The 72,089-nt window shown below is 41.0% G+C and overlaps 1 protein-coding gene across 1 annotated transcript; it reads right to left on the bottom strand.

The window, feature by feature from the left end:
• Positions 1 to 35,356: 35,356 nt before the first annotated feature.
• Positions 35,357 to 58,787, bottom strand: OLFM4 (olfactomedin 4). Its single transcript, XM_013948331.2, has 6 exons — positions 58,704 to 58,787; positions 56,629 to 56,706; positions 52,666 to 52,818; positions 46,220 to 46,432; positions 45,166 to 45,319; positions 35,357 to 36,379 (listed from the first exon to the last, which is right to left on the bottom strand). Exons 1-6 carry the CDS (start codon positions 58,785 to 58,787, stop codon positions 35,586 to 35,588), a joined length of 1,476 nt encoding a protein of 491 aa, XP_013803785.1. The 3' UTR covers positions 35,357 to 35,585.
• Positions 58,788 to 72,089: the final 13,302 nt, after the last annotated feature.

The raw sequence follows: 72,089 nt of genomic DNA, 5'->3' as shown, positions 1-72,089 counted from the left end.
GACAAAGTTCTCCCTAAATTTTACCAGGTGAACACCACTTCCTACCAAGTAATCCATCACTTGGTTACCTCTCCTTGAAGCACAAACTTGAAAAATTGCTCTCTCTGGAGCAGTAGCTATTTTTATTTTTTTCTTTCTTGTCCAGAGATGTTCTGCTTTTACTGGCAGTCATCCAAGTTTGATATAGCTCCATTGCTATTCCAACACTAGGTGCAAGAATTTTTCCTATTACCATCTGCGGATTTAAGTCTAATAATGGGAGTAAAGGACAGCAGAGAAGTGAACAAAACCATACCATCAAAATGTATTTTGTAGTTCAATACTAATATGCATAGCAAATTCCCAATATCAAGCTGGCCCTGCATTTGCATGTAGGCAGGATGACCTCATTGTCACAAACACTACGAACATTTCTGTGGAAAAATATCCATTTCTCAACACACACATACACAGAGGATGGGGTTTTCATCAGGAAAATAAACCTGAAAACTTTTCCTCCCCACAAATAGATCTGTTCTCATTTGCAATTTTTATTTTCATCAGGATGGTATGGTTTTCACAAGAAAAAGACTTCTTTCCCAAGTTGCTGCATACTTGGGGCTTGCAGGGTCATAACTAACTCTCTGAGTTACACCTGGCAGCAAACTGGAAGGCAAGAGTGAAACACATAGTGAGCAATGTTGGTACATTATTTAGTGACCACCCCAAAAAGCGGGCGACCTGCCAACTTTCTTTTCTAGCAGACATTTATAAATTCCTTTAAAGCAGAACATGTTGCAGAAATCTTTCTTGGAAGCAGCAAAGACACGAGTAAGTGTGACAAGCCCCCTGTCAAAGGAAAAATGCTTCAGTCCTCTGTCCAAATAGATTTCAAAAGACATGATGAACTACCAATTTTGTCTGGAAACGGACACAGAGTGACAGATCAAGTATGGCTTTTAACTGATGACCATATAGTAAATAGGAAGAAAATGCCTCCAACAGATGATCTAGGCACTGTCCTTATCTAGCTCTCCTGACACTTCTGTAACCATTTCTGTCTTACCTGGTTTGGGCTCAACTCAGTCAGCCAGGCTCAGGAAAATTGAAATTTTGTCAAAGAAATAAAAACCAAAGCAGCACACGCCTTAGCAATGCTGGCATCCATAATGTTTCACTGCCTAGCCTAGTGACCCCACTTAGTCTCTGAAGGAATGAAACACATTCAGTCTCCCAATTTAAGCAGCAGAATACCCTCTGCAAAATGAACCAGGTGATCCAGGTAAAACACCTCTACACACACGTGCACACACACATCCCTACCTACATAGTCATCAGTGAAGGCCTGGCAGATTTTCTTCACACTCTGACCACCCTGGCTGTGCCTGGGACAAGGGCAGTAGGTGCATCTAAACTGACATGCTTGGAAGCAATCCCAACGACATCGCAGCAGTGTGGTGCGAACCTAATTCTCCTCCTGGAGAGTGAAGTCTCTTCCTTTTTCCAGCACCTGATGAAGTAAGGACGGGAAGAGAACAAGCTTACTGAAGCATGGGGGAAGACGGAATAAATGTAGATGGAACAGTGAGTAATAGCTGGTGATGATGAAGATGCTATTACCTTCTGCTTTTGGAGGCCCTGTTTCTGGTTAGTAAAGGTTCAGTTCAGTCACATAAACATAGGTTTGCAGTGTCATTTGAGACACTGAGGGTATCGCTCCAGCTGCTACTTGAGAAGCAGTTAGGTCACCTACAAATCCTGTATCATATCCATTATCCCTATGCAGATGCGGGGTACCCTAGGGTATCTAACATGGAAGGAAACCTGTGTTTAGGCACCTGTATCACTCCCTTGAGATAAAATTCAGTTTGAGACTAAGACACCTAAATCTATGGATTCAGCTCACTGAACAAAAACACACAGTGCGATTTAAGGCAGCCTACAGTATCCAGGACAGTCAGTTTTCCTATGGCATCTCAAATGGCACTAGACCCTCATTTTTAGGTAACTGAGTCCTACCTCAGGTGTTTGCCATGACATCTAAGCCTAAGCTTTCATTATAGTCAGTGGAGGTCTCTGCTCAATTCAGTTACACACATATATACACGGAGTTATATTTAAGATGCCCTGCAGTATCCAAGAGACCCACACAGCTATGACAGATATGACAGAGGACCTACAATAGACCAATATCTTTCCATTCTGGCAAGTGGAAGTCAGGGAGGATATTTAAGGGAATCTAAAACATAACTGAGCAAATGTGTGGGTGTCTGAATTGAGTTCCCAGCCAGTACATTCAGTGATGCCTAGAAAGTGACTCAGATAATGCTGAGATAGACATCTACAATATGACTATAATAAGATTAGAGCAGATAACTTCGTTTAGATGCCTAAATTTAGGTGTCTTTATTTGGAGCTGAAACCAATCTTACTGATCACATAGATACAGTCCAAACACACTCAAGAGAAAATCCATTTACCATCCAGGAGCAAGTCTGCATGCCTTAGTTCAGAAGGGCTTGGGAAATTCTGGGTTACTACACTGCTAGACACACTTGGACAGCTAGGCTAGAAGGTATCCTCATAATGGGAAAGAAATGGGAAAAAGAGGATGATATGCTATGACCAGTCCAGCATCATCTCTTTCAGAGTGGTATGGACACAGTCGTTGAAATCCCGGTTGCTTAAATAGCTCTGTACAGAACTACTAATGAAGATCCTTCTAGTGATTGCACACTGCAGCTGACCACCTAACCAAGAGTAACTAATAAGGCAAGTCATCCTAATGTTCAGTAAGAATCACTGGTTCACTATGATTTTTCATCCTGAATTGGTTACAAATTTTTCAGTTTGTGACCCAAGTATTAGATCGACACCCTTTCCCTTCTTACCCTTACTTTACTACTGAGCTGTGTAAATTGGAAGTCACTACATGGGTGATAAGTCAACTCTGTAACAATTCCCACTGTGACATGTAGGTATTCAAGCTTTGGGAGTTGGAACAGCCTAATCAGGCAGGGTGTTAGATCTTCTTGGTTTCCATAGACTTCATGGAGATTCAGGTCAAAGAAAAATACGTCAGGTATTTAGTCTGACTTCTTGCACAGCAAAAGCCAGAGAATTCCATCTAATAGCTTTTGTACAGAAATGATTGCTTCTTACAGTATAAGAGTGAATATAATCAGTATCTTTGACAGGACAGCACTATAGCTTGACTAGAGTTCTTACATTATTAATATAAGTGCCCATGGTCAGGTAGACACAGGGTACATACATATCACCATTCATAATGTCAAATCAGCAATAGTGTTCTGGTTATTTAAAAGTTTCACATTATTCTTGTTTGTGACCTAAATTTACAAGTCGTCTGTGGTTACTTTTTGTTCTGCTGGAGAAAAGTTCACACCTCATAAGAAAGTTAAATGTTTTGCTGCTACGTGGAATTTTGGCTTCTGCAAACCCTACAGCCATTCTCTCATTGCTGCCCCTTTCAGTGATGTGCAGATCTATAATCTATTACATTCTGCAAATATACTGTCAGCATGCTGTCACTTCCTAGTCTACTTTAGAAAACTTTTTCAACAGTTGCTGACAAGGACTGGGCAACTAGTCAAACCCCTTCCACTTTGAGGACCAGAGAGGCTATGCCTAGGAGATGTGGAAGGAAATGACAAATTCTTTTGTCCTCTCCACTTCCACTGGCATTAAGAGAGATAAGATAGCAAAGGTAGAGTTGGAGTTAATGCAATAAACTGTTGCTGTTGTTATTATTAATCACCAATGTATACCTCCAAAATCATAGATGTAACAAAAATAACTATACATATATCCAGATAAGACCAATTTTCTTTAAAACGTAGCTACTCTGTGTCTTACTACAAATGAACCAAAAAAATCAATTAAATTGCATTGAATTTTCTGAAAAACCTGAAACACAGGCAGTGTCATGGCAGTAGCCCTTGTTACTCTGTTACATCTGCCAAGGCATTTTAGGACCTTCACAGCTAACTCAGTGGCTTTGAAATCTAACCTGGGTAAAAAGTAATTTTTTTGCCCAATAAAGACCTATGGGTTTGCCTGCACTGAGAAAGGCCATTACAAATATGCAGATATCACAGGTTAATTGCTAGGATATTAAATGTTAATATTTATGGCAGACAAGGTCAGTGTTTAGCTGGCACACTCCTAAACACAGCAGTCATTGTCTAGAGTAAATATCCAGCATCACATTAGATAGCAGGAGAAAAACACTTAAATTATGTAGAAGCCAAAGACCTGCCAAAACAACGTGAAAACCATACCCCTCTTGTCAGCCACCTTTGGTGAGATTGCCAACAAGACAAAAAACATCTTTCTGCAATGTGGTCCGACACTAGGAGAAAAGGAATCAAAATGCCCAGTTGTTTCACACAGGATTACAAACAGCCAGTAGATGGTAGCAACTGTCGGTCACTACTAACCTGAGCTGTATTCCTGCTGATAGTCTAGCTGTAAAAAACTCTGTGTTTCATTACCAACTGCCTGAGCTACTCAGCCTCCCATGAGAAAAATATATTAGCCTTTGCGATAGCTAATTTTAATTGATTGATGAAAATGTTGTCAGAAATAACATTGACCTATATATGCATTTTTTGAGCTACACTGTCCATTTAAGTCAATATTGAGCGGAAAAGTAACACAACACTGAGGCAGAATTGCATCTGTGGGGTGTGTGAAAATGGTCTGAAAAGATGGAGAGAGACAGAGAAAGACTATCTTGTCTGTCCTTAACAATCCAGTTTTGGAAATAGGAAAGCTCATATAGCAGAATAAGAAAGAACAAAAGAGTTGTTACATGTGTGCAAAACTTTCAAAACCAGAATCTATAACACCTTATTTTCAAAAATCTGACAAGTGTCTTAAATGCTAAATATCTTAATGTGGAGGAAATCAAAAATGCAATCATCACACTACGAGAAATACATGAAAGAAGCAAATGCCTCACAGTTGAAAGAAATAATGTAAAGATTTCTTATTAGAGGAATACTTTCTGGCCCATGATAACCATTACTGGCAGAAAATTATTAGCATGAAACTACAGGATATGTCTTAAAAAAGAATTTGTAAATTTAATAACATAATTTCTGCATAAATTAAAATATTTTAATAGAATGTACTTGCTAAATAGTTGGAAAAAAATGCTAATTGAGGGAAACATCTGCTCTGAACAAGAGCATTTACCACAGGCAAAGCGCTTGTCTGCAGTGGCAGTTTGCATGAGGAAAAACAGGATGTGAAGCCTCAAACTATTTCTACTCTGACAGGGAATTTAAGGATATGCCATGTTGAATTTGACGTTTGTTGTGTCCCTGATTTCCATACTATATTTGCTTAGTTTTCACGGGAAAAATGGAAGGAGGTGGGAGGAGGTGGGAAGGAGATATTGCAAATGATGACACTGAAAGCTTAAACTAGGATATTTAAGTCAAGTTGTACACTTTGGGGGCTCTGTTTTCCTTTTTATCAGCACTAATAAAGGATTTCAGGCACATCTGTGCATCTCAGTTTCCCTCAGAAACACCTGTGTCGTGCTTACCTGCAGACTGTGAAAGAGACACAATCCCTTTAGCGCTCCTGCAAACAGATTTCCATCAAAAAACTGGCACTTGATGCAAATGCAATATAAAGAGCCCCCATCAGCCTTCCCAGGCTGGACTGGTCCTATGGAACTGCCAAGTGATTTTAGTTTGGTATTTTTTCTTTTCCTTTTTTTTTTTTCCTTTTAGAAAAGCAACATCTCTGTCCCTGAATAGACCTGGCGAGCAGAGCTGCTGAGTAAGAGGTCTGAGAGCTCGTGGAGATAATAGCAAAGCTCTGCCTGCCATTTTCACATCCCTGCTAAGCTGTCTTTAATAAGCATCACAATTAGCTTCTGATAGCTGCTCAGAGGTCTACATGAAATAAGACGGTTGTCTGAGTATGGGCCTTATTAGCAAGTTGTCTCATCACAAAACTCCCTTCACAAGTGACACCCTTCTCAGCGGCCTCTGCGGAAGCGAAGGGTTGAACCCATTCAGGGACTGAACAGCTCAAAACGCCAGTTCCCTAAAGGACACAATAACAAGAAAATAATATAAAGGAGACTGAAAGAGCAAGGACAGGACAGTACAGGAGAACCTACACTGATGCTAAAAGGAACATATTTGTTATAGAGTGTTTTTCAACCTCTGAGCTGTCAACCTGATCATTTTCTCCAGAACTAAATATACTTAGAACTAGTGTTGGCAACAAGCAATTCTTGTGCCAACATCTGCAGCTTTTAGATACAAAAAAATAGCCTCCCTTTAAAATTTTGATTTATTCTCCACAATAAAATAAAATTATGGTGTTGCTGAAAATAACAGCAGCCTACAGTTTTCAAATACCCAATAGAAACAATCTGGCTGGCTGACCCCTCGCCTGCGTTTCATGATTATAGTGTCACCAAAATCTAGTTATAATGATATTTCCTTTATTAAATTACATGTTCCTGGCAGGTACGCTGTCTTTCGTAAAGGACAAAGTATAATGCATGATCTGGATGCAGTTAAACATCTAAGTTGTCTTTAAAATATACTTTGTGTAAAACAGAAACACTACTAAAATGAAAAACGTACATGCATTGAATCAACTAAGTTTAAAGCAGGGGTTGTTTTTTTTCACTTCTTTTTTTCATTATTATGTTATGCTGTATGTTATGTTATTGCAGACATTATCAAGGACTTCTCAAAAAATTCTGCATTTATGGTATCATTTTTTATACCCTCCAGCTGATAAAATGTCTTTTAGTTTATTTTAAATCTGATCATTATTTTCCTTCCCATTCTGCAGATTTACTCCCTGACACAAAGTCTCTCAACAGAGAAGTGAATGGATAGGCAATTGCAGAGTTTTGTTTGAAAACTTGTGGTACATAATTCAAGGTTTAATTCTATTAAAAGGCATAACTGACCATTTTCTGTTCTTTATCTAAAAAATCAGACTTGTTCTCAGTATATAATCTCTATCATAAAAGCATCAAACTGAATGTGAGGCAGGATTTTTCCTAGGAACGTCATGTATTCCATAAAATTTTATGTATGAATCTAGATATATAGATATATCCATGTATCCGAATCTTTATCTACTACAGATGCTTACAGCACCATTGTTTTCAACAAAGTTATGAAGGTTGCATCATCTAAGATCCTGACCTGTAGTTTTGTGTAATGCAAATTCAATACTCTGAAATTGCAATGATACAGGCACTTCTAATAGGAAATATTATGTTGGCAAGCCCTCTCTGAATGGTAATGTAATAATAGTCTCATTGTGAGCTCTGGTATAAAGTAAGAACAATCCTCAGGGGAAGATCAAGGATTCACAGTAGCATAGACAAAATCAAATTTTACTGTCCCAAGAATGAGGGCAAATTCTTTCACTGGCACTGCTGGATAAGGACAGGCAGTTTTGCAGTAGCTCTCTGACACTCCAACCCTGTCATCCGGTTGCTGAGGGTGCCCAGACTGCGCAAAACTGCAGTAACAGGCAGTGCCTGCACGCGCAGCCCCTCTGCAGCTGCCTCTGCCCGGGGACAGGCTCCAGGTCATGCCATCAGCAGGAGAGCAGAGGCAAGAGGAGGGGAGCTGCCCTCCAACTCCCTTCCTCAGGAGCCTCCCTGACGTTTCTGCCTCTGGCTACTAGCAGCACAGTGCTTGCCTGGCCTCTCCTCCCAGCAGCAAAGGGAGCCGGCGCAGGGCTGGGCTTAAAGCAGGGCTAGCCGGAAGGCAGTGGGACCATGGCTACCCACCAGTGGGGACATGGAAGTCAGCCAGTCATGGCATCCTCAGCTGCTCAAGAAAGAGTACACCTACAGGAGCAATTTTCCTGCTTTAGGTGAGCTAGGATGAGCCAAGTTCAGAAGTGTGGTGGCAACTGTGGCTCCAGGAACATCCCTCTCACTCACTTTCCCTTGCTTTCCTGGAGTGATTTTGCTACTGCCATCCCTTTCCTGGCCATGGCTGACTATGCTGAAAAGTGCCCCAGAGCAGATCTGTGGACCAGCTCTCTAGCAAACTGAAGTACCAAGACTGAAATGAGTGTGTTCCATTTCAAATGAGAGCAAAATGTATAAGTATGAAGCTTTACCACCCAAATAAGACAAAAGCATCTGACAGAAGTGGCCAAAACCAAAGTACACACCAGCCCTGGAGGTATTTATTTCTGCACTGAATCATCTCACTTTCTTATCTCCAACAATGACATAAACCAAAGCTGTGAAAGCAAACTTTCTCAGGCCTTCTGAAATGTTTGAATTTGAGGATTTCAGTTCAGACCGACCTTCAGTGAAATCTTGACATCTGCAAATACAGGCTTTTCACTTGCAAACAGAGGAGCATACAGGGGAGCACAAGTGTTTTGAAAATGCTTTGACATGCTAGGCCCTTAGACCGATGTTTTCTTTGGTGATCTTTTTTCTTTGTAGTAAGGAAACATTAAGACATATGCCATGCAATGTTGTCAGGACTTCTTCCCCTTGCTACCTGTGACACTAAAGATTTAGATGAAAACATATTGAAAAGGTTCATTTACCAATCTCACTATAGGCTTAAATATTTTGAACTCAGTGTCAGAGCATGCTGTAATGGAAGTGGTACTCTGCCCAGTTCTTTTTGCAGCACAAATCATCTAAACAGCAAATGTGTGAAAAAACGACGACCAGTGAAATGTGGACATCCCTGATGTCATCATAAGGCATCAGCACTTTCATCCTGTGCTGGGAAAGGGACTCTAAGCTTTCCTGTGTGGATAAAGAGATTTTCTGTGCATGCAGCACATTCCCAGACCCTGTGTCTCTGTAATGAAGACTTCCCTTCTTCCCCAGTCAACACAGGTTTCCCCTGCCAAAAATCCTCCACCAGAGTGAAAGCTGGGCTGATCACACCCCACTCCCTCTCCAGGTGTGATAGCCTGAGTGCTAGCACAACACCAGGGTCTGTGTATGCCACCCTTATCTTTGCCATTGTAAAACCGAAATTCCCAAGGAACAGGTTCCTGACACTTTGCGAGCCTTTCTAAAATCTTTGTAGCAATTATGATTAGTCCAAATCACCTAGGTCGAATTTAAGTGGCTTTTCTTTGGGGCACTGGCTTTAGTTCATCTCACCTTCATTTGGCTTCCTTGGTGAACATACAGATCCTGTTCTTCAGTAACACTTACCATCCAATTAACTGAACAGTATTGAAATGCCTTTTTTAGCACAGAAAAAAAAACATGGAATCTGATTTTAACTAGATTCTAACTTCCTCTTTTATGGAACTCATAGTAAGTACTATTTCAACAGCTGAAGATCCTTGAGCAGGTCGGTTTATTTTTGTGCTTTTGGTATTATCAGATTTATAGTCAGGTCACTAAGGACTTAAATGACTACAAGGTCTTCTCTGGGGAAAATTTATCAGTAAGAAAGATATTCTTGGAAGATTTTTAACCTTTCCTAACCACAAAAGCATTGTAACATTCCATCTTAAGGCAATATGGGACTGACAATTTTTCCATTTTACTGCAATAATCTTGCAGTCCTGCTTTACTATACATCTTAATCTTCCACTTTCTTTTGTACTATTGGATTGAGATCACCAGCATCAATAAAGAAGCTGCAACAGCATCTACTTACATTTATCAGGAGGAAAGAATTTCAGTTGACAGTGATGAAGAAAGATTAAGTTCTTGTTCACTCTCAACCTAGTTCCTAGGGATTTTCTGATATATTTTAATCCTATGGATTTTTAAGGACCTATGAACAAACTAAACTAAAAAAACAAAACCAAAAAAAACAGTTTAGCAAAGTTTTTCCTTCAATTCACTGTATAAATCTTCCTCACATGCTTTTCCTCAGTTTATCTCATTTCTAGCTTGAAAAAAACAGTGCCTACACTTTAGAAACAACTGTGTTTAAACAGCACTGTTAAATATGGAGGTGGCCTAGTCACTTATTACATATAGATGGTAATAAGTGACCTAATCTTTTATTACTGCTTAGGTTGGCAGAGAAAGCTATAACATATCTATGGTTTTGATTTAGCAAGGGAAGGAGGGAAATTTGCAGACATGCCTGTGTGTCTCAAAATGGTTAAAATCTAGTTTATTCTCACCAAGCAAATAGGTCATAAGTCTGAAGAAGTACTAGGCAATGTCAGTCACAGTTCTTTATGAACAAATAATATATTGGTTTCAGCAAATATAAGTAACATTTTGGCATGTCCTGGCCCTCTCCTCCTCCTGCCAGCTCTACTGTGACTTTGTAGAGCTGGTCAAAACATGGGCAGCTTTTGATAACACCCAAGTTCCAAAGATTTCATGAATAATTCTGGCAAACATTTTGATTGCTTGTTTTCCTTTCCTTCTCCATTTGTCCACCTTTCTGTTTTCTGTGAAAAGTTTATTTTGTTTCCTTTCAAGTTTTTTTTCCTCTTGATATACTAAGGTAGGCGAGCATCCTGTCAAACTCTGGATATATTCTCAGAGGGACACTAGTTCCCTGGTCCATATGGTTGGTCCCAAAAGGATGGACTAGCATGATAATTTTATGTTCTTATGTTACAGAGTCCATACCATTAAGGAGAGTGGGCAGGCAAAGTATGGGAGAAGTGAAATTTTACTGTTCCAATTTTACAAAAGGGAATTTAGGCCAGTATTAAAGGCTATCTTAGAACACTGTACTCTCAAATAGCCTGGAGATACATGTAATACCTGGCTTCACAGTCAAGCCCTAACAGACAACAGTAGTTTTGTTGCTTTCACTGGTGCAGTGAGAAATAACCTGACTGAATTCAGTGGACAGAGACAGGGAAAGCTCAGTCTGTAGACTCATTGAAAAACAGGAGCTTGGCTTATCATCACTTTCTACACCATTTTCATTTCCCAAAGATGTTGTTTAAATATGAACATATTAGAGTGGAATATTCTAATATGGAAACATTCTGCACTCACATTATATAAGTGCCAAACAGAGAACATAGTTCCCTCATAGTCCAAGTTTGTATTTGGGGGCTGAGGAACTCTCTAAGGCTGTATCTACTTTAGCAAGCAGTGTGGACCCCAAAAGGGGATCTACGGTCCTCAAAAGTTAGTGCAGAGGAGCTGGCATCCACACTGAACACATTTCCCGGTATTTCACTTTGTACTATTTCTATTCTGGTCTTATTGACTGAACACCCATTTGCACTTGAGTGCAGCAGGTGAGCGCCCAGATCACAGCTTCCAGTTTAGTTTCACCCCAAGACTTCAGTTCATGAATGCTGAGACCACTCCATGATACAAATCAAAGCACAGCAAGCGGGGAGGAGTATACTAGTGTAGACAGACCTCAAGTGACTTCAGGAAGTGCTGTATCAGAGCCTTCAACTACATGCCTCCAGCTAGGCTTAGGTTCTCACAAGATTAAATAAGTATTTTGAGGTTCATATGCAGAAGAAAGGCATCCAGCATACTAATGCCAATAATGCATGTTAGTAGATAATGTCTATCAAACCAATGGCTCCTTGAGTGGTATTAATTGCAACTTATTATACACGCATTCATTAGGCCCGTTCCTCTAGATCTGTCTGTGCTCCGCTTGACTCAGAACCCAAGGACGGCTCAATTATCTCCACTTCCTGGTTCATTTAGTTATTGTTTCAGCATAATTAGATTCCCAGTTGGGAATTACTGTTTTGGTCAGAGATCGCCCAAAGCAGCAATGATCCAGCAATGCCCTTTTCTTCAGGAAAAATTATTTTGGGGTAAGCTTGGTTCTGCGCTAACCAGGGATTTTTTCCAGTTTGGGTAACCTCATAGCAGTATGAGAAGACCAGCATCTGTTCCACAGTATATTTCCAGGTTATCATACTAATATGTCATTTGTTGTTTTTCTAACTTATTAACCAACATACATCCACAGCAGTCATTAGGGTTGTGTTAATCATCTCAGATGAAATCTGGCAACATTCAAAGTTCTAGCTTTCACTTTTTTTCTACAGCTTGATAAACAGGAGAATTTTATGTGAAACTCTCCCCTCCTATTTTTTTTAATATTACTTTGTTCTATACATAGGATGATTTCTATAGGAGTATAAAGTTGTAGCTCTAACAGAAAAATGGCTCAGGAAGTTCTGAGCATCTGAAATCAGAGGATTAGAAGAGAAACCATTCTGCAAACTTAATTAAAGCTTTTGCTAGCAGCAAAAACTATAATGCAACATGACAGTTATTTGAATGATTTTTCTTAAGATGACTATTGCTTTTTATTATCTAATTTGACATTAAGGTTGGTGCTGTGTGTCTAGCCTGCAAAACAAAAATAAAAGTTAATAAAACGCATGCTAGAAATAGAATAAAAGTTTAGAGGGAATGCTGTGGGGGATAGGCCTTTCTCACGCTTTGGGGAGAAATATACTACCATACCCTTGTCCTAATTTTTTCACTGTAGTTTAGAAAAGGCCTTATGGCTAATATGTCACATCTAATATAATTTGCTTTTTTTGCCTTGCGCTTTATTGAACCTTACTTTTTCTTATTATAACAACTCTGCTAAAAGTGCTGTAGATAAAGTTGTGTCAGCATTCCATTATTAACCCTGTTTTTGCAGTGTTTTTCAAGTTAGACTTTAAAACAATCATCATCCCTCATTTTAAACTGGTACAAATTGTCACCTTGGGAGTGAATCATTTGGAATCATTTTTAAAGAAACAGTCTGGGACACTTTTTTGTCTGAAGATCAGATTTTACTCCTGGGCAGGAAAATGTAGCAGGAGTTTAATTGAGTGCTTGGGCTTAACCTGCAGCTCGGGCAATCTCTTCTGGTGGTGGAACCTTCTCCTTGCAGATACACTTCTTTCCAGGCCTTCCCCCAAACATACCAGAAGACTAATGAATGAGAAAGTCTGACCTTTGCAGGTGCTGAGTGCTCCCCCTGACACAACCTGAGAACCTTGTGGGTGAATCCTTAACAGTGGTCTACAAGATCAATATATCTGCACAAGTGCCAAGGCAGTCCAAACACATTCAAGCTCAAAATCATATTTTTAAATAGACCTGCACTTATTCTTGAACAAAAAAACAAACTCCCATTTAACTCAGCATAGGTTTTGACTGCATAGGAATACACGACCAGATCTCCTGGGCCTGTACTTGCAATGCAGCAATAAATAAATAAATAAAAACAGTAATTCTCCCTTGAATTACTGAACAACTGAATTGGTTAATACCCTCAATACCAGCTACACAAAGAAAATAAATAAGGAAGAATGTTTTATGAAAAAAAAAATCTCTTGTCTCAACTGCGTGTCCTTCTCTTGAGCAATGTAGATGCTGAATTGGAATATTGGTTAATAGGTAATTAACAAAACATATCTAATTTATCTGATGATTAAACACGTAAGTATCTCTTTCAAGTGGATTAAAAGGAATTCAAATATAAGTATTTCATTTGTGGAACTGTATTGCTTAAGTAATTCTGCATTAATTACTTGCAAATGAGGTATTTTTGTTTCATATGTCTTAAACCTCAACAAATACCCTTAATGAATTAACTGATAATGAGCGTCTTTTTAAAGCAGATCAGATACTAATTTGAAGTAGTTTAATAGGTTCTTACTGCTGATATTGTCATTACATATTGCAAGCACCAGCAAAATAAATGTTTTCTGTTTTTCTTTCTTTTACTCTGTTCTTTCTTTTACTACATTTTGTCAATGCAATAATATTAACCCTATGTTACAGAAGAAGGTTTCTTTAGGCCATGTCTTCAATATGAAATTTTACAACACAGTGGCAGAAGAACTTTGTGTGCTCAATAGCAATTAAAAGAAACTATGCCATTTGCTTGATGTCCAAACTAAAGTAAAATACAGGGTTTCCATGGTTAAAGTTTGGAAAAGATTCAGAAAATCACAGAATAGCTGAGGTTGGAAGGCACCTCTGGAGTCATTTAGTTCAACACCCTCCTAGTAGATCCAGCTTAGCTCTGGTTGTTCAGATCCTTGTCCAGTTGGGTCTGAATATCTCCCAGAATGGATAGTCCTCAAGATAACAGGATGGACTTTCAAGGAACGTCAAAAGGAGCATCTTCCTCTCCACCTTTCTCTATTTAACCTCTCTGTCTTCCTTTGATGGCTTTCAATAGCCATCTTCTGAAGCAGATCCAAACAGTCTGCCCAACCAGGCAGAAAACTGAAGCTACTACTTCTAGTTAAGGAAATTGCAATTAGCATCTACCCGTCAGTGATACAGAAAGTAAGATACAAACAGTGAACTTAGGAGGGAAAATACAGAAGACTATGATGAGAGAAAGGTGAAGCTGAAAGGGGTAAGCAGAAGTGTTGGTGAAAGGAACATTTGAGGAGTCTGGACATTAAGTACAAGAGTCAATTGCAATTAGAATTTGACATAAAATGCCTGAAATGCTATGAAGAAAATTTCAACTTTCTGGCCAAAAATCAAAGTTTGAAAAACATTATCCAAAAGCTTAAATATTTTGATGAAACATGAGGATGCTGGCACACAATAGCTGAAAATCAGATGTTTCATACTCCAGTGCATGATCATAATCTACTTCCCATTAGTTAAATGTCCATTCTAAGACAGTCATTAAGGCAATTTTGATAGTTATCAGAAAGGTAGAACTGCTTCAGAGAGCAATTCAGCCCTCTAATGAAGCCTGTCCCAAGATGGGATGAACAACCTTTTGCAAGTGCTTCTCTGTCTCCAAGGCATGGGAATCTCCATCATCTTTAAAACACTATTGTCTGCCTCTACAGTTTGAGTTTTTATAGTCATTAATATCCAAAGGGCTTTAGAGGATATTTCTGACAGGAAATATCTTGCATCATTAAATCTCCAGGACCACGCTGCTGGCTTTTGTTCACAGACACGGTGAATGCAATTTTTGAATCAGGCTTGGCAGAGCAAATACCTGTGACTGAACACTGAAAACTCATTATGCACAGTCAGTGAAACACTGAGGAGACAGATGCAAGGCCAAGACAGAAGAGGAAAGGAAAAGATGAAAATGCTGGAGGAAGAAGAGGAAGACAGCCGATTCAGGGAAGAAGCATAGTTTGAGCAAAAGAAGACTTGAGAGCAGACAGGTCTGAGGCATGCAGAATGGCTCTAGATATGGAAAGAATAAAACAAGACTCATCTGTCAATGGATGACAAACCACAGTTGGGCATGGAGGTAAAGATAGGTAGTCAGCAAACTGAAACAATTAAGCTGAATTGTCCAATACATGTATTAATTATTGCTAGTTATCATTATGTCACTCCTAAGGGCATTACTGTGATTATACACACAAAGATGTGATAAATTGTTTAGCACAAAGGGAAAGAGATGAATCAAAACTGTTCAAAATGGATCTTATAGACATAAATTCAGCATATCCACCAACACACTCAGTTGGAAATTGCTCTCAGAGCAGATCATCTCTGAGTGCAGAGTCAGCCAGGCAGGAATGCATTGTTGGGAGGACCAAAATGGGACCATGTGCAGGAGAAAACTGCCCAGTGAGATGTGCTTCCACCTGTATCTCCTCCCCATCCAGCTCAGTTGTGTCTCTCCCTGCAGGTAGATGCTGGTTTCTTTAATCCACAGCTTGGGGAATAGAGAACTTACCCAGCCAAGGGGAAACATGGATTCAACCCAGTCTGAAGACTTGAACCTTATTCCATTCCCACTCCAAAGGTCTAAACATAAGGTTCAAGTACTGGTTTTCAGTTTGCAGAATCCTAAATGGATACACTCCTTCCACATTAAAGTGAACATAAATCTGCTGATATTAGTCATCTTTTATGAATTCTTTTACGGGCAGGGTACAGACTTTTAGGGAGCTGTGACTCAAAGCTGCTAATTAGAGAGGCCACCTTTATCAGGTGGCTCAAAGACACCCTGTGGAGAGCAGCGTATAGTTGCGTGGTGCAAGAGGAAGAGGACAGGACAGATTACTGATTAATTTTGGAGTCTCTCTTTGCCCCTAGATTAGGCCCAGTGTGAATGGCAAGGGCATCTCCTCATTTCCATTGGGTTCACACCCTGAAAGCTAAGGCTACCTGCTGTGTCCTTATATGACTCACTGAAAAACGGGCTGTATTGAAAGAACAGGATAGAAGACAAAGAGAGTATTTAGTTTCCCCCTCATTTAATAAAATTAGTTTAATGCGGATGTTCTCTTTGTTAAGTGTTTACTAACTGTGACTTGCATGGGAGGAGAAGATTCTTTCAAGCTTCAAATAATCTTTCCAGAAAACTATCAAGCTAAAAAATGTGATACTTTCAAAGGGGAGATTTTAACAGCACTTCCGAGAAGAAGATATATTGGAACCCCTTCAAGACTGATCTTCCTGTGATTTCATTGATGTCTGGAGTATTTCAACTGAAATGTTAGACATTCCTTAAACACAACTATGAGGTTTGTTTTTTAGCAAGACAACCCAGGTTTTATGTTTTTAATCACCATCTGTTGTTCAATAAATGTCAAATTGTTCCTAATGCTATCTCCTAGCATAGGGTTTTTAATTTGATTTTGTATTCTGTTTTCATTACTGGCAATTGAGGGCTCATCATAGAAGATTTCAATTTCTCATAGTGTCTTGATTCCAGCTGGAAATAAACATACATATGTATACATACACACACACACACACACACACACACACACACAAAAGATGTACACACTTTTTAAAGCTATAGAGGAAAACAGAAAGCATATTAAAATGTTGTCTCAGTGGTAACAGTGATTGTAGTGACCACAAAGAACACAAAAAGAGCAAGATAACAGATCTTGCAAAAACCATTGAGAGTTATTAGTATGGTCAGACTACATCTTTCAATCAGAAAAATCAGAAGATGGTCTAACTGAAAATACCCTAAATATTATAACAAGATTCAGGGTGACTGTCCAGGATGACTGTCTCTGAGTCATTAAAGGGAATAAAACACCTGCTGACTCAGAAGGTGACTTGGATGGGACAGGAAAGAGCCAGTAAGCCCTAAAACACCAAGTAAATCCAGGATGGTTTGACTGAGGGATTACGCATGAGAAGTTTTTCATCTAAGCACAGCAGAGAAAGCAGATGAGAAAAGGAACTACTCTTTGATGAGCTTCTGCAAATGTCAACAGAGGAAGTAGAAATTCTATCCTGCTCTCTGATAGTGGATGACAGGTCACCTGCCAGCAGTAGGTTAAATAACAGGAACATACTATTTTCCTAAAGAGTTTAACAAATACTTTAGGACTCCTTTTCTTTGCAGCCATCAAGGAGAGATGAAATATCTTTCAGCTGTCAGTGCACTGTTAACAATCTGAGCTCCAAGTGACACACTTGATTGCTTGGATGAATTTTGAAATATTCTGCAAAGCCTTGGGAAACCATATGATAAAGCTAGTTGGGACAGATTAAAGATACAAGGTTAGAAATATGGAAGACCAAGGTAGGTCATTGTAAAAAACCATCATAAGTAGTCAGGCTGCTACAGCTTAGACCCTCAAGAGATATAAACTGATGAAAAGACAAAGCAAGATGCCTCATGTGCATACATGAAAAGAGACTAAATAGCCACAGGCAAAACTCAGGAGTGAAGCTGGAGATGGATATCAAGTCTAATTCCAGAATTTAAAGTTATGGTTGCAAGTTAGAATAGGGGAAACCCATTCCTCAGCCACCAAAACAGGAGGTGGACTCACAAATAGGACCTGAATAGGGCTAGCATTGCAACACAACATCCAGGCTAGCCCCAGCACCAGGGCACGATCAACCAAGTTTATGTTGTTCTTCACAGATATTTGTGCAGCCTTAAAGACTGTGCCTATTTACATCTCCCCTTAGTCTTCTCTTCTTAGCACCATCCACTGCCTTAAAGGAAAAACACTGATAGATTTGGAGTTTGTTCACTCGTTTTCCAAGTTCAGACAGGACCAGCAGGATCACGTTGAAATCAGCCAGGCGGACCATGGTAAGAAAAGCTTGCTCATGGAGAAGTGGAAAGAAGTGTGAAGCACAGAGCCAAGAAAATAATAGCGGTGAAGTTTCTTAGGGATGTTTGAACACCCTGGTATTTATTTCTGGCCAAACATTCAAGAGGTCATCAGATCAAAAGAAAAGACATGTGATATGCCAAAAACACAGCTAAAGACAACAGCTTTTGCACATCGCAAATGTTGTCAATCAGATCACAAGTACATTGTACACACAGGGCACCACAAAACCCACGAAGTCCTTATTCTCTTCCCTGTCCTATATGAGCCCCCTTCTCTGCCTTTTTAGCCACAGCTACAAACCAGACCAGGCTCCATTTGTGTTGCTGCAAGAGCCTGCCCTGAGGACCTTGCTGGTGCATTCAGGACATTGCACCGTCCTTGCTGACTTTGTGCATCCCCTCTCTGCACCCTCAACACCTTGCAGCCACAAGCTGTGGTGCTTCCAGTAAAGCTCAGTTGACAGGAAGAAGTCAAGTCTTATAACATACCAGTAATATCAATATTTGAGCCTACACAACCATAGACAGGAAGACTGGGAAAGGCTGTGCTGAAAATTTGGCCTCAGATTCCAACCTAACACAGATTTTACACGCAATTTACAGAAATTTTCCTGAGGTGACTAAACACAGTTATAGTTTGTGAAATGAGAGGTGATAAGGGCCTAGGTGGGTAATAACAGTGGGTAGTAACAGAAAAAAGGCCCAATTTTAGTGAAATCGCACAGGAAGAAACGGAAAGATTTTAACATGACATGCATATTGGGATTTGGAGAAAGGACTCAGGTGAGAAAAAGTGGCTATATGATGCCCAGTGATGGAGGAAAGGAAAACAACTTCAGGGGGACTAATAAGAGCTCCATTTTGTCTGCATTAAACTTATGCTGATGGTTTCAAAAGTGTAATTGCTTCTAAAATGGTCAAATTATGCATTATGAATACATTATCTTATGCATTTAGCCTTTTTTTCTGCTGACAAATAATTCACAAAACAATCCTGATTTCTGCAAATGTATCCACTCAAAGCTCAAAAATTGGTCTAAAAACAGATCCTTACAGCACTGAGAGAAACACCTCTGCTAGATCAGCTGCATTAGGAGGTCAGATGTATCTTCCATTAGACAACTCTCTCTCTCACACACACATATATACACACAAGTCAGTACATACTATTCAGTCTCTATATTATGGCAGCTTCCTGAATGTTTCTCAGCTTACAGGAGCAATTGCCATGGAAATGTTGTGACAATCCCCTCGAGGCAAATGAGTGGTCTACACAACAGCATTTCTGAGCTCAAGAGGTCCCTTTTCAAGGCTATATTGAATTGAGTAAGTCACACCATTACTGAGGCACTCTCAAGACTGGCAGTGCAAAACTATACAGTGATTTGCCAGCCGTAATCGCTTTTCAGCTCTATGCAGCAGCCCTCTGGAAGCCCTGAGACAGGCTTTTCCAACACTTGCACCGTATAACTGAAGCGTCCATTGTTAAGAGCCTGTTTTCAATTTTTCTTAGCAGTCCCTTTTGTAGCAGGCGCAGCTTTCTAAAGAGGGTTAACACTCCTTTAGTGTCAAAAGGACCCCAATTTCCAAGAAAAGATCCCACAAAGTAAAAAGAATCAAACAGGTTATTTAAATAATGTAATACTGTATTATCACAGCTCGGATTATTTCTGTTCTCCTTCTTCAGCACGGCTAGTCTCTTTCTCTCCTGCTTCATATAGCTTTCAGGTCTGAACCTTTTAGTGTTTACTTTCTCTGCTCATTTTATCCTTTCCATTCTCTCCCCATCTTTTTTCCTCACAGGCCCTCCCTCTCCCTCTCTCTCTCTCTCTCTCTAGCCTATCATTTGTCTGATATATAGATTAGTAAAAAATAGTGTATATCATGACCTGCCATATACCATCATCCTCCCACTGCACTCAAACTGATATAACTTACTGTAGTTCCAAATATTGTCCTATACGCATATGTTTTTAATAGAAGGGACTTAAACTCTCAGGTATAGATACTAACCCATACTCTTAGCAGACCAAGGATTCTCCTGATTACTTGAACGGAGGAAGAGGGGCTTGCTGGTCATATAGACCAGCTGTAAGTTATAACTTCATGTTCACTTATGCTTCTACCCACCTCCCAGAATGGAGAAGAGTCTACATCAGGGCTTTGGTTCAGTGTCATCTCTCACTGTAAGGGAATTAAGTGCACATAAAAAGTGTCAGAATGACACTCTGGGAACTCAAGAGACCTCCTTAGGGACAGAAATGATACAGCATATGTAGGAACATGGCAAGGACTTCAGTTCATGGTATGCCTCAGTGCTACATTTGAGGGATCATGCTTGTCAGTGATGAACATTCATTCTGCCCTGGCATCTTCGCTGATGTGACCAGTAGCACTGCGTGTTATGGCAACAACATTGATGTGGGATAACTGTTCCTCTAAAAAACAGGCTAAAAAATAATTCATTTTCTATAAGCTGCTAAATGCTGCTCATTCATCTTCTTTTGCTCTGAGCTGTCATAGGCCTGGTCCCACTATAAGCAGACTCATGAGGACAGCCTGGGTCCATTTTAAAGCAGTGATCCTGCTCAGCTGTCCCTCTCCAGAGAGCTCTGGAGCTCCACTTATGCCGCTGTCTGACTCTAAACAAGGCCTACGAAAAGGGAAGTGGAAGCAATTCTGGACTTGTGTGACCAAGCTTGGACCTGTGCTTTTCTGACAGTGCAAACTTGCCAGGCTGATTCCTTTTTACTCCCAAATCCAATATTGTTCTTCTTGAGAGACTCTTTGCTAATATTATAATCTACACTGGCAAATAAATGTATACATCCCATTTATTACTAGAATAACTGCAATGAAATTGCTTCCTCACGTCTTTCTGTCCTCTTTCTTAGCTCTGCACATGTAATTTTCCACTCTATTGTACTTGCTCTGAACTTTGCTTTGAAGAGCTTTTCCATTTACTGCAATACTAAACAGTCACAACAATTTATTTGCACTGCTATTGTGCCTGCCTCCCCTCTGAGAATATCAACACAAATTACAAACATCAGTGCTTTTAGCCTCCATTCACTGCAGCAACATAATCCCCAGCCTACAGATGAAAAAACTAAAGCGTGACTTGTCCAAAGTCATATAGGAAATTCACTCCAGAAATCAGTGGTGGCTTAAAGATGCTGGAGGCCATGGGTGCTATGAGCATGTGCAGCAGAGAAATTCTCTGTACATGCAGTGAGACCAGCTCCCTGAGCAAGGGAGGAGGATTCACGCCTTCTGAGTCTCCAGACTTGCAGAGCTACTGCTCAGTAAGTCTGACTTATTTGACCGTAGGGCTGCTTTCAAAGGAAAGGCCCCAAACCTGAGCCTTGTGGTGCCATACTTTAAGACAATACTGACAAAATTAAGAACCTAATTCCTGTGCTTCATATACAGGTCCCTGTCTTGCAGAAGTTTCAGGCCACAGCAAAGAAATCACTGTACACATCACCAGAAACTTTTCATTTCAGTTTCTTTTGCCTCTTCATCTCAGCAACATCCCATGATGCAAACAGCTCACATGTGCTCTGCAAAGTTACAAATGATCCCCTAAAAAAGACCCCATAAATGAATGCTGCGCCTCCACTGTTTTTGTTTAGACCAATGACTGGGAGAAAAGGGGGTTAAATGACTTATGGCAGACTCGGCTATCATTTTAGGAAACGTGCATGATAGAGGTATCTGTATTCTTTCTATCCCTAACTCTAACCAGCTGGCTGGAAATAATGCTGCTAGGCTGTTAGAACAGAATCCAGCTGCCTGATCCTGGCCCCTGATTTAAGCTTTAAATATTGGGCTCATAATGAGGCAGTCCTTCTAAATTAAATGCTTCAGTCCCTACATAGCAAATATGTAAATGTGAAGGTCTCTGCAGGAAGATTCCCATTTCAAGTGACCAAATGTAGGTGGGCTACATTATTTTTCAGATGTTTTCAGAAATACCTGCCATTCACAGATATCTACACAGAGAGCATCTATATGGAAAAATAAGGTACTCATCATAGGAAGGTTGTTTCACAAGCAGCTTAAAATTTAAGTTAAGGTTAAACACATCAGATAGGAGGACTAGACCTTACTTTTGTCTCATATGCCAAGTTAAGTTCATTTTGTTTCAAGCAAAACCACAATCCCAGATTATTTCTTTAGAAGTCAAAACTGAGTTTCCATTCACTGTCTGTTCTGTGCAACCTTTTCAACATGAATATTGTGGTACTTGAATTTTCAGTCATTCTGTTACAATGTTACTAGTCACAGAGAATGAATTGCCAATCTTCTTGTAATAACTGAATTCACACTGTGCTAGTTATACGTTGTCTGTTCACAGATAAGAACTATCTCCAAAATATAGGTGAATAATAAATTTGATTTAAAATGTTGTTTTCACGTGATAGAAATGATGTAAATTTGACTTGCATTCATTTGACACTTCTGAAAAAACAGGTGTGAAACTTTAAAAATGGCATAGCATTTCATTTCAATATTTTCAAAAGGAATCTTTTACATTTTTTATTTTGTAATGGCTTTTTCATATCAAAATTGACCTCCTTTAAAAATAAGGGAATTAAACTATATATGGAACATATGTTTTTAGTTGAAACTATACATTTTATTTATGCCACTATGGAACAAATAATGTCATCTAGGGGTCCCTGCATCTCCCTCCTAAAAAAGAGAGGTGCTCCAGTTTGGTGTGAGCTGAGCTAGGTTTTTCTCCATGATTTTTTGGCTCAACCGTCAAATTGAAAAATCTATTATTTGTTATTTTTTCATCAGAAACAAAACCCTTGGGTGAGATTCATCTCATGCAGCTGAAGTCCTCCCGAATACAATGGCAGGATTCAGACCCCTGCATGTAGGTGTCTACGATGCAGGTATCTACCTGTGAGGCAGGTTTCCAAGAGTCCAAATGAATACAGCCAGCAGAGGCTAGAGAGCTACTCAGCACAACCTACAGTAAACATATACGTTTGATCAGCTAAAGAAATTGCTAGTTTCTTTGACCATGATGACTAAGAGACATGCATTCATGGATTCAGTTGCCCTCACGTAAGCACCTGGTGCCATTTGAGATGCTCTAGGGTTCGCACATATAACACGAGCTAAAAAAACGTGTGCCCCACTAGACCAGGTAGAGGCAAGACAGAATATCCAAAGGCACCTCAAATGGCCCTAGACATCTCAGTGTAGGCAACAGAATTGAGCCTCACGTATCTAATCTAAGTCATTTATGTGCCACAAAACTCCAGAGTGTTTTCCAGCCCACCTATTTTTATTATTTCATCCTTTTCCTTAAGGATGGCATGAATCAACATTGGAACATGCCCAACTCTTTCTATAGAGGGCACCTATACAACTACCTTAGACTAGATGCATCTTTTAGACAGGTAAGGATCTATAAAATAAATCCCATTCCATCTGATTCATACAGTTTTGCAATACAGTAACAAGAGTGAAGTTCAAATATTCACAGCAAACTCATCATATTGAAAGGACCATGAATGAAACACAGCCAGTCACAACAAGTATTTCATGAGTTATTCAATGACATTTTATGAAAAGAAAAAGTGGGCTGAGTTCTATATTTAAAGCATCCATGCCATATTATTTGCTCTGCTAAAATAAAACTACTTATTATAGTATTATATATAGCACAGTTTCACTCATGGAAGCCTATGGAAATAGAACTCTAACCAGAACTGGGCAGAGGGTTCACATGGCCACAAGGAAGTGCCTAAATTAGGAAGCAAATTTGTCTGGGCTCCCTATGTAATCTACAGTGAAAGAACAAAAGGAAGCAGTCTGCCTCAATGCCACCTAAATCTCAGACAGCAACCCATTGTGCCGACTTTGGAACCCTCCTAACCCTCTGGGTGTTTAAATTCTTTAGGAACTCGCTTCCATTGCTCTTGTATAGGATTTTGGTCCACGCAATAATCTACAGGCTGTCAAGTATAGAAAACCCACACCCCTCTAGAAAGGTAGCCAAAGGCCAGGCACAGTACCCCCAGGCACTTCAAATGGCTCCAGACCTAAACTACATAAAGGTCCAACTGACTTCATACTTTGCCTTAAAATTCTCAGAAGTTTATATTTCACTACCCATGTACACTGAAAAGGACCTCTATTTTAGAGATAAGCATTCATTCACTGTGTAAAGCTCTATTGCAATCCAAGTTTAGGCAGACGGGTGAAGTTCAGGAGACTAAGTCCCTTGGAAAAGTCCAGTTTATCCTGGTCTAGCAGAAATTCCCTGGGAAACCAAACGCCCTTTTTGCTGAAAAGGCTTTTTGGCAGCAGCGGGGAAAGGTAATGTAATGATTTAATGGTAATATCTGAAATTCACTTCACTGTGTTTGGACTTGTTCCCCCCCACAGTTGCCTCCCCCTTGTCTAGATTGAACAATCCCCCTCATGTGACTATGGAGGTCCTTCAGATGTGCACCATATTTGGGACAAAATAATGCTATTATCATACAAATGATGCTGAAGAGCTGCCTCTGTTGTGCAGGCTACATTAAAAAAAAGAATGAAAAAAAGATTAGGTTCTGTGAGATCCTTCCTTGCAGGAACAATCTATTGTAAAGCAGATTTGCTTCATTTCCTTCAAAATCCCTCAGATAATGCAGGACAACACTTTTCAATGGTTCCCACTATATGCACTGCGTGTCTAAGTAAATGGGAACATGGTACACTTCAGAAATCATTGTAAAGAATTACTGTTTATCTGGATAAGGAAGGGTAGTCCTGAGACCTGATTATGCCTATTGATCCAAATGCATTGAAAACTCTGTTCTCATTTTCACATTCTTGGAGTAGCAAACTTGACATCTGTGCAAAAACTGTTCCGCTGAACAAAAAATATGGCTGCTAGTGCAACTAAAAGGGCTAGAGTTTGTTGCTAATGAAACCTTCACCACATTTTATCTGCCCTTCAGAGGAGTTTGTGGTTATTGTTTTTTTAAAGTTCCCACAGGAAATCTCAGTGGTTTTATCTGCACTCTAAGGGTCATGTAAAAGGTTGAGGCATGTTTGAATGCTGAAGAAATTATTCAGAATGCAGATTTGTAAATGAGAGTGAATATTTACTCAGAACAATTGAGTCCAGGCACAAAAGCCAGGAAGCACATATAGAAGGAGAAGGCTAGTTGCCAGCTCTACATGCTCACTGCCCATCTACATTTCTGAGCACCCATATCTCTCGGCCAGCAACACTAATGAGAGATGAGGATTGTCAGCATCTCATGGGCTCTGACTGCAGTCGGGCTGCTTGCGTGGACCATCCTGGGCTTTGCATGCTTGCTATAGTTCATATAAATCTGGCAGTAGGTATATATCACCTTGCACCTAGACCCCTGCTCTAGCCTTGATTATTTGGTCCTAGTTCTGACTGCTGTTATTTATTTCTTTAACACTAGAACTGCCACAGCTACAGTTATCCTGTATGACTTGATGGTATCCTGGCAACAATCTTCATTAAAGGACAACAACACTGATTTTTCCTAAGCAGCTTTTCCATCCTGTATAACCTCACACAGATGTACACAACACAGCTGCTGTCTCCCTGAAAGATTTGTATCTGTTTCACGTAAAGAGATGCTGAAGTCAATCATTCGGACATTCGTGTAGTGAAATCAGTTGTCTGCTGTAGTATGGAGCAGTCTGCAAACCACACTGCTAACATTATGCACAAAGAGCAGGTATTGAAATGACAGGGCATTCAGCTTTGCCTTCTGAAGAGTCCCCACTGCACGACACAGAGTAACACAATTGTTAAGAGCAGAGGGGTGCATTTTCAGAGTGCTTCACTCAGCTGTTTATTCTCTTGACTCTGATTAAAGTTAATGGGAGTCATGCAGCTGAAACCCCATGGATTGCACATAGTTTGATGACACAATACAGCTGCAAACGAAGGCAGGATTGTGAAAATCAGGTACAAAATGGCAATTTTTGCTCCATTTAGTCATGATCTCTTTTCCAGCTCTCAGCACATTAACCACTTTTCTGCTGATCATGTCTGCAATGTCTAAATAGAAGTGATACTCTTTGGAGCATCCTTTTTCAGCAGCAAAACTGAAACCTCATCAATACCTCCAACAGTACCTATGGTAACACCTTGTGTTACATCTTGTGTTTTGTTCCCTAAAGTTAATGTTTCTTAATATGCTATGTAGGCTAAAGCAGGATGGTTTTCAGCCTGTTGCAGACTGCTAATAATCCTTCACCAAGATATATGAAGGAATAACTCCTGGAGTAGCTCCAGAGCTGCTACCATCAAACCCTGTTCAGTGCATTCTTCAATTAAAAGCATTTCTCATTATATGGAGTTGTGAGATTTATGGGTACAAAATAATTCTTGACCAAAAATACTTTGCTAACATTTTTACAAGTTGTAAACACACACTACTTGTTTAAAGTAAAAATGTCCTAAAAGCTTACTTAATAAAGAAGTATTCAAGTGTCAGGAAACTTTCAGCAAACATTATTTCTCTTAAAGATTTTGAGTCCAGAAATCCTGAAGTTGTCTGTGTCATCTTTATTTGTTCTCCCCAATCCTTTCAAAGACAAGCACCATCCTTTCTGCTTTGGCAGCATGCCTGTATTTCCAGCTTTCACCTCTATCCTGTTTCACCTATCAATCTTCAGACTGCTTTGGACCTATTACTTAGGACCACCTGTCCATAACCCCATGTAGGCTGATAGTGGAGTAAAGCTCTAACTCATGTTTTCCAAATATGTTTCACATGGAACTCAGGCATTTTCCTGAGCTGTGGAGTGGTATCCTCATGATCTGCCTGTGAATCAAAGAAATCCCAGTACTGGAAGCTGAAACTACGCAGTGAGAGAAGATCTATGCTACCAAATAAAGGAGGATAAGGGAGCACGTTGAACTGCTGATCATCCACCCACATGGCTTGTTTCTTTATTCCCTGGCTCTGTTTGGAACCTCTCTAACTAGGAATCTGACTAGACTTCTCCAGGCTATAGCTATGATAGAGACAGGGGAGTTCTCAGCAGTATGGACTTGTGTCAATCCGGGCTACCTGGACTAAACCCTATTTCCTTTGCATGCTAGACATAGTCAGACATTTTCCCAAGGGCTGCAAAAATGTATTTTGTGATCTGCTTAAGAATCCACAATTGCACTTTCAGGAGGTAAATATGTGCACTTAGAAAGCCGTTGGTTTATAAACCTGATTATATTAAAATGCATTTAGGAAAGCTGCTTTGAAACAGAGAGAAGTTCCTTGCTGATACTTCTCCATATGGAAACATGATGAGCTAACATTGGATAAAACTAAAAAGATCAACCTTCCAAGTTCTCCCACTGTGACCATCCCCCCAGATTCTGGACATCATTCCAGAAGATCAGAATGAAAAAAATATTTATCACCGTCCCTGAGCCTGATACTGTGCCTGCAGACACATCTCTCAGCCTCTCTGGGCCACTTCTCTTACTGCCAATATAAAGGGAAAAGCAGAAATTAGTTTGAGCTAAGGAAAAGAGAAAACACTTCCTATCTCCCACAGAGAACAGACACACAGTTAAAGCCCCCAGGTCCTCGATAAGAAGACATCAAAGAAGCACTTCCAAAACATAATCCAGTTCCCAAAGATTTGCACTAAGAAATCCCTGCAGGAGCTCGCAATGCCAGAAGCAGTGCGGATCCCCCATCCCAGTTCCTGCCCTGTGTGGCAGGGACTAGCATGAAGCTGCACAGACTTTGCCTCAAAGCTTCTACGGGAGTCATACTGCCCTAAGGGAAGATACCCCTCCAGTCAGCGCAGAGACGAATGCCCCAACGTACCCGCCTCCTCTGACCTGCAGAAACCTGACCTTCCCCTGTTCTGCAAAGCTACAGACTACTCCAGGGAAGGAAAGCTGTAAAGGGAATGCTTTATAGATAAAGAGATCTTCTCACAACTTCCAGCTGACTTTTTCTCCTTCCCCATTTATAAAGGCATGGAATTCAGCATGAATATGAGGAGTATTATTATATTCTCCTTTTCTTAACATTGAGGTTTCCATGCTAAATTACTGTTATTGAAAGACTCTGTGGCCCACAGATAAAAGGTACTATATGAAGAGTTAACCATTATTATTCCCATTTAAAACAAATCTCTTCACCCTTTAAAACACACCTAAAAGGGAGATTCAGAAAATGTTAAATCAAGGTGCATTTGATTACTCCAAACTTTCCTGAGTTCCAAAGAGCTGGCATCTTTAACGTCACTGTTTCTTAGGGGTATTTTTCATCACAATAAAATGATTCAGCAGAGAATGTTTCCATTCAAAATGCTTCAAATTGCTTTCCTGTCAAATGTATAAAATGTCCTGTATTATGCATAAGAAGGATTTGTACTTCAGCTTTGCTAACACAAACAGTATTTCCAGCATAGGCAACTAATAGAACAGGTTAATGCTCTGGGGTCTGTTCATAATACAGATGGTAATGATTTGTACTGCTTATGCATGCGCTTCCCACATAAACATCAAGACTTGAGTTCTTTTATGCCAATCTTTCAAATACTATCTTCCATTGAACAGGCAGTGGCAGTAACCTTACATTGCCTGAGTCTTTCAGCACCTTGTTTTGGCCCATCCTGATTACAAATCAGGAGCTGATTAACTGAGCCACACAGATGCACGCAAAATTAGCCAAGAACAACAAAATCTACTAAGCAGAGCCACAAAAGGCATCATCATTCCCAACTCCAGATGCAGAGTTTCCAGCACTGAGGAAAGTGTCTGTCGTTGTACCATTGCCACCCTGCCCAGTGCAATGGAGGATTTTACTGGGTATTTCTAATCAAGTTGGGTCATTTATGTGGCACAGTGCTTGCACTCTGGAAGCAGGTTAGTCACATTAGCATAGCATGCTAACCAAGCACTTGTGTTAGCATCACGCTAACACAGTTATCCTGTTTTTCAGCTTAAAGGAGCTGTCTATACTGCCAAATGAAAGAGGACTAGGGAGAGATCTCTGTCTGGGGTCCAAGAGGCACTGGCGGCTTTACTCTGCTTAGAGTTAGCCCTTAAGTGTCACTGTGTGGAGTTGCATCGCAGGGCACAGACATACCCTAGGTTCCCCATGCAAACCCATGAGAGAACTAACTTCTAAGAGGAGGATGCAGAATAACTAACAGCTGAGCCAGGAAAAAAAAAAAAAATGACAAAGAATGAAATCCCCTAGTTATTTGTCTTTTAATACTGGGGTCACAGCCAAACCCTGTACAAATCCACAAATCCCTCAGCTCCCAAGACAGCACCAGGCTGAAGCCAAGCAGGGAATAACACAGGGTTTGGAGCATGGATTCTCCATCTTTCCTATGAAAACTGTATCTCTGTGCAGGCAGGAATGCAATATCCCTGGAGCCTCAGAGAGGTGGCAAGAGACCAGGCAGTTCAGCAGCCCAGTTCCCTCTCTGAGGAAGAGGGAGTCCCAGATCTGGCTTTGACACCAAAGACAGCTTGTGCATATTCCATATTACAGTCATGTATCCCATTCATAAAGAACTTCAGGCACAGGCAGCAGACCTTGGGACAGTGCATGCTCAGGGGCGTTACCTGGGCTAGGGCATTAGGCTCCTTGTGTCTTCTCTTTCCCAGTTCCTTGGTGCTTTCCTTTCAAACTCAGTGGGGGGCCAACCCAAACAGCAATATAAAAGATGGTCCCAGTCCAAAGCATTACATGTGAAATTTGCAGGTAGTTGCTCTACTTTCCTTGATGATTATGATGATGAAAAGAGGTGCACATCAACTGAAAGGAGAGATCGATACAAATTTTGTAAGATTTAGTAAACATGGTCCATGAGGAAGGGATGGGAAACTGGGCTTTTTTCATCTAGAAAAGAAGATGCTTTGTAGATATATGACAAGCATCATCCACCTCGTAAATGACGAAAGCTGGCAACTGTGCTTTCGATCTGTCATGGACTGAACAAGAAAAACATTGCCAGATTTCAAGCTAGGAAAGTCTACAGGAGGGATTATCACTGCATCCTTGCCCTGCTCCTATACTCTTTTCTGAAGGCTCTGCTACTGGCCACTGTTACATACAGGATGCTGGGACAGCCAAGCCTTTGGTCTAACTAACACAGTCATGCTTATCTTCTTAAATCTGCTCAATTTGCAACAGAGAAGATTTATGAAAAAAGTCCTAGTTTGAGGGTAGTTAAGTGCCCAAAGAGGTCACCTAGGGAGACTGTCAAATTTCCATCATTAGAGGTTTTAAAGAGCAGATTACACAAATAGCTGTCAAAGGCAGCTCAGATTTATCTGATGCTGCCTCCAAGCAGAGGGGTGGACAAGGACATCTCCTGGGATCTCTTTCAGGACTCTGCCAGTCTTCAGCACAGAGCTGTGTCGCACAGACCCAGCCAAATGTGGAGCAGTCAGGAGTCTACTGCAAGTTACACCTTCTGCCATCTAGGGATCTACTTGCTGGACATCTCTTTCCCTCTCCAGCATCACAGATGTAGCAAAGGCAAAGAGATATTTGTGGGATAAGACTGTGTGCCACTACTCCTTGGAAATCACTAGCAGCAGGCAGAAGATAAAGAAATTTGGGAGCTGTTGTGCCAGAGTCCAGACCAACACTGTCCAGACTCATTGCTGGGAAGGAGTAATGGTTTAAAGCCAGGTTTGCCTCCAACCGTGGCCTAATGCTAAGTATGGCCCAACTGGTCCAGAAAATGTAGGCCAGTGGCAGGAGCCATTCCCTGAGGAGCTCTCAAAAACAGTTGCCCATGCAGCTTCTCTCACTTCATTTGCTCCCCAGTACATGGCTAACAGCTTGCAAACTGGCAGCAGCCCAGTGAGCAGAGGGGAAGGCAGGATTCCTGCTAGACACACACATTCACCCTCACAAATGCTCGCTTTTACAAACTGCAATGTTGTGAGTCTTTAATTCTGATCTCCTCAAACCTGGCTCGGCTGCAAGCATGCATTTTGTCCTACTGGAAGGAGAACTTCTCGTCCTGCAAAACCACAAGTTATTCCATGGTATGGAAAAGATCATGGCTGCAGGCTCTGTGCATGGTCCACACTTGTGCCACTGGTCTCTGGCTTTCAGGGAGCAACTATCACGCAGTCACAAAAAACGCGAAGAAAAAAAGGAAAGCAATCTAATATTTACAGGAGAGAAAGTGATCCTACTTCACAGGGTAGAAATTTAGGGATGAATTATAACTACACTATGTGCACATAGCTATTGAAACTGTTTCCAGCAGAATGTTTACTCAGTTGTCTGGAAGCATATTGTTTTCCTACTTTTCAAAGCCAATTTATATTCAGCACACGTAGCAGCATGCATGAAAATTCAGACAAAAACACAGATGCATGCAACAATCCCTGGCCAGCTATTGCTGCTGTTTGTTGTTTATTACTCAGAAGTACCTAGGAGAGAGGAGGAAGGTAGCAACTGACTGTACTAGGCGCTGTACTACCTGAAACGAAAAGACAGGTCTTTCTCTTGAGGCATATACAGTCTTGTTTAAGACAAGATACAACCAGCAAATGTAACAGACAGTGAGGGAGTAACATACAGGAATGAATAATAAGAGAGTTTATATGTGCCAACTCTATGCTCTCATGTGCCAGCTAATTGAATATATGATGCAAATAAATACCAGTCTCATACTGAAGGCAACAAGTTGGCTGTAGTCAGTTGGCAATTTATCAGGAGCTTCACAGCAGAAGTTGGCCTTGATGAGAGATTTGGAGGAGCCCAGGGGAGCTGACAGATAGATCTGTTTGGAGAGGATGTCCCAGAGAGAAGTGTCAGTGTGGAAGACAAAGGAGGGTGCATCACAAGGGAACAAGTGGATGCGGGAGTTTGGCATCAGTCAGGCAGCAAGTAAGGAGGATCAGTTAACAGGGTCACTAAGAGGCAAGGCTGCAAAAGTCCTGGAATGAAGAATAAAGAGCTTCCATCTAACTTGCTAAAAGGGATGGGGGATCAAGGAGGACTTCAAAATGCAAAAAAAAAGGATGAATTTGTGACTGCAGTTTGAACAGATCTAAAGAGGAAGGGAAGGAGGTCAATGGGTGTCAGGAAAGCCTGGGTGAAGAGGGTCAGAGTGACACTTCTGTCACTGAAGGCAATAGTCATGTCTAAGAAATAGTATTATGAAGACACCAAACCAGGAACAGCTAGTGCTGGGAAGCTTCTGGGTGAGGACCTCTCTGTGTCCAAGGAGAAAGGAGAGGAGGAAACACGCACCAAACAAAGCACAGGTAGCACTGTCTGCAGGAGAGGTGCAGCAGGGACAGCAAGTGAAGACTGCCCAAGGTTGTATTTTGTGGCCAGTTCAAGAACACACATCGATTTTAATAGCCAATTCTGCTAAACCACCCTCATCCAAGGCCTGAGAGGACAAGTCTACAGGAAGAAGTGAAAAGATGTACTACTCCCTCCTCTTAAAGTGCTCTGAATAAAATGCAGAGGGTACCTGTCTGTATGTGATTTTTGCTTGAATCACAGACTAGTCTCCTAACTTAGGTTCCTAGAGTTAGGCAGTGTGAAAACCCCTCATCAATGAAATTACATTGAAGTCCCTGTACTATATTTCTCTGTGACACCATACAAACTGATGTCCTCTTCTCCAAGCTCTGTGGCAGGTACTATTTATGTTCAATATTGTTTATATTCCCCAAAACCTCTGCAGGGAGATGCCAAATCAATAGGCCAACAGCTGGACTGTAGTAATTTCTTTCCTATATTTTTCTGTTTCTAAAATGACAGTGATATTTCTACATATCTCTAAAGCACCTTAAAACATTAATACAAGCATTTCCAGCTGTTAGAGCCTGGCCCAGTCTCAGCCCATTTCCGTCCCCAAAGCGGTGCCTGACGCCCCCAAGGGCTGGGGCTGCCCCGGCTGCCCCGGTGCCCTTGTCCCCCGCAGGGTGGTGGGATGGGCCCTGGCAGCCAGGCCCAGCCATGCCCCACCAGGAGCCCCTGCTGGTACCGGCCCCGGCCATGGGGAGCCACCAGCCCATGCAGTGCCTCTACTCCAGGTACCTGGGAAATAGTACCAAAGGACAAGGTCAAAGACCAAACTTGCCAAGGCTGAGACATCCTGACCAAGCCTCTCCCCCAAAAAGGCATCTTAAGGTTTTATAAGTGGAGGGATGATTCTGTTTTCTCTCTGAGCTAATGGGATCTAGTCTGATCATCTTTTAAATATCTTCTCTGCAGTGATGCTGACTGGTACCTGGAAAAGATGACTGTCACCCCAGTCTTCACATCTTCTGGGCCACTCCCGATGGTCTCCACCTGGAGACCCGTGCCGGGCCACATCTGTCTGGGCCCCACAGCAGCAGAGCGTGATGGGCAGTCCCTACATCTCCACCTCCACTGCCCATGCAGGCTGATCATCATTTGCAATGAGGAAAAGGCTATCCTATAATGACATGTCTCCAGGGATTACTGTGAGAATCACAGTTAATTCACCAGAATCAGTCACGCTCATGCTAACATCAGCTCACACCTTAAAACGTGGTGAGCTGAGGCACTCCAAGGCCTCTGCCTAAGGCAGTTCTTCATAATAAGTGGAAATCTACTCACCTTCCATGTCGTGGACAAATGTAGAGGAAAAAAATACATTTTGCAGTATTTTCTTCTTTTTTACAGCCAAATCTTTATTTGGGCTGTTATGGGTTATTCACACACAAGCCATGCCTGTGCTGACTGATCAGATCACTGCACCAATGCTTCCATGGCTTTCAAATTCATTTTGCATGTTTCCAAGAAACAGATGCTGATACCTGATAAGTGGCAGGATCTGGCTTCAAAATCTGTCTTTGGTTAATCAGCCTTCGACATCTCGAGTAACATCTCACCTTGATGGAGAAATGTTATCCTAATCAGCTAACATATTTCAAGGTGATGAAATAAAGCTCCTTTTATGTACTTGTTGACATACTGATTCACACTCTCATGTTATTCCCAGAGCTATTTAAGTACACTGACCCCAAGTGAGTGCGATGACCCTGTTTCAAACATTTGGTCTGGCTGACTTCCTGTGGAATCCCAAAAGTTACCAAGTTGTCACAAGCAGCTTTTAATATCTCTGGAGTACAGCTCAGATTCTTTTAAAGATTTTTTTATTAAGAAGGAAGTAATCATTTGCATGTGCATTGCTTTTGATTATCAGAAGACACAAACATGATTGCAGGGGTAATAGAAGAAAATGAAAAATGAAAACTGCTTTTTTCACCATTGTATAGCTCAGAATTATATTATTTCAGTTTGCTTCCTGACATGATGAAGGTAACACATTAATACAGTACACACATTCAGAAACAATTACACACTAGCCATTTAAAAAACAAACACATATCCAGCTAGTCTGACCAGACTTCTGCTTTCTGCAAGACCATTTACCTTGCTATAAGATGGAATTACACAAGGAATGAATTGGACCTTACACTAACAAGGCTCTCAGGAGTCTAATTACAGAATGGCAAAAATGCTGAATAGAGGCACATTAAACAACACAGCTGTCATTCTACAGCAGTGCATGATATACACCTAAGAGCTACCCGTGACCACAGAAGTCAATGGAAGGATTTGGATCAGCTTACAAGGGCATAAAAGAAAGGAAAACAGTGTTTCCTGCATCCTACTGCCAGGAAAATGGAGTCATGGTGACTACAAAACATGGCTAGATTGCAATAAGGCCATGTGTAAGGCCAGGTCTAGGCACAAGGAATTGCTTAGGGCAGCAGAGTGGGACAAAAAGAAAGATGGTGAAAGCCCTGCTGCCAGCTCTGCCTCTGCAGTCATTCCAGGAAGCCCTCTCAGGAGACAGCTGAGCTGTGGGGAGGCAGCTGCATGTGGAAAAGGGCTATCCCAGGGGCAGCTGTCCCACTGCATCAGTGAAGGGATGGGCAGTGATGTGGGTGCTGTAGGCTCTGCACTTTGTCCCTGCCCCAGTGTGTTCTCTTCTCTCTGCATGGAAGGACTTCAGACAACAAATGGCATTTCTACACCCTCTCCTGAAGCCTTGAGTCAGCTATTACTGCTCTAACCTAAAAAATGGTCTGCTCTCTTCAGACCAAGTCCTACTTCCTATACGATTATAATCCCTCTAGTAATTTCACCGAGGCCTTAATTTACTCTGATAAAGATCAGTGGGAATTCATTCTCAGTTTCTGGGTGCCTTGCCTGTATAACATGGACAAATGCACATTTCTGGGTAATTAGCTTCTCAGTCAGTGGGCAAGCTGTGCCCATCAATTTCTGTGAACAAAATGCACTAAAACTATGCACTAAATCTACTCTTAGAGGTAAGAAACTTGTAATGCACCAAGCACCAATAAACACCAATCAAAACCAGAAGAATCCAGTACTGCCAAACACTGCTGCCAGCAATAGTATCGATAAGAGTGGGCTAATCCTTTAAGGAAACTAATCAAAGTAATATATATAACACCCAGCAGATACAGTTCATCAGACCAGGTGAACCCTAAATTGGCATTAGCATTGACTAAAGGCATACCAGATCTCTCATTTTAGTTGATGCCAAGTTTTACCATGTGGTTGTATCATTGAGATACTAATGCTGAAAGGTCAGATCATATCTTAGAAGATAACCATCATTGTAAACATACAGTCTTTGATCTGTGGGGTTATAATTGATACTCTGGATTGTATCTAATTTTTTATCCATAACAACACTAATAGTACCTTCTTGGCCAGTACTTGTGTCATACATGTAGAAGATTTCCTCTTTCCTAGTGTTCATTGTCCTTGTGGCATACAGAATTCCACATATCATGAAAGCATTGGAAACAGATGGCTTGTACTGTCTTGTCTGCCAAGTATTTAGCACATCAAGTGTGGTCTCATTGAGTTTGCTAATCACGATGTTACCCATGCTATTTTCTGTTGAATATATTACCCATAACCCACTTTCATCCACGGCAAAGTCTATGTCTTGCCATGATACACCTGCATAAGAGAAACGGTTACCAGTAACAGCATCTGGAAGCGTCTTCCTCAAAACCATGGTGTTTGTTTTTAAATTATGCTTGACCATATCTCTTGAATTATAAGCATGATAGTACAAAAAATTATTATAAAGAGCAGCACCACTGCCTTCCCCATATGTTATTCTACTTTCATACATTGGTCTAAACAGCAGCAAATTATCAAAGGAACTATAAATTCTATAATATTCGAAGTATCTCCCATCTGTGTTCAATGGTGCAACCCAATAGACTTCCTCCTCCAGGTTAGAAGGAGAGTAATCTCTACCCCAGGAACCATATTTGTAAGAAAATCCTCTCCAGTTCAGCTTTACAACATAGGGCTGACTAACATTCAGCAGTCCACGGTGAACGCAGCTACCTGCAATCAAAGAGAAGAAACAGGTTTTTCCAAACAGTGTCAATAGGAGAGAGGTTTTGAATAGCATAGCCTCTACAGTGTGCTTAATAGGGACTAGTTTTGTGGCAAAGCACAGACATAAATGCATAACTTCAAGTCTAAAATGTTCATTTTGGGCCAAGTTCAGCAACCGGATGTTGCTAAGTGTTTCAGATTGCCTTAGAAATCTGGTGGTCAAAGATCATTTACAACTATATTTTAGGGGAAAAAAATTGATAGGGACATTCATCCTCAGTCAGGATTCACTTGCAGAAAATAAGTGCTCACTGAGCTGTTCCAGACAACAGGCAGATTTCTGTTTCTACCTATTTGATGCCTGCCAGCCTGATACACTAGGAAATCCCTTGGAAAATACAATTTCAGAAGCATTTTAGGTTATTTTCTTCCTCAGTTAAACTGAGAACATGGGAGACAGGAAAAAAATAAAAAGGAGCCTCTCATTTCTGTTTATATTGCTGAGGTGGGGAAGTAAGGAGAAGTAGCAGCAGTAATTCCAGGGTCACATTTCAGATTAGCATTCTGCTGTCAGAATCACAGCTTTACAACAGTGCATCACAGCTGCATGGTACCTTCCGCCTCAGGCCCTCAAAGAGATCTGCAGACAGTAACAAGCACAGCCTAGACAACGTAGATAGATATTATTCTGAGTTTGCATGTGAAGTAACTCTAAAGAGAATATAACTGCAAGCTAAACCAGAACAGTTCTGTTTTCCATATATTAACCATGAAGCCATTTTCAAGACCATTGAAATAGCCTTTTTTTCATTTTGTTAGTCAAAATTTTTGGCTTTTTCACCTATAGAACATTTTTAAGGATGCATTGTTGGGCCAAATAGAATTTGTTCCACATTTACTAGGAAAAAACAGCGAAGTGGAATAAACATTCAATGATGATGAATAGTATTTTGAACAAAAAGTTTAAATGAGTTTACATCCAAGAAAAGCTTTCTTTTAACTCATGGTGAATGTCAGTGATATTCCTGTTTCCTGAAAAACTTTGAACATCGTAAGTCACCAGTGCAAAAATCCTGCACTCAGAAATATGTGTATGCCTCTGATGAGTCCAAAGCTGCCACTGGCAAAACCAGCAAGCTTTTTTTCAAGTGTAAACTTTAGCTTTTTGCATGACTGCCTCAAAAGTGTCCCAGATTTTTTGCTTTAAGAGTATGTTCACCTGAGGTAACAGAGACAGAGATGTGGTGTGACTGGGACCAGCTCACAAGCTAAGAGGCATTCAAAGGTTTCCCACTTCAGTGGGTTGCTCTAACCATTAGACAGTATTCCTTCTTAAAGATGAAGTATTATCTGTATAGACCCAAGTCTCATGTTTCAATTAATTCATAAATTAATGGCAACAACAGTTGTTAATAATACGCCCCTCAGAACAAGAACTTCATGCACCATCAGCTATGGTGTCAGTGATGAAAGTCAAAGCTGTCCTCTATGTTTTTAGTATTTGGAATGGGTATGTGATGATTGCTTACAGCCTCTATCAAAAGAGTGACCATAACCTCAATGTTAATGAAAAAATGTCTATCATACAAATAACCTGTTTTGACCCTGTGTCTTAGCACAGAGGAGAAAGAGAAATAACAGAGAGGAACCTCATGAAATTCAACAAAGGGAAGTGCAGGGTTCTGCACCTGGGGAGGAATAACCCCATGCAGCAGTACAGGTTGGGGGTTGACCTGCTGGAAAGCAGCTCTGCAGAGAAGGACCTGGGAGTGCTGGTGGACACCAAGTTAAGCATGAGGCAGCAATGTGCCCTTGTGGCCAAGAAGGCCAATGGTATCCTGGGCTGCATCAGAAAGAGTGTTGCCAGCAGGTCGAGGGAGGTGATCCTCCCCCTCTCCTCAGCCCTGCTGAGGCCGCATCTGGAGTACCGCGTCCAGTTCTGGGCTCCCCAGTACAAGAGGGAAGTGGCACTACTGGAGCAAGTCCAGCAAAGGGCCACAAAGATGATTAGGGGACCGGAGCATCTCTCTTATGAGGAAAGGCTGAGAGAGCTTGGCCTGTTTAGCTTGGAGAAGAGAAGGCTGAGAGGGGATCTTATCAATGTGTACAAGTATCTGAAGGGAGGGTGTCGAGAGGATGGGGCCAGACTCTTTTCAGTGGTGCCGAGCGACAGGACGCGAGGCAATGGGCACAAACTGAAACACAGACACTTCCATCTTAACATGAGGAAAAACTTTTTCACTGTGAGGGTGACAGAGCACTGGAACAGGTTGCCCAGAGAGGTTGTGGAGTCTCCTTCTCTGGAGATATTCAAAACGCGCCTGGATGCAATCCTGTGCAATGTGCTCTAGGTGACCCTGCTTGAGCAGGGGGGTTGGACTAGATGATCTCCAGAGGTCCCTTCCAACCTCAGTGATTCTGTGATTCTGTGATCTTCTGCCCTCAAAGCTGTCCATCTTTAAGAAAGGCTGGACAATACTTATGGTGCTGAACTGAAAACTCATAAAGCCACTGCTAGGAAAAGCCTAGGAGGTATCCTGTGCTCAGGGACATCCAGTTCTTATCTCACAGACAGAGAGAAATGCAGAGACAGACCAGTCTGAGGTGTTCTTTGGGAAAAGACTGGGATCAGATCTTTTTCTGATCTGCTTTGCCAGGGGCAAGGTGACCTATCTCAGGGGCAAGAAATCTTGCAGTCTGAACGTTAGAAATGTCCACATAATCTGCTGGAGGGTAACATTTGTGTCATTGTGTAAAGTCATTTTGGGCAGTGAGGCTCTCCATGTCTTCTCCTTACTCAAGTTGCAGCGTTCCTCTCCTTCCACTGCATAAACTTGTCACCCCTCAGAGTGCCCTGCTCTCTTGCACTAATGTCTTAGGGGACATGAGATTCAACTGCAGCCTCCTCAATATCCATGAGGAAGGTGGATAGCAGTTTTAGATTATGCTGAGCCCCAGATTCTGAGCAGCCACTGATAAATCGCTATCCCCCCAGGCCTCGTTGGCAACTTCCCCAAGGTCAGCATTCCCTACAGGACAGCCCTGCACGATCAAGTGCCCAGCTCATGGCGCAGAGGCTGACATCAAGTGTGACCAGCACCATCTCCTTCCCAGCTCATTCTGTGCCCAGGGACTCCCGTGGCTGAAACGTGGGTTGGCCCCAGGCAAATGCTGCTTCCTTCCATACCACCATGAATCACAGCAAGGCAACATTCCTGGCTCTGAACACATGAGCATTTAAGCATGCACTTAAGTTCTTTTACAAAGGAAGGATTGCTGAGACCCTGGAGCAGAAACCTCATTTCCAAATATAGCGCTCAAGGAAGGCACTGCTGTATGGCTAGCCAGGCTGCGTCTCTGGAAATGGCACATAGTATGGCTAGTAACATGGCCTCAGTACTCGGCACAGATACCAACGTTTGGAGGTGCTCATACCTCAGCCCATGCAAAGGAAGAAAGCTAATGCAGGCAGTGCTAAATGGTTTGCCGCCTGCCAGCTCCATAACCAATTTGAATTGTTTTTTTCTTATATTTGAATTGTTTTTTCTTATATCTCTATTGTGTATTGTTACCTCTGCCATAAGGGCTTCTTTTTAATTGGTGACATATTGAATATATTATTGTACTTAAATCGCAATATACTTATCTCAGAATTAAATGGTTATTAAATGTTCTAAAACTCATGATTTGTTTAGAAAAATACAGCACCAAAGCTTGCAGGTAGTGAAGCACTGCTAAGCTCATCTATATGCGACCTTAAATAATTTTTCATGTCATTAAACAGAACACAATTCCAGCTTTATTTTAATAATTCATACATTGTTTCATAAATAAAAAAACAAACGTGTGTTCAGCAGAGAGACCTTTTTTATAAAAGAAATAATAAATTATTATTTCTTCCCTTAAAGAGATCTCTCTGCTGAACACTTGATTAGTTTTTATTTATGAAACAATGAATTATTAAAATAAAGTTAGAAGCGTGTTCCGTTTTAATGACATCAAAAATTGTCTGAGGTTTCTATATAGTATATGCTTGATTTTGATTTCCTTGAAAACTCTCCCTTTTTTTTTTTTTGACCAAAAATCTCTGTGGTAGTCTGGGGGTGATCTGTCTTCCACACAGGTTCAGAAGAATTCATTGTTGTTTATTTAATCTAAACTTGCCTCCCTCTTGTGGGGAAAAAAATGCACAAAGGAAACAAAGTGTCATGTAATTTTGTAAATATTAGAAGGTACTTGAAATAAATCCATATGCATTATTCAAACTTTCAAGTTTTTAACTCCTTTTTCCACTGTTCTGGGCCATTGATAAAAGAAGTCCTCATATTTTCACCCTCTCATTTCATGCTCATGCAGTGAATAAAGGAGAGGAGGACTAACATAGATACATACACCCAGACCTCTTCTTCTCCCTACATAAGGCACCAAGACCTCAGCTCAGTTGTTTACTAATCCTCTTGTGATTGATTAGAAAGGGAGCTGGTACATAGAGGTCACAACTGGCAAGGGCCCGGCTTGCTTGGCTGACGGGCTGCAGGGCTGAGTGTCAGACACATCCAGCTGATCCCGCTTTCACCCACACCACCCTGATAAGCCAAGGTTGCATCTGATGCACTCGCTGAGCAGCACATCAGCTTCTCACTCCAGAACACAGGTGTCAAAAAACTCCAGCAGCCTGATCCACCGAGCAGCTGCATCCGATCACAGAAGAGTGACCACAGCTCATCTCTGCAGCTGAAGAGTGCAAAACAACATGGGGCCCATATTTAAATGGACTCCCACAAGAGGCGTAGGGCCTAGCAGAGACTGGTACCATGCTCTCACGGGTGTAACAGATGTGCACCCTCCTCTCCCATCAGATGACCCACTGCATCCAGATGTGTGAACTGTTACCAACTTTACCATGGCCTGAGGCACAGTAGACAGAAATCTTCTCAGGGAAAGGCTCATCTTTATTCCTACCATCTTACTGACATAGGAAGACCAAATACAAACACCTCAGTCTTCACCCATACAGCATTGGGCATCAACACAGGCTGATAGCAGTGAGTCAGAGAAGGCTTATGTTTGCAATAATGCCACATGAGCATTCAACACAGGATGAGATGGAGGGCTGGAAGTCATCTGACCTGTCTTCAAGCAGCTACAAATTCAGGTGCCTCATTTAAGCTCCCTCCATAGCCAATGGAGGTACATATATGCCTCCAGGGGCAGTTCAGGCCATCCCAGAAAACCTAGGAGAGGAGACACTGACCTGCTCCCCTGAGGTGCCTGTGGGCCTCTGTCTCTCTCTGTCTCTCTCTGTCTCCCTCTCTGTTTGGACATACCCATTTCAGACTGCAGCCCAAGGCATTCAAGGAAACCAGATGTCTTGGGTAGACAGGAGGTAAAATTTACTATAAAAGTGGAATCTCTGTAATACTCAAACAGAAATGCCTGAGTTTAAGTACCCTGGTGAGACCTACTCATATTCATCAGTAACTAGGAATTATGAATTTCTAAATGTACAAAAGCTGGAAAAACAGCTTTACTCTTTTTTTTTTTTTTTTTTTGCCTATGAGAGTTTCATCTGACTCACTTCTCCTCCCTTCCTCTCTCAGATCATTTCAGCAAGACGTGACAAAGAATCTGCTGCAAAGTCCTCAAGATCCATCATGGCATCCTTTTCTCTTTATACTTGCCCTGATGCAGCCAGATGAGATCATCACAAAAAAAAAAAAGAAAAAAAGTCATGTATAAACATTTCTTCCCACTGTAGTAGTGAGGTGAGAGATGCTGGGATTTCCTAGAGGTAGGAAACTTGATGATGTTGATGATTAACTATACATGTACTGAGCCCCATCTCAGTCACTTAGACACCACCTCTCCAATCAATGGGTAAGGCAAATGGAGAGCAGTGATTTCTTTCTAATATGTTGTTTAAGAACAGGCCTGCTCACTCTGAGAAATACAGCAGCAAAAGCCTTGGGGGACAGAGTCAGAGGGTCTGCATGCTACTGCACTGTGAAGCAAGAAGCTTTAATTAAACTTTCCTTTAGACTCATGGTCTTAGCCAGCTTGGGGATTAGCCAAGCTCTCTTAAGTTCATGTTGCCTACCCAAAATATGCAGGAGAGAGGAGGAAGGGGGAAAGAAAATCCAGTCTGAAAACAGGACAAAGAGTCAGTTTAATACAAACATTATAAATATAATATGAACTAAAAGCAGGGCAAGGCCAAATGATTTGGCAGGAATTCAGGGCATCCAAGCTTGCAGAGAAAACGTATGGAAATCGTGTTCAAACACATAAATGAGTACTAGAGAGCTTCAGAGGCCTATGTGTGAGCATCCATGCAAAGCCTCCAAAATGACCACCTAGAAAATACAGCTTGCTCCCCAAGCAATAACATCTTCTTCCTACTACTTGACTTCAGATACAGAATTGGTCTGTGCTACTTGTAATTGCTATACAAAGTTTCAGAAACCACAGTAGGAAACTGGAAATTGCCACCTACTGCCCAGAGAACAATTTTCACTCCCCACCAGGCACACACAATCAGGATATGTCAGCCCTGTGTGGATTAGCAGGGATCTGAACCTACGTACCCAGGTTATCTGTATAGCTGGCAACTCCGAACAGGCAGGAAACCTACCACCCCTCCACAGTTGCTCAGCCAGTCCTTCATGCTTAGCCTCAGAGACCACTCTCACCCTAAAGGTGACCCTGATGATACCCAGACACACGTCCTCCAAGTGGGACCACCTCTGGGGTTCCTATTGCTGTAGGTGTCACATGAACCCACAGACAACACCATAGTGGATCCTCAGCTGATGTTAGTGGTGATAATTCACTGGAAGTCAGTGAAGATATGATAGTCCTTTCCACCTGGGGCTGTAGCCTTTGAGGTCTGTGATTCCCACACAGTGCAGTGACATGTAGCAGTACCTGAGCTAGCTGACACACCAACGAGGAATAAGGCAATGCTGAAGAGAGATCATTCTGGTCCCAGAAAGTCTATATCCATCTCACCACTGTGCCCTGAGAAGCAATGCTAAATAATTTTATTATGGTCACTATCCTGTGCAGTTACATTTATCCCATTCTAGAGTTATTATCCTGCTCTAGAGATGACTTGCCTATCCCTGCATGAAGCTGTACTGCACAGCGTAGACCTCCCTATCTCAGTCTGTGAAAGCTTCTACGCCCACAGATGCTCACATCAAACACCCAGGCGTCAAAGGAGCCCCTTCCTCCATCACTCATGGAAGGACACAGCATTCTTGTTCCAAAGCTCAGTAAGGCTTGCTGTAGGCTTTTAGAGAGAGAGGCTGTTTCTTTCCACACACCGTCACCCTTAATAAATCAATGAGATGCCCTTCAAACACTTTTAAAACATTGGGAGGGGGTTTCCACTGAAACATTTTAAGCCTTTCCCAAGGAGCAGGGAAGAGCCTTGAAATTTTGTGAGGGCGGGGTTTCATTTCAGCTTTCTCTTATGTCTAGCTCCCAGACAAGGTGTTACTCGCGCATGCTGCCAAAGTGCAGTGGCTGCCCACATTGCCATGAAGCCCTGAGGAAATCGCTATAGGAAAGACTGCTGAACCTAAGGAAAGCTTGTTTCTCTACCTCTCGCCTTTCCAATGAGATGTTTGAACTAGGCAACCCAAATTTGATGAGAGGTAAACCCTAGTAGGTACACATCCATGCTCCCTGCACAGAGGACAGCATTCCTTATTGTTTATGGGCTCCTTTTTATTTAGTCTAGCTGATTGCTAGCCAGCTCACCCAGTATATGTGAAAAAGCAGGATTCTTCCCCTGGGTATTGTATACAATAGAGCACTTTCTGTTTTACTCTTTTCTCCCTTTATTCTCTCTGTCAAAAGGAACCCTACGTATATAAAATACTCAGGGGATTGACACAGTTTGAGAAACCCTACAGTCGGTTAGCAAGTGGGAAGCTTGGCCTGGCATACCTAAATTAGTGTTTCCCAAACTACGTGCTCCAGCACAGCAGTTTTGACTCTAAAAATTTCTCAGAGTACTATTCAGTCATAATGTGATTTTTCAGATTGAACACACCATCAAGACAAAAGTTATTCCAACTGTAAACTGATTACCACATGCCCTGTGACAGTTGCTACTTTTATATGAATTGCACTCTGGGCACCACTGATCTAAGCTTCAAAAACGTAACCTTTCCTATTTAAAAAAAGGATAAAAATCTAGTTCCATTGGAATCAGTAATAAAGCTCCCACATATTTCCATGAGACCAGAATTTCCCCCTACAGTTCTTGACCTTCTAATTTAGAAGAATCTTTTGCCTGTGAAGCAAAAGTAATCTTCATGCAATGCTGCCTTTCCGAGTTTGCATACCAACAGCTTTAGTACGTCAACTGTTGTTCATACATTTTCCAAATAGCCTTAGAACAAAGTTGCCATGACATAGGTCACTTTCATAGGAACTATTAAAAATCAGAGCTGGTCAGAAAAAAGCATACTGTTTCCCACAAAAAAAAGGGAATTGTTTGGAAAAACAAAAGAGGAGAGATTCATTTTCACACTTCAGGTGGGAGAAAATTTACAACTTTTTCCAGCTGAAAACAGATAATGTGTCTGGAAGAGTCTGTTTCCTGCCATCACCTTCCTTTTGAATCTGTTGTTGAAAAATTAGTAGCTGTCTGCTCAGTTTTTCAAGAACTATGTAGTATTGTATTTAATCGTATTTAATATTAATAATGTGAAATCTCTGTATTTACTCTTCTACCGATGCCCTGTGTTGTTTCTCACCTGATATACAAGAGAAATGCTTACCTGGTGGGAAATAAGGGGGTACTGTAGTTTTGTTTGTGCCCTCTTCACACTCTTTCAATCGATTCTGTAGAGACGCAATTTGTCGTCTAATTGCAAGGATATTATTTTTGTCCAGTGATTCTAGTTCATTTACCAGGATAGTCAGATTTGTGATCTAAAGAAAAAAAAAATGAGAGCAAGTTTAAATTCCTGTTAACTTTATTTACAGATATTTGCAGGCAGGATTGATCATAACACAGGAGATGCTACTGAACAAGTTTTAAGAAGTATCCCTAAGCGTAGGCCTTATTCTGCTAGCATGAACCTTACATCTCCAGCAGATGTATGTGATCATAAGGAAATGCTTTAACACTCAGTTGTATACCATAATGTTAAAGATGGCATATAAACATCCAGTAAGTCTTAAGCAAGCACTAGCTATTATTTATAAAAAAGTACTTATTCCAGCCTTGCCAAAGTATCTTGAAATTTTATTTGCAGATAAATAATGTTCTCAGTCACCTACTTGATGATCTAGAGGACAATGAAGAAACTAATGATATTCTACCTTCCATCTGAAGCAATTATTCTCTCTACGTGAGTGATTAACTACAACTTTGAAAATGTGATTTATAGTCTGCTGGGAAGGTGATAGTCTTTCCCAGTTCTTGATTTCATATTGATTGGGCCACTGCCCTAGCAACCAGAAGCTAATTTTTAATTATCTAAGTTAAAGCACAGAGGCTTTCAAGCATGGGGGTCTATAAATTAATATTTATTATAATAATTTAATCAGCTCATACATTTAATACTATGCAGAATTGTTAACTTTCAGGCAGATAGCTGGTAAAAATAAAGAGGTCCCTCCTTTTTTATTCTTTTTTATGCTCTATATAAAGCAAAAACCTGTTGATACACTTAGTCAAGCTTTCTTTTAATTTATGCTGATGAAATTCTAAAGTAATTCCACTGGCTGCAGTAAAGACAGGCTACATTTCCTCCATCTAAACACTAGAGAGAGAACAGACCATCTGTATATTTGAACCCTACTTAGCTAATTAACATTTTGGCATACCTCCAAATATATTTGTTCAATGATAACATTGCTTCCAACAAGACTGGATTTCAGCTGAGTGACCAGTCTCTCCAGGTCACTGATTTCCACTTTCACTAGCTGGAAGTCCAGCTCTGTGTAAGATATGCTGCTCTTCTCCATATATTCCACTCTGATGGTTAGATTAAGGATTTTCTGTTGGTACAATTCAATGATTTTTGTGTACTCCCTAACCTTAAAGAGAAAAAAAAAAGGTACATTTTCAAGTTCAGGTTAGCAAATAAAACAAGCCTTTTTAAAGATGTCGGTCTTTATTACACTTCTGAATACCCCATGCATAACTTCCACATACTTAACATGCATGTTCTTCACATAAACTACAGAGTGAAATTCTCATCACATTGATAAAAAATGTAAAATTTAACCCTCATTTATTGCTGGCAGCTCCACAAAGTCCCCTTGAGAATGCCTGAGGATAACTGAAAGCAGAATTTTAGTCACAGTCTTCTATTTTTTTTAATTCTTTGCCAATATTGCCTCTGTGAGCTAACTTTATGCTAAGTATGCCAAGAACTTATGCTGGTGAAATTTTTGTCCCGCAGTCTGCAGCGGATTATCTGGCAAAGCAACTCAAAGAAGAATTTAGAGGGTAAGGAAGCTGAAAATGCAATAACAGATTCCCAGCTTTTTCAGCTAGGATTTTACCATGGGTATATTTGAATTTTGTCAAAAGTTGACAGGACTGGGTTTGCATTTGTGGTTGTTTTATTTGGGGGGGGGGGGGGCGGTATTAACAGACTCTTAAAAATCAAAGCTAGTTTAAATGAAGGTAAAAAAGTTATTGCAGCCTTTAGATAAAGTAATTTAGCAATCTTTTCAGCCTTGGAACCATTAGACAGTTGTCTGGATAAATATATTTTCACACATGTAACTGCTAAGGTAAAGGTCACAGAGCAAGCATTGTGATGTAGAATGTCAAGAATATTAGATGGATTTGGAACATTCTTTAGAAAATTTTAGTTCCATGAAAATTAACACTTTGGGAAAAATATAATTTCCTTCCTATATGCTTCATATTATTTTAAAAGGCATCTATTCTCTCTTAAACCAATGTAATTATATCACAAAAGTTAATAAGAACAAATATAATCAGTTTGCTGCACCAGAAACTCCATATTTATACTCTGAGAAGCTATTTGTATTATAAGTCCATCTTCTGATAGCACTATCATTTCTATAAACATTATCTCCTGGAGTGAAGGATTTTTGCCTACATCCATACAACCATTCTTGCATTATCTTAACATAAAATAAAAGCCAGCATTTTTCTCCATTGGCTCTGTAATGGCCTCTAAAATCCTGTCATGGTATGAAAACCACAGACTCCCTGTTCTCCTGTTCTGCCAACAGCCTCTGGGACTGAGACCCCAGAAAACACATTCATCAAATAATTCCTTCTAATTTTTCTGCAGAATTCCTTGTGTATTGAGTAACAGGAATGGGAGTTCACGATGTGGAAATTCATGGAGGGCAAAAAATGATCCCTTAAGATCATAATAATAGATATCTAATCATTTGGTTTAAGAAGGAGAACTTTAAGTGAGAGGAACCTTAAAAGTCTAGTGGCACCATTACATTTTAAATCTGTGAGAAGCCACTACCAAACCTCTATGTGCATGTACGTAACATACACCAAAAGTAGGTTGCTCCATCCTATGCATTTAAATCAGAATTTGAAACTTATCTTCCATTCAAATGTATGCAGGCCACACTTTGAGCTGATATAAATTGGCACATCTCCATAAACTGCAGCAGAAGCACCATACCTCACAACAGTGGATGCTCTAGATCTCCTATACCAAGCCTGAATAACTGCAAACTAAGGAATAGCTAAGCTATTTATTACAGTTAAGAATCCAAAAAAAAAAAAAAAATAGTGTATATATAGACTTACATCTAGCTCCTTATATCTTGCTAACTGCAGAGACCGCTGGGATCCCTTGTCCTAGCTGCCACCATCACCATGGTCCACAAGGGAACAGAAGGAAGAACTCAACAATGTTCTTGGAACAGCCTGAGATTAGATGGACCCTACACTTTCACTAGTCACCAAAATCAATTTGGATTTGGAAGATAAACTCAAAAAATCTTCTCTGTGAGAAAAATTCTTCAAAGGTCAATGTCTAAACTTTAGATCCTGCAGTGTTTGCATGTAAACCCATTGCATGCTTAGAACAAGAAGAAAGCATATGTCATTACAATCTGGGAAACATAAAGCAGGCACATGTCTGAATAAAATTACCCTGCTATGTAAAACTACATATATCACAGAGGTTTTTGGAAATCTATCTAGGTGTTAATAATTCTTCTCACCCTAATAGTAATAATAATAATTCCCCAATAGAGACAAAATTAACAAACCACTGAAATAAACAGACTGCTGGTATTATGAGGGCTACTCACTGGTGAAAAAATCAGGACCAAAGCTGTGAATCTGGAGTTTCCTCCAAGGTTTTAAGAATCTGAAAAAAATGGTGAGGGCTGGAACAAGATGTACATAGTTATTTCAGCCCTGATTACGGAGTCCTGCAGGACACAGACCTGTAGTCCTCCTCCTATATCAGACAGTTTTTACTCAGTCAACTGAGTCATCTAGGTCGTTTAAGGACATGTCAACACCATCCAGTGGAGCATAGCTGGGAGATAACCATACAAGTTTAGGCTAAACTAGCCCCAGCAGTGCAGCTACACAGCCACATCAGCACAGCAATGAACTTTAGCTAATAGCTCCCCTGGGTAATTATTAGACACACATAATTATCTCAGATAAAGTGCTGCTCTAATAGGTTTATACTGCTTTTGGAGACAGAGCCAGCACCTATGCCAAGCACTGAACTGCACTGTGTGGATATCCCAGCCTGCTCAGATCTGGCTCAGGAGCTTCTGTAGTTTATACATGTCAGTTTAAAAAGGAACATGATGTTGCTTTGTTGCTTGGCAGATAGATTTAAGCAGCATGTAACCCCTGCTCTTCTACTGTATCTACCTGCCAGGGACTGGCTGTTGTCTCTTTATAGACCAACACATCATCACAGAAATTCTGTGTATGGCCCATATTTAGTCCAATAACTCGTACTGATTCACATTCATCATAAAAGCCTTAAGTGGAGTATAATGAGTGCACAGGGCTTGTATTAGTCCTTTTGGAGGAAGAGAATGGTGCCAACTGAGGCATATGTAGGAAAAAATCCTCCCTTTCAGTTTTTCCCTCCTTTCCAAGCATTGTCACACACATGGATGAAAAGGGCAGGAAAATCTGCAATTTCTCATTTATTGTGTCATTTACCTGCAACTGGTATTTATCAACACTGTTTTTTCAGCATGCAAGCAGACACTTCTCCAGTATGCATTTGGAGAGTACAGAAGGGGGAACAAGGGTGCAAGAGGAATATGCAAAAGAAAAATGTGAGAAGACTGAGGGAAGATGAGAAAGACGTGACAAAACCAGCAATTCTATAAAGTTACTTGGTCCAGGATATTGGCTTCAGGCAGACCTAACCTCTACAGACCCGTAAGGAGTGTGGTCAGCAAGCAGTCTGTCAGTTGACACCAAGAATTCCCCTACGCATTAATCTGATTTGAAAATAGCTGTTACTGGTGGAGGGCAAGCATGCTTTTTTTCTCCTGTTTTTGTTAGGCGAGGATGTTCTGGCTGTTGTGAGCAAAGTTCTGAAAGGCGCTTTCTTTCCTTGGGATGAAGTGCAGATCCATCCCAGCTACTGAGGTGTCCTCTCTCCTTTTCTATTGAAAGGAGCAGCCAGTTCCCACTTTGCTTTGAAAGGTTAATTTTCTTCTGTAATCATAATTATGCTAGCAAAGGTTGATGCGACAGAGGAAAAACTAGTCTGGTATTTTCGGCCTATGGTGTGTACTCATTTGGCACATGAGAGCATCTCTTTATCTGTGAGCTTCCTTGCCTGCTGATTCTATAAAAGGACCCCCTTGCTTTTTGAATTAGCCTACAATCAGGCAAAAGGTTAATGATTCAATCAGGTTGTTTATCTGGGACTTCTAGCACATGGAAAGCATCCTTAAAAGGGTTCAATCCTGCTGCTCTTACCCAGGAAAAGTTCCCATGAGCTTCAAAGGGTGCTTTAGAAGAGTGAATGAAGTATGGGTTCTCAGAGTCAAAAAAGCAAGCATTCAGTAGAAATTCCCACCCCTGTGGCAATACTAAGTTACATCTGAGCTGAGAAGTCAGACTTGGATCTGAATTTCCCTCGAAATTGTGCAAAGGGTAGAATGACTCCCTAGGATTTGGCTTAGGATCGTTTTTAATAATGATCAGTAATGAGAACTGGCTCTGTTTCATTATTTTCTCCTTTCTATGAGTATTATCCTGACTAAAGTAGTACATGGGATTGTATATGGAGGTTTTTTCCACAAATAGAAAGGTGAAGAACTTGTCTTAAAAGTCTATAAAATATATTTACATAGCACTAATGCAAATATGCATGGAGACTTGTGCTTTGTGAGACCTTAGATTATCTCAGTTCAGATATCAATAGGGCAGTGCTTGACAGCTTTCTTCTTTCCACAGGAAAACAACATCATAACTAACAAATCTTACAGACACAGAGCTACCCCAAAATACGATCTGTTCATTTTCATTTCTGACTCAAAGTATCTCTTTGTCTAGATTATGCTGAAGCATTTGTCTTTATCTAGCTAGATTCATTGTAACACTGCTTCGCTGATTGGTCTTGGCAGGATGAAATTCAGTGAATTCTGAGTAAGGTTGAGAATTTTCCCTGTCTGCAGCTAGAACTGAGAGCCAAGGGTCGATGTCTACAGTACTGTGTGCTGGTAGGAAAGGACAACAATACAGTTACAGCAGTTGACACCAGCTGGCAACCTAGACATTAAAGTCCAGGGTGAGGATTCAGCTTACCCTTACTTTAGAGGTGAGATTCAGCTATGAATTTACACGTAATGTTAGGTGTCTGTAGCAGCCATGTCTTTATATAAACCAGATGTCTGAACTCCCCTTATAGTCAGTGGAGATCTGGTGCTGTCCACATAGAGACATCTAGCAGCATTTGAGATACTCTGAATGTCTGTAAGGAGCTATCAGATTATGTCACATATCCTAAAGAAGACATGCACCATTCTGAGGAAAAATCTGGTGAGAGGCAGGATACACCAGGGCAAGGGACTGGGAAAGGGGGTACTTGATCAGGAACTGCCTTGCAGAATCAGGCCAAGTTTCTGGTTGGCAAGTGAGGTCCTCATCCTGCCCTAGTGAAATGAGCTTAAAATGCTGTAACTGACCACAGTGGGAGCAGTATGGGGACCTGAAAATATCTCCGTATTTTTCATGGATCACTAACTCTGAGATATGCCTCCTTCCTGCAAGGGTCCAGGTAACCCTGTACTTGGAGGCACTGGGACTTGTGTCAACTTGCCCTTCATATCCCCACTGACAACTGAATGTGTGTCATCGTTAGCTCCAGTTCCTACAAAGCAAATGATTTTAACTGAAAGATCTTTCCATAGGATCCTCTGCCTGTTGTTGCGTTTTTAAGCATAACTTCTTATCTGTTCTTGATTATACCAGAGGATGGTTATGAATATTTATGGTTAGAATTTATAATTTAATGCTCTGCCTTTTCTGCTGATTAATTCAAGGACACTTCATTTCTTAAGACGTCAGGTTCTTGGAGAAAATACTTTCTCCTGGACACCTAATTTGAATCTTGAATATTCATCCATGACCAAGAATCAAAGGCAGATTCCTGTCCTCACAGGCAACTTCACCCAGGGCATTGTAGCATGTGTGAGTTTGCCCGAGTTCCTCAAAGAAAGTGGATCTGAGTCCATGCAACAAGCAACCAAAGTAGTGTAAGGTGTGTTTGTCTTCAACAAGAATGCATAATCCAGTAGTTTCATTGCCACAGCTTCAGATGTTGACAAGGAGGATATTTGATTTCTTTTTTTTTAATCTTTGAGAGCAAAAGAGGTGAGGAGATAAATATTCACCTACTTCTTCACTCTGGGCTATGGTAACCTTTCTCCTCTTTCCCTTCCTTTCCCTCTTATAATCTGGTTGGCTTCATACAAATAATAACACATGAAAAAGCAGGAGACTTGGCTTCCTTAGACTCTGTGCTGCAATCACAAACCAGTAAAACTGAGCCAAAAAAGGAAAAACATAACCATTCTTCCAAAAATACCATAGGCCTCTAGCTGAAAAGGCCTAGGACAGACACCTAAGGATATTCAAATGTATGACATGCTACAATGACAAGTATTTTATATTTAATCACCCTTCTCCTTTTTCTCACAAAACCTTCTTTCCGACTGTTTGAAAGACAGGTCACAGAAAAGTGCTGCCTGCTGTACTCTTTCACAGGCAAGCATTTTCACTGAAAATATGGCTGGTATATTTACAAGAAAGAACACCTTACTTGAGAAAGTTCTCTCTCAAATTTCTCCAAAAGCGTTGCAGCTATCTTTTCCAATCGCTCAGCCTTCTGCACCGGAAAGGTGGTATCTGGCAAGTACACAGAGCACTGACAAGCTCCATGGTCATCCAGAGAGCCAGACACATTGGCAAATAGCTGAAAGAAGAAATTGATAAGGAGAAAAATGTTAATATTCTTCTTGGAATCAATGGCTAATGTTCAATAATAATTGGAGCTGTGACAATCCTGAGATCGACAACTTTACTACTAGACTTTTTTTTCACCTTTCTTTTTCCAACAAACTCAAAATATCTTGCAATTTTTATGAGTCAGCCTTACAAAGCTTTATGGAAATAGTTAAATATTGCTGTACAGACCAGAGAAACAGAGGCATATAATAGTCCTTACCTTCCCAATCTTGCAGATAGTGTTCCTAAAAGGGTGATATAACTTTCCCAAAAGATGGAAAAACACATACAGCAGGAAAATAATGACATAGTGACTGAGATCTTATAGTTACTGTTCTGTTGATCTGAATTGAATTGATCAGACAGTCTAGTCATTTCCATCCATAGAGCTTAAAGCACCTTAAAGAAATCCACCAAAATATAACTAGTAGCAGTGAAAAGTTTTGAAAAGAAGAATTCTTCATTTGAAACTTTTCAACCAGTGCCAGCAAATAGTTGTATGAACTTAGTTATATGCCATGGAAGTTATATGCCAAGGCAAAGAATTAAATATGCAGGCTCAGCCTAAGGTAGATAGAGATGCCTCTCTTGCTGCAGAATATCGCTCACAGCAGCCACCCATCACAGCCTGCAAGGCCACGCTTGAGGACAGTTTGCAGATCTATTGACCATGCCATTAGCATGAACCACCTTGTCCTGGCTGTCTCCATGCTCAAAGCATCAGCTTTAGAGCAATGTGTCTGGTGTACAGAAAGGTCAGGGCTGGCAGTTCAGATCTCAAGATTCATGATCTTGCCATAATTTACAGCCAAATCACATCATTCCCTATACACTGGGCTGACTGCAGAGTGTGTTTGGGGCAGTGAAGTAGTTCGCTTTTGTTTGTACATAAGAAGTTTGCCCAGTTCAGAAACCTGTCAGGAATTTATTAATAAAGCTATTTGATGTTACTTTAAAATATTCTGGCACATACTTCAGTGCAGCTGCATATTTTAAAGCTACAGAACTGCTCTTTAGATACACTCCTTTCTATAACCTCTCCTCCTGCCTTGCAGAAATCTCACTGTTATTCATGTGCTTTCTCTCTCCCTCTTAAAATTAAACAAGCAAACAACAAAACTATCTACTGAAAGCTGAAATATCCTGCTTTTCTCTTGCTTTTTCACAGCAATTTCAGCTAACTTCCTTACCATCGAACCAGCCCAGAGCACACAGTAGCGGCCAGCAGCAAAGCCCACAAGGAGAAGAGCAGCAAGCAGGAACAATCCAAGCTAGTGCTTCTGGCAATCTCTTCAGTAAAGCCATAGCAGACAGCACACAACCCTTTCTGAGTGAAAAGCAAGTGAACTCATGCAAGGAAGTTTTATTTGTGTTACCATGGGCCTTAAAACTTTACTCAAGGCCAGATTGCTAAAAACATTTAATATGAAGAAAAGCAGAGAGGTATCCAGTGGGATTGCAGAGTGTCCCAACACATAACTTCCTTTGATTTCTCTGGCAGTTAGGTTACCAAAGCACTTCTGAATATTCTACTGAGAACATAGTGTATACTATTTCTAAGTTTCTGAGTGCCTTTAAAGATCTGTCTGTCGGTACCTAAATTACTATGAAAAATAGGTTCCTAAGTCATTTAGGTGCTTTTGCATAATCAGTCCTCTGAGTATGGGCATTACTGGGATGGCATGTTGCACAGCAACAAGGACAACAGAAAAATTAACATGGCTTAGAGAGTATACACAGTCTCCTGTAAGGCATTCATTTGCACCTGTATGCTGTTTCGTGTAGAAGGTATTATATTCTATCCCTTCTGTGTAGCACAGATACAATATATGTGTGTTTATGTATACAAAGAGAGAGTACACTATACATAGTGTACATAGCATATTATGTACTATACATACGTATATGTTTGCATATATAGTACAGTATGGACTATACATTGGGTACTCTAGTATAAACTACAGTCTTGACTATATGTCATCTAACCATCTAACCATAACCTAGACATACCATGCTTACTCCACATGTTAAAAAAAGCATTCACATATGTATTAAAATGATCACCCAAAATGATGCCCCTGCAAAATGCTTGAACTTGGGCATTTAAACTCCCTGTGAAAAAAAATCATATTTTAATATTTCTGTTACAACAGAGCCTAGAGTTGAAGGTGGGACTTCATTGCAGCAAGTGTTGTACATATCCAAGCCAAGAGATGCTCCTTCCTCAAAGGAGCATCTGCTCCTGACAGGTAGAATGGCTTCCATTCTTCCACTGACATTACTAACACTGGGATCATGATGTTGATGAAGCCAAGAAGCACTTTTTAATAAAAAGTTCCTTGGGTCAGTAAGTCCTTCAGTCAAAATATAATACTAGTCGAATGACTACAATATAACCAAAATGTCCTTCCTCATCCTATATAAAAATTCACAAAATGGGCTGTTCTTTTTGTTGGAGTTGTATGTTTTTTAAAGTTTAATAAGCTACACTCAGTGTTTAAAAAAGAGCAAACTGTCCTAGCCTACAGCAAGGACTTGACAGCAGCATTTCCCTCTGTAAAATTAAACTGTGTCACATATACATATTTTTGAGGCTATGAGAAATGTTTTTTTTCCACATCCTCTCAATTTAAGAAAGTGAGTAGGAGCCGCCAGGTATTGGATCTTCTGAAAACTGGGACATTTATTCAGCTGTCTAAATACGGACTTAGGGTTAAATCTTCAAAACAGCCTGGTCATTTCAGTGCTTAATTTCCAGCTACCATGCATCCCAGTGGCATTCACAGCTCAGATTAGCTGTTCACTCTTCCTAAAACAAAGAATGGGATTCACAGAAAATCACAGCAGGGAACGGAGCCACCTCAGCTGGACAAGTAGAAAGATGAGGTTTTGGTCCTACTGCTGAGTCCCAGAGAGAGACTCCTACCTCCATTTAACTTCCCAAACCCTCTGTTAGAGGCAGACACTTAACCCAAGGCATTTGTCTCACACAAGAGGTGCCTCCACATAGGCCAGATGCTGCATTGGGCTAGCCTGGAAGATTAAGACCTGCTGTCAAGCTGCCCAGCCTCTCTGACGTGACTTCGAGCTGTGTTGTTGGGCAAATCCTGCTCTCGACACTAGCTTGCAGGGTCACTCAAATCAAGTGTGAATCTGCTCCAAAATGGAAATGTTATTAAGCAGTCTTTGGCAGTGAGAGGGGAAGAAAACCCATACTGAATTCCACAAACCCCAGACTTGATCACTGTCCCCAAAGGCAGAGAAATCAGATTCAAGTTCCTCTATCAGCAAATAGTTTAATAAAATCTGAGCTCAGTGGAACAGGGAGAATCATAAGTCTCTCGCCCCCAGCCAGCAGGAGTCTAGTGGACTCTTCTCAGAGGTGACAAAATACGTTTTCAAGGTCCTGCTCCAGCCCACATGGGAAGATGGGGTTCAAAAGACTCTCCCACTTTCTCCAGGAAGGCTGTAACCCCTGAACTGTTTGGTGCACTGCTGTCAAAACCCCACAGCCCCAGCTGTTTCATGTCTGGTGTCCAAGGCTGTAGCCATGAAGGCAATGCCAGAGCTTTGGATGTGACTTGAAACACTGAATGACATGGCAGCAGTAGTGATGATTCTGAGAATTCGCCACTGCCTAAATCCTGGATACGCAGCAGCTAAGTGCCTTTTCTTGCATCAGGGTTAAGTCTCTGAGGGAGTGTGTTGCACTTAAAAAACAGAACACAACTTCCTAATTTTATGGACTTTACCTAAGAACAGTAAGCAATGGCCATACCTTTGGGGTAGCGCGCAGGTGGCCAGTCGTCTCGCTAGGCTGAGTCAGATACTGAAGCAATGTACTGAGAAGAGGAGTCTGAAAAGGAAATGAAAGTCTGCTTCAGCGTGAATTCCTGCATGTGGCACCAGCCCTTCCCCACGAGCAAGCCCTCATCCTGCAGCTCTGAAACACTTTGATTTTATTATGGGAGCCATCCCCAGCAACTATGAAATTAATTGGCTCATCTGATCAGCTGCTGAGGTGACTACCATTTCTCCAGGCATGATGTCACTTCTTAGGCACCTTTTCTCAAAGGAAGGCTGCATGCGATCAGTGGACAGCCAAGGGTGCTCAGTCTGCTCAAGAAGTGAGAGCTGGAGCTCTCATTGACAGCAGGGAGGGACACCAAGAGAAGCTGCCATACTTCAAAGCCAGATCCACCCGGGAGATTTTATGTAATAAAATGATGTATATCCCCTTTAACAGTCATACATGGCTGGCTCCTGCCTATCTATCACAGGAAGGAGAGCAGCTGTCACGCCAGTGTTGTGCTGCGTATGCCCAAAAGGTCTGCCACGTCCCCCACAGCCTGTAGAGGATGGTGGACCACAGTGACACAGCCCACTGGGACCCACAATGGAGTCCCACCAAAACTTGCAGCAAAACAGCAACTGCGGCAAGACTCCTCCTCTACCAAATGGCATGAGAAACCAAGCATGAAATGGGCTTCCTCCACAACAGGGTACCCACCCCCCGGTCCTTCCGCATTTCGCAAATCCCCGCTACTGCAGCCAGAGTCCCATTGTCGAGGAGCTCCTAACATAGCCAGGACCAGCAGGGAGCTCCAAATGGCCAGCAAGGGAGCTGCTCAGCTAAAGGACACAGAGTAAACAAGCTTTTGTGTGACAGCTTGCCAAAGATTGCCATTTGAACAACCATTTGTGCGTTCAAATGATTACACTGAGCAGAAGGGTTTAATAGCAATTAACAGTGGTGGGTCAGAGAGCATCACAAATTGTATAAATTACACAAGTCAGGATATAGCTTAAAGCTGAGCCCAAATAGGAAAAATGTCTCCCATTTTAAGCTTTCTATTCCCAGCTTATCAACACTTATCATTCACACCTCCACTTTGACTTTTACCGCTGTTTGTTGCCCAGAAAAATACACCTTCTCGCTAGATGCTGACTTCACTGCCTGCATTCACAGCAATCTCAAAGCCACTCAAACTTCAAAACATAGTACCAAGGGAAAACAGGGTTTTCCTGGCCGGTGATTAAACCACAAAAATCAGAAACCCTCATGTGGAGCCAGATTGGGTGTTTTCCTAATTTTCAACTAAAAAATAATAAAAGGCCGTCACTTTGGGTCAACCTAAAACAAAATATTTTGTTTCATTTAGGAATGTTTTAAAGCTATTTGCGAACTTTTTCTTCTGACAATTTAGCCCAGTTTGAAATTTTAAAAAATGAGGCAGTATATAGTGTAAAAAAAAAATTTCTCTTCCTAATGCCATTTTTTTTCAAAATTTTCTCTTCTCCCCTTCTCCTCTCCTCCCTGTCTTTTTTTTTTTTTGGGGGGGGGAGGGGGTGATAGCTTTGATTTGAACTTCTCCCTTATAAAATCAGATGCAGTTTTACCTGGAGGAGAGAGAGCATCCCACTAAAACTACCCAGCACGGCTTTCATGCACCTGGTCACAAAGTATGACAGCAGTCATGCAGCTGGGAAAAAACCCTCCTCTTAGCTCATTCCACATCAAAGATATGGATCCTTTCCTGTTATAAGTCTTTGCTAATTAATTAGAAGCTGCACAGAGCATTTAATATCCACTCAGATCCTCACTGGGAGTTGCACTCATCTAACCAAAGGCAGAATTTGACTCTGATTTTAAACCTGTGCCTCATTTTTACATTTATTAGCCAGTCCCTGTTCATTAGTTGGGGGGAGGATGAAGGAGTACTTTAAAGTTTCTCCATGCAGAGATATCAACATATGCCTAATAATTTTCCCATAATCTTAAAAGATTTTTCACCAAGATGAATGAGAAAAAATGAAGGCACCTAAGCTAAGGCTATGAGACCCACAACTCACCTCTTGTGTTGCTGCCACTGAGGTTGTAGCCTGCGCTATCATGCTTTGCATTAGGAGCAGCACAGCCACCCTCATGTGCTTCATCTTCTCAGCCAGCAGATGTGGCAGCAAAGGGACAAGGGAGCTCTCTTATAGTGCAGTCTGGGGATTTCCCCATTCAAACGTTGAGGAACTTGCCTGGTATTTTTTAGCTGGTTTTGGACAATTGATGTCATAAAATCATATATTAATAGGAGCCAAATTACTACTGCACAAACATCATCTGCAGTTTCTCACAGTCAAAAATTAACCATTATCCAGCTTCTTAACAAGAAAGCTTTTCCATATCTTATAGTATCTAATCTCAGTCTTGGCTATGCAGGAGATTATGTTCTTATTTGCTAGGGCAGGTAAACAGACATTTCCTCTTACTGTGATGCAATCATAAAAATTCTCATAGATTCATTCTAAAGTATGCAGACAATACCAGTCTGGATTAGCTTTCTTCCTTCTTACAGGTACAGAGAAGAACAGGGCAGGTTAAACTTTTCACACACCAGAAACATCCTTCCCTTATTCCCAAGGCTAGAAGGCCTTTTACAGGAAGTAAAGTGCATAGGGGTCTCTACAGCTTTGCAGTGCCCTCAACTCTCACATAGCACAGGTAGGAGAGAAATAGACTATGTCTCCCCCCTTCCTTTCCAGTAAGCTCATATTTCGTACACTAACACTGTGTTCCCATTAATGCTTGCTCACTTGCTCAGTTTCTCCCTCCATGGACCCACATGCTAGCAGACCACAGTGATTTACTTCCCTGTCTCTAAAGCACTGAGCCAGAGAGAGGAAAAAAAGGCTGCAGGCAATATATAGTGTGGTCCCCACACTCCCCAGCTGCAGCCTAGAGCTACAGCTGCTTTCCAGTCTCTTGACTTAAAATGCCAAACCCAGCCCTCTCATGTGACAGACCATCATACTACCTTGGATGCTGAAAGGACACTGGAAAGATCTGGGTTTGATCTAAAATAATTTCAGCTACAGCAAATCTGTGCAGTAGCATTGAAGGTGTTACCATTGATTTCAGCTCTACAGTTTCCTCCCTAAAACTGTGCCCTGCTTCGTAAGGACAGACAGGTACCGTACTGTAGAGAGACAGGCTGCAGTTCCCATGGTATTCATACTTCTGCATGAACTCGCCACTTCCAACAAGCTTCCAGCTTCAGTCTCGGTGAAGCCATCTGTGAGCCCCCATCCTGTGCAACAGAAGTGAAAATCACTCTCCAGAGCTCTGTGGATCACTGAAAAATTTCCTTGGCATTTGGGAGGAAGGTTCCAGCTGTGTCCAGTGGGATGGTCATTTCCAAGCACTTGTAAAAGAAGCCAAGAAGCTCCTGGACCAAACCCTGTCCCCTACGCCTTCCTGTGTCAGTGCCTGTATTGTCAATGTATCATTTGCCATTTCCTTCTTCATTTTGTCAGACCTCTTTCTCCTACTGGGTTGGCAGCAAATGGCTGCAGTTGTATGTAAGTGAAGAAAGAGTATAGGACACTCTTTTTCCCTTCAGGCATTGGAGGGCAGTGGTAAAGGCAGGATACTGAGCCTTCATGATGGTCTCCAGGAACAGAGGAGTTCCCGGCTGCCAAAGCCATGGGACACTCTGATCTCATTTAGGGATTTCCCCATGTGCCAGCTGGCCAGTTTCACAAAACATTGAGCCTCTTTGCATTTGGGCTCATGGTGTGGTAGTGCTCACTGCCTGAGTGTAGCATTTCATCTGACCTTATCTCACAGCTGCTGGAAACAGCTCCAAATCTTCTGAATAATGGTACCACTTCATACAAAACCATCTTCCAGCTGAGGAACTCAAAAGGCTTTCTTGTATTATCATAGCACTATCTCTTTAAGTTTGCAAATGGAAAAGCTGAGGCTTAGGACAGATCCATACTAGAAAACTCTTCAGAACTGTAAAATCTATTTGGGGTGACATTTTTTACCATAGCTTTTCACAAGCATAATCCCCTCTGCAGACTCAAATGCTGGCAGCAGCAGCATTTCTGAGGAGTAGCTCATTTTGTAGGGAATGGATATAATCTGTTCTTGCAAAAATACTTTTTCATGGTAGAAGCTTCATGTCCACTGGAGGATTTCAGCTAATAACTTAATGCAAGATAGGCAAGACCTGGAAGACATACATAGTGTCTAAGCTCAGAGTACCTGAGCTGTGGTGGCAAAGCAAGAAACCAAATCCAGGCCTCTCCCTCCAAAGTGACTGCTCTCCTGGGATATATCATGGTACTTTGAAGGGAACGGAGAGACCAAAGCTGTAACTACCCTGTCTTTATAAGGGCTCAAGCCCTGAGTGCCTACCCAAGAGGAGGAGACTGGGTCACACTGGGGCAGCTACAAGCTACAAACTATCCTCTGCACCTTAAGAAAAACTATTAAGATGTTTCCGAGAGAACCCATGTGCAAAATAAGACATACAATGTTATTGTCTACATTGCCCAACAAGTTACCTCCCAGTTCATTCTCAGGTTGTGGTATCTTGATCATATATATTGCATAAGCACCACTTCACTCCCTCTTCACTCCTCTCTCTTGGCACCAACTAATTTCCTCCAAATAAAACCGAGAGAAGTCCTGTAAACGAATTGCTCCCAAAAGGTAGCACTGATGAGCCAGAGCTGTCAACCCTGGCTGGTCCTAACCAGTTCTCTAATGTTATCCCACCAGGTTTTGTACTGTCAGATACCTGCCACATGCCCACCTGACACAATCCATCTTACAAAAATACCACTGGTACCACTGGTGGGCTGCAACACAGGTCTTTGGTTATTTCTGATGCTCCAAGTGAAAAGGAAAAAAGCCACATACAGAAAAGTAATGATCATATCTTAGAGCCAAAGAGCCCAGAAGACATCCAGGGACAAGTGCTACATAGTATGGGTACAAAGGAAACAACCAGACTGCTAGCCAGCTCTGAGTAGCCCACTCCGCACCACTTTTCCGGAGGAGTAGGTGTCATTCCCAGGAGTAGATGCATTTAGCAGGATAGATGGCCCCTCAAGGGAGAGCCTGACATGGAGAAATATGGAAACCAACCTGACAGTTCAGCTGCACCTGTGTGTATATAGGCCTCGAATGAGCAGCATGCTCCATGGCTCACCCACCTAGCAGCCCCTCAGCAGTCTGCAAACTGCTTGAAGGCAGCCAGCTGCTGCATGCACAAGCCCGCTGGGCTGGCTAAAGCACCTGGAGTCCTGCAGGCCACAGAGGAGACAACCTGACAGCACACACAGCCATGCTTGCAGGCTCCAGTGCATAGCAGGCAAGTGCAGTATTGAAGGTGGCCTTGGGCAGACAGCACAGACAAGGCCAGAGTTTGGAGCCTGGATCTATAAACAGGAGAAAATACTGCTTTTTGAGAGCAACAGTGAGAGACTGGTACTGCAAATTACCTACAAAGTGCAAAAGTTTCTCACCATTTTTTCTTTATTTATTCTTAGATGTCAGTTCTGAGAAAGGAAGCAGATACTAGCTGTAATGATAGTTAATCAGTTACTTTGGCAATTTTTCTTGTACTTCTGTTTGTATAGTACATACATACTGGAAATCAATATCCAGAGGAATCTCATTTGTACCCTCCTGGCCTCACAGAGATGACAGGAACCTGCATTTTTCTTTCTAGTCAAGGCACAATTATTAGTAAATACAAATATCTTGTTTTAGATATTTGTAATACATTTCTTCTGAAAAATAAGTAAGGCTTGCTGCCCTTATTTTAGAAAGAGAAACTTTATTTATACAGAAAGGCTGCACTTATTTAGGAATTTCCACTCAGGAAAACAGGAAAATACAAGAATTTTCTCTTTATAGAGTGGAAAATCTGCACCCACCATTACCTCCCTGTTGTGCAGGCTTAGTCCTTGATTTAGCAGGCAATCCAGGGCAAAGTCCATTGGGCTCAGACCTTCTCTGATTTCAGGAGGAGTGAGACACCAAAATCTTTGCAAAAAGAACCTTCATCTCTCAGAGTCCTGTTCAGAAGAGCCCTGCTCAAACCCAACCTCACTCAGGCATCACACTTCCTATGGCAGAGATTATTTTGATTATTATTCAACAGAGAGGTAGGTGATTCAGATCATCTGCTATCCAAAGCTGCTGGCTCTGTCTGAAGTCATTGGAGTCAAATATAACTTGATCATGCTTGGTGGTATGAATATAACCCTCTATGTTTCAGTTTCCCAACTGCATATGGAAATGATAGTATTTCCCTGCCTCAGAGGCATATTTTGAGATTAAATACATTAACAAGAATAAGAAGCACTCAACTATTACAGGAGCAGGAACCACATTAAATATGCAAAAATAAAGGCACCAAAAAGGATATAGCTTGCTTCAGTTAGCTTAGTAGGCCAGTGACAGGATGAAGAATTGAATGTAGGTCATGTATCTTGGTTCTATCTGTCAAATAATTGTCAGTTAATATATTTATTATAGATGCTGTGACTTTTCCAAATTGTTTCTGAACTGTTCAGGACATTCCCAGGACAGGTTTATGACTTACACTTTCTTTAAAGAAAAAAAAGGTCTGAAACAGAATGTAGTATTTAATTGTGCTAACCTGACAAAATAGTTCAGACAGAAAGTATTGCACTGCAAGTTACATTTTGCAAGTCTAATGTAGAAGAGTTTCTACTCTTTGCCTGCAGATGCAATAAGACTCAGAAGCTCACAGAATCCACATTCCAGCACATTTCATCCAGCACACTGGATATTGTCAATTTAACAAAGCTTGCCTAAAGCTTGTAAAATCCCCCCTCCCCTCAAAATATGTATTTCTGAAGTAAAGCCAAAAAGACAGGAAAATATTAATTCAAATTCATCTTGTGATACAAGAACATAACAGCTAACATTCCTTATTTAGAACATGATTGATAAATGGTTCTTTTGAGGGCTAACTAGTTCAGGCTTTTTTGGTTATAGGATCATCATATTGCAAAACAAGGAAGTTATGGTGGGCAGCTCTCTTCAGTAAGATACTATGTAACTATTCACATCATAAAATTGTAGTATTTCACAATATCTACATCAGACATAGACCTGTTCTTCTATGTTAGCTCTTTACATATTACTTGCACTTTTTCCCCACCAAGTGATTCATATGCTTATGGTGTCATCTATCATAAAGCCCATCTTTTTGGAAGACATTAGCAAATAATGCATTTAATTCCTTTATCAGTAGAATGTCAGGTTAGTGTTTTAAAAGCCATCCCTGTGGGTGATGGCTGAAACAAGCAAGTGTATGAGAAATGTTAACATCTAGTTTAAAAAATGGTGTTAGTGAGGGTGAGTCTTAGTTTTCCAGGACTATAGGAAAGGGGCATTTTTTGTTTTGTTTTGTTTTGTTTTCTGCAGCAAAACGAGAAACTGAGTACTATTTGCAGAGAGGGCAAAATTTCCTTTATAGCTTTTAAAATGCACCCATACAAGTTGAGCTGTTTGAGCTGCCAAACTGAAAGAAAAAAAATTATCCATAATGTTCAAAAAGACAGACCTTCACTAAGAAAGACGTAAAAGAGAAGGACAGGAAGACAGCAGGTGAGGTATGTGCCAGACAGAAGAATGAGAAATTTTTAGCCACAGTTCCTGTGGTTTAGCAGAAGAACTTGTTACCCTTTGAAACACAGCAACCTGGAGACTCTTGGATGAATTAATTGCATTCAGCCATAATCTGCCAGTGAGTTCAAAGCCAAAAGAAATAATGGAAGTAAAGTCCTGTTGTGCAAGGAGGGGAAGACAACAGGCAGAAGGCAGAGTGGATGGTAAAAAGGAGAGAGCATAGACTGGCAACTTTTGTTAGAGAATATTAAAATGTATGAAAAGCAAAACCTAGAGGAGGCATAAATGCATACATGAAACATGGACAGCAGTACTGAAATAAACTGGGGTGGGGAGTGAGAAAGAATTCCCACTGAGAGGACACTTAAGAAAAAGCAATAACTACTTCACTAAAAGAAACGAGTAAAACCAGCGAGCAAAGCATCTTCACACAGCATGACAAAGAAAAGCAGAAGAAAACGTCTGGGAGGAGGGTGGGAGGACATCAGGGCTAGAAAAGAGGTGTACCTTTACACTCAAATTATGATACACTGGCACAGAGGGCTAGCCACACTTACAAAGGCAGGAGAAGCCAGCATGCAGATGCTTTTAAAGAAGAAAGAATAATTGCTCAACAACAACCTGGGGCAATGACAAGGCAGGGGGCATGTTATTGCTGATAACAGATGACTGCTCCTTCAAAAGGCATCTTGGAAACAGACCCAGCATGAAGTTGGAAGGGATGATTTGCTTTGGTATTTTGTTGCAGATAAGTTGACTTTCAAGGAAAGAAAATCGAGGCACAACTAAGAAAGACTGACTGCCACCTCATAATGGGCATCTTATGCTGTGAGCAGTATTTGTTTAGCACTCCAGTACACTGCAGCTGAATGAGTCTCGCTTTTAGTTCCTATCTCTTCCCATGTGCAATTGTGAGAATACCTGTGCCTTCAGAAAGACTTGTCATCCATACACGCATCACCAGTCCCAGGGAATAGAGGAACACAGCCTGGATGCGACTGAGTTAACTCCAGTCATAGCAATTACAGGCAGCTATATAATAGAGACTTAATCCAGAAAGGTTCTTGAAACATCTGCTCCGCATACCAACATGTCAGAGATCCCAAAACATTCTACTCCCCAACAAACATAAGAGCTATATTAAAAAAAAAAAAAAAAGCCACATGCATAGTGCCTACACATGCCTCTGGTTTGTGAATATAAGCAGTGACACTTGGCCAACGGAAGGCTCCCAGCTGCTTTTATCATTCTGCATGTTTCAGGCAAACTACTGCCTCTGTCAACTTGCAGAGCAATACTAGACTCATGCATGGATGGCTCCAGCTGCTTTGTGAAAAAGAAATGTGCACCAACCTAGGGTTTAGTCACCATGTAACCAAACATACACATAACATGCTGTGCAGAGTTAATGGATGGGAAAGAAAAAATCTTTTCCCTCAAAATAAAGCCACAACTGCATGATGTGGTCCTCTGCTTCTTATTCTTTCTACTTGCTTTGAACCTCACCCCAGGGTTGTCTTGACTGTTCTAAGGAGGTGGTGAGAAAAATATTTTTTCACAGCAGCACTACCAATACTTTCCTTCTCACAGATAAAAGGGCATCTCTTCCTCCTATATGCACTAATCCACATAAAATGTAATATATTCTATCCCACCAGAAACGTTAATGATCACTTGCTTTTCAAAGGACAAAGTCTTCTGGGCTTGGCGTGGCAGCACATAGGTCCTCCTTCAGCTCTTCACCTTCAGTATATCACAAAGAAGAGGAAATGGAAGGTAATAGATCTGGAGAAGGAGATGAGGAAACTTACAAACTATGTGCTGGACACAGCTACAACTTCATTTAGCCATTAGTGTCATGATTTTTTCACATTAATATTAGATATCCATAAGGAAGCCCGTAGCATATATTTCAAAGGCCCCGCTGGCTCCCAGCAACAAGAATATTCTCATGCCTTTCCTGTGACATTCATACCCTATAACTAAATACCCTATAACTACTCAGCCTCCTTGGAGCATTGCATCACTAGAGCATTAATACATCCAGGACCAAGGTGTGCCCTTTCAGTACACAAGTGGATATCTCCAAACAGCCCAGCACTGTGCAGCATAAGCATGCTGCATTCATACATGAAATAGGCTATACAGGGACTTGAGCATGATTGAACAGAAAAGATGAGCAGCTATTCACACAAGTAGTCTTTTCTTTTCAGCTAAATTCATCACTCAGGTAATCACAACGGGGATCAGTGAAAAGCAAGCCCATGTCCAGGCAATGCATGGCACTAGAGAAAAAAGTCACCATTTGGTTTTATAAACTATTCACATGTTCTGTTGTGCTGTACCTGTAGACATGGACATGTATGCTTTAGGCTTTAAAATGGGCACAATAATCCATTCTGACCAGTTACACACTTTGCATAATGGCAACTGCAAGCAATGCCAAAGCAGCCCTGCTCTGCTAGAAATAGATGTATCACAGAAGGACATGTATCTTCAGTAGGATGGAGGAGGGACATGCTCAGAGACGTTTTCTACAGCAGATTGACCTGAACTATAACTACAGTGGCAGGCCAGATTTCTGAAAATCTCAGGATGGGATAGGCTCTGCATCACCTGCAGTTGTTATTATGCAACTCAGCCTGCTTCTTAGAACAAATTAACATACCCACTTTGAACTTTTGAGACAATTAAAACAAAAGAGTCTAAAGAAAATAGTGGCCCAGCAATCTTCCCTCTCCCTGTCCTGGGGATCCTTGAGCCGGGAAAGCTTTCCAGCAATACTATTCATATTATAACATGCACATTGACTGCTTTCCCCACTGGTAAGGCTACTGTAGGCTTTCTGTAGGCTGCAGAGTTTATTAGTCCAATCCGTCCTCAGTTGCAGTGAGCTTAATCCTGTGGTATAGAAAGCACAGGTAATGACCCCTTATTAAAGCATTTACCAGGGTAAATGCTCATTTTCAGTCCTCTGTAATTTTGCCAAATGTTGAGTGTCTGAGCTCAGTGTTTGCCTCAATGTTGTTTTAAGACCCAGGAGAAGCAGAATAATTTTTTGTTTTTATTGCTTTGAGAACAAGGTTAAAGGACAACTTGAATGCTATTTTTTGGCAGAGTTCTGAACAACCTCACTAGCTTTCAAAACTCAACATTCAAACAGACCCAGTGCAGGGGCTGAAAAATATCTCATGTTGACCTGAAGAAAAATCCGATCCAATTTTTCCAGGTTATAAATTCAACTTTTACAGAAAAATATCCAAGACGCTACACATGTTCATCTACGCAAAAACAAGGGAAAGAACCCAAGTGCCTAAGGCACAGACCGTAGGGTGAGCTACCGAGCCACACTACCTCTCAGGCATCCTCTGACAAATCTCTGCATCCAGTTAATCTTGCTGCAGCAGTATAAGATGCTACTGTACCCAACTGCCCCCTGCAAGAGGTTAGCACCCCCAAAACAGAGTCAAAAGAACAGAACATTTGCCCCCATCCCCACTCCAGTTCACAATCCAGTTTCAATCACCAGTGAAACAAGGTTTGTGCTATGGTGGTGCACTGTGAATGGGAGCAGTAAAACATCAATGAGCTCCTGCTCGTCTGTTATCTGCTACCACGGCGGTAACTTCTGACAGAACGGACATGATCAGTGCCAGACAGGGATGGGAAAGTGATAACATCTTGAATTGCTAGAGGTTGAGTTGCACGTGAACATGAGTTGGAGTACTCACAAAGGCTTGCAATTGTAGTTCAGAACATACGACATGTTCCTGAGGGCTTGTCCACATTACAAAGTTTATTTAGACTGAGACAGTGTCAACTTAAAGAAAAATAAGTCTTTCCTGAATCAGTCTTTACAACGACTCTCTTATTTCAAAATAGAGGTGACTTCTGAATAAGTTTGGTTCACTTGGACTTGAGCAAAGCTATTTCAAAAAAGACACTCTCTCTATAGAATTAGAGCACTTGTGTAGAGAATTAATAGATCTCTGTGTAGACAAGTCAGGAGCAATTTCTCAAAAAACATATCAAAAACAGGTAAGAATGTAGCCCCAAAGCAAATAATGGTAAAAAGGAAAGATAAGCAGTGAGAAAATCTAGGTGTACAAAAAAACAGAAATACACCATTAACCTTTCTAGCCATTAATTGTGTAAATGCACTTCTTCACATGCCTTTGTGAACAGTCACAAGCAATATCTGCAAAAGATATGCTTTTCTAGAGATATGCTTTTCCCACCTGTGGAATCTGTTTTTTTCTTTACAGTTTGGATTTCAGCTTCTTCCTGAAGGTAAAAAAAAATCATGCCTTAAATTTGCCTAGGATCCATCTGTACCTTTAGGGTATTAAAATACTAATCCTCTTACTGTAAGACATATTCCCAACCGCTGTTTTAGCAAAACAACAGCTAATCTCTGATAGCTGTGGAGGTTTGCCATTGGATTTGGTATTTCCTGATAGGGCAGTTTCTGCCAGTTTGTGACGATACCTGCCCTGCTTTATCATTATGATTCCATTAGAAGTCTGAACCAACGGTAAAATGTGTTTACACAGAAATAAACTTTGATCCCATGCAAATACCCTATATGACCATCAGAATGGTTCATTTTGTCCACAAGAAAATGATTAAGCACCTTATCATAAATGATTCTGTTCATATCTATATAATAATCACGTCAGTCTGCTAGATTTTTTGTTTTACTGGCAGTTTTAAAATAACAGCATTAACATTCAAGTCAAATAGGATCTCATACTTATAGATCTAATCTCTTCAGTTGTTTTCTCTAAAGTGTATCTGCACCATTTTACATGTTGAGTTACATAAATCAAAGTTAAAGCAGAAAATCAACCCCTTCTCTTTTAAAATTCAGTGAAAATTTCTGAAGTCATTAGTTTTGATTTCAATTGAAGTAAGATTGCCCCCTGGGTTGCCTAAAAATGGGGGTGAAACATCTTCTTGTACCTTTTGCTCAGTACCTGCCCATCTGGACTCTGTTCTCATTATCAGCAGTATATCAGATGGAGTCAATGTAGTTTCACCAGTATAAAGTTGAGAATAACCCTCAATATCTGTGGTTACAAAGACAACCTGAAATCCCTGACAGGCAAGTTCTGGCAATTCTTGGCCTGACATTTTAAGAGATCTTTGCCTCCAATTGTCCACCACATCACTCTGCTGGTAGTATCATGGAGTAACACAGCAGAACATATGATACTCCCTGAGTTGTCCCTGTTCACAGCTCAGCATCTCACCTTCAACGACTGGAGGGCGTGATATTTGCATCCAGGATGGGCTACCCTCTGACGTCATTTGGCTGAAGGGTGAAGGAGAACATGAGGCGTGGCCAGCAGTGGAGAAGTGGCAAGGACTGTGATACGTCTCACACATGTGAGGGCACCTGAATCCAAGCCTAGAAAAACAAGGTGCGTGGGGAGAAGTAACAGGCATGCCCAAGGAAACACGGCTCTCAGAAGAACAGGGAGTAGCATGAAATGCTATAAAAGATGGCTTATTTCCACAGCTGGTTCTACTGAACCCAGCTACCCTACCTGCAGCATGGCTGAGACCAGGGTGTGCACCAGTGTGGCACAGGTACCAGTATGGGTTCTCTTCTGTCAGCTCTGTGATGAGAACAGTCAGCTGGAGTAGGTTGTTGCAAACAGTTGGAGAAGTGGTAGCATCTTCAGTCACAGAGCTGTCTGCTCCGCCAGTGTGAGTCAGAGCAAGGGCAGAGTCACATCGCTGAGCCCAGTAACACCACTATCCAACAGCAGAACACATTGCAGATGTCACACCACAAGGGGGAAAAAACATGGATGAGGTATGCTTCTCATTTCCCTGCTATACTCACATCAAATGCTGTACAGATATTGTACAAGCAGCTTCCCTTCTGTTGGATTTGCTTGCACCTGTTATAATCTAATTAGGAGGAAATCATACTTTGTTTGCTCAAATCGTAAACATAGGCAACATAACTGTATAAATCTTTCTCCTAAATTTCTTTTTCTTCCTTCTGAAAAGCCAGAAGACTGCCCTGTGAACCCGATGTACAATTCTCTTTTGCATAGCATCATGAATAATGGATCAAGGTTATATCTACCACAAATGAAAATCACGCCTTTCTGAAATCCATTCACTGCTTCATGGACCCCAAATCCTCTAGGTGCTATATATTTCAACTGTCATAAATCCATGTAATGTTCCTGTGCATGACACTATTCATTTAGATCACTGATTTAGTTAAAATGACAGATGTGAAAAAAACACATGTAACCAAACAACTCCCCAGCAATCACACAGCTGCTGATGCTAAAGGGACTGTATGCTTTATTCAGTGATCATCAGTCTTAGCTTAGACACTTCCATCCACATTTACCACCTGCTGTCGATATAATGTCAGGTGGAGCTGTGTGGTACTGATTCAGCTTACTCATATTCAAGCTGTTCTCCTTAAGGCTTTTCCAAAGCAAATTAAGTAGATGGGATCCTGTACCTGGTGCCCCTGCAGTTCACAGGAGTCTTTCGGTTGTTGGATCAGGGCCCACAGACCAACTCTTTCAAGATGTGGGAACCTCAACAGCTGATCCTCATTTCTTCTCTTTCTTTACACAAAACCCTTATGGGTATCAAGAATTCTATGTAAAACCAGAGAACATGACAACACCCTAAACAAAGGTTATTTATTAGGAATGCCTTTAAAGTCTAGTCACTCACACTACAATTCAATAGTCCTTATTCCATAAACACTCTTGGGCCTCCTCAAAGTAGTCTTGGGACCTTCTCAAACTCAGCTAGACAAGGTATGGCAAATTAAGCTATTAGGTCCCTATTCAGCAATACCCTTAAGCAAATGCTTAAGCCCCATTAATGTAAGTGGCCAAGTGCTTTGATGAATTGGGTCTTTAAACAACAAGGAAGCCATATTTCAACATGGCATCGTATATCTCTAAAGTGAACATATGGCTCTTAATGTTATTTGAAAAGCTTTTGTTTTACAATATGCATCAATTTATTGTGCAACATCCATTTTTAAAATTTTTTAACATAATGAAAGTTATCAGGAAAAACTAAGTTTGCTTTTCATTTAGAAAGTGCAAAATCTCCTTAGATTACATTTCTCTTTGGCTACAAAGAACAACTGGAGAATGTGCTTTTTCACACAAAATTCACCATTGTCTTCACAGGAAATGGGAGAAATATATGCTTTTCTGTTCAAATCACTATAAATCAGCTTTCATGGTGGACTTTGTGCATAAAATTAGCCTGCCCAACTATGTAAATAAATAAATGAATCAATGTAACATTGTTTTTATATGGCATATTGTCATCATTCATTAGTAATTTAATTCTGCATGTGTTCTGCAGTATGATAGAGAAGTTGTGCACAGGAAAAAAAATAACATTCTTCAGACTTTGGCACCTACAGCTAAGCTGTTAAAGTCATATTAATGCATCAAAATAAGTAATCAGCAATTCTGAAAATCAGGTCATACATTTTTGTCCCTAAATATAGATCTAGATGACTAACTTTAGGCATTCACAGTTGAAAATGTTCATCCAAATGTGTCATCAGGGAGGGCTGAATAGATTTCTTGAAGAAAGACTTGAGAGAAAATATCTAAATGATAACAATTTAGATGATAAACAGTATTATCATTTATTATTCATATAGTTCTGTTGGTGTGCCTCACATTCTAAAGGCAAGTAAGAGAAGAAATACAGCTAAATATGTTATTCTAAATATGTTAAGGACTTGAACTGAGGCTATAAAGACTTAGAACACAATT

The sequence above is a fragment of the Apteryx mantelli genome, chromosome 1 (genome assembly GCF_036417845.1).
Source record: "Apteryx mantelli isolate bAptMan1 chromosome 1, bAptMan1.hap1, whole genome shotgun sequence".
NCBI lineage: Eukaryota > Metazoa > Chordata > Aves > Apterygiformes > Apterygidae > Apteryx > Apteryx mantelli.
Note: the sequence above shows the minus strand (reverse complement) of the source record. Positions and strands in the feature narration are given on the sequence as shown.

Coding starts and splice junctions, on each gene's coding strand:
- OLFM4 (XM_013948331.2), bottom strand. CDS start 58,787: ATGAAGCACATGAGGGTGGCTGTGCTGCTCCTAATGCAAAGCATGATA. Junction 56,707..58,703: donor CAGTGGCAGCAACACAAGAG/GTGAGTTGTGGG, acceptor TTTCCTTTTCAG/ACTCCTCTTCTCAGTACATT. Junction 46,433..52,665: donor TTGAGAGAGAACTTTCTCAA/GTAAGGTGTTCT, acceptor TTTCTCTTTAAG/GTTAGGGAGTACACAAAAAT.